Here is a 58,477-nt window from a genome sequence, read left to right on the forward strand (position 1 = left end):
ACATTTTTTAATAAAGCTTTTCGTTTTTTTTATAAAAGTATTTTTTTTCTTTTGTACTTGGAAAAAAGTTTCAATTCAAAAAGTAATTTATTACGCATCTACTTCGTTAATCGAGACATTACAGTATACATAAAAAACGTAAATTTTCTTCATAAGTATATGCAGTTACTAACTATTATGTACACTATGCAATTATTGTTGCTTTTTTTGTTTATTATCATGTGAATGCAACTTTACACTATGTTATTCAATTTGTAATAAGTCAAATTTGTCAATCGTCAACTAATTTTGTAAAGAATGAAGTTTCGTTAACAGGAAGGAAGCAATGAGAAAATACGAAAATCTCGTCCGATTTGTTTACGGTTCTAATTGATTCGGAATTCTTTGCCTAAAAGACGGAGGACATCCATAAATATTAACCACGGCAGATTCCTGAATATGGCAATCACTTCTTCCCATTCTCCCTTGTTCTTTTCAAATCCCAGCGGGGGAATTTGAATATCTCTGAAGGGGGATCATGAGGAGCAACAGCTGCTCCATCTGAGCGAGTCAATCGATAATAATTGCCTCTACAATAAATAACTGCTTACGTAATCCCGCCCGTATTTATTTATATTTACCGCCGACGAAATCCTCTCTTTCGCGTGGCTGCCACGAATGTACTCCGCTTTAGATCCTGATGGACGGCCACCAAACCCGTAACTGCTGTTGTTGTTGTTGTTGAAGAAGAAGGAAACGGAAGCGGAAACACGTACTCAACGACAATTCAAGCTCAGAGAGATTGATAATATTTCCTTCCTAATTGGAGCGCCTGATAATTGCTTAATTTGAAATTCGCAACGCCCCGCCGATTTCGCACGCGAAAGGCTTCTCCGGCCGACACTTCTTCGCCCACGCAAAGACAACTCAATTTAAATTACGTCCAATCAACGGAGACACTTTCTCTTTTTATTTATTTATTTTTGTTTATTTTGGTGACATCCACGTTTATAACTGTAAATTACCTTCTTTTCCGTGCGAATAACCCCGCTATTATCTTAAACTCTAAATAATAAGTACAGTGGAACTTTGCTTAATGAGCACCTCGCATAACGAGCAAAATGAATTGTGACGATGAGAAGAGAAGTCTCGGATTGCGCGCCTGCTAAATCATTTTTAAAACTTATGTATACAGATTATGTGTATTGTTGAATATGTTTCATTATACGAGTAAAAGTAGATCGACAAACATTAAGAAAATTATGAATTATATCATTTCATGACTTATTACGAAATATAAGCACGCATCTGTTCTGCATAGTACATATTTCAATATTTTATCTTAACCTCAATATTTGTGAGATATTCCTCTCATTTACGGTCTTGGTGTGTATTTTGTATATTTATATCATAGATATTAGCGTTTGTCGGTTATTAAATATCGGTTTATGAAAACCGGTTTTTTTAAGAAATTTTTATAATTTGAAAACCGTTTTTTTTTTACCGAAAAACCGGTTTTTGAACCTAGACTTAAAATATTGTTAAATATTAAGTTTTATGAAACAAACGGTAAATCGGGAAAGAACAATAACTTTAAAAAATGCTATGGACAAATAAAAACTATGGACACTAAAAAAATAGTAAAATGAAAATAAAATTGTATGCAAGACAATGACAAGACAAGATCTGTAGATGATCTTTCCATTTTAACATAATTTTCTGATAAAAAGAAGGATTTTTTTTCGCTTTTTATATAATCTTAAATTTTATTTTGTTATAGTTTTATGTAATATTCTCGATTCTTTAAGAATAATTTTCTGAGAAAAAGAAAATATGTTGCAGAAATACTTTCTCTTTATATTATCTTGGCAAAATTCGAAAACCGGTATTGAAGAAAGGTTGAGATTGTAAACCCGATTTTCTTAAATATGTTTTTCTTTTCTATTAACAATAATAATTATAATTAGATACAACAAACTCTAATTTTTAAAGATTTTAAAAATATTATTTTATTTTCAAGTTATAAAAATGTAGTGTAGATGGTGACTACGCTCCGGAATAATTGAGAAATGTTATTGTAGAAATTTTAATAATAAAAGATACTGTTGGAATTTTGATATAATCGGGTTTTCGGTTGTCGGGATTTCGATTACCACCGCTGATGTATACCATCATCGTTGTATCGCGACAGCCGTGCATGTTTGCTTGTTTCCTCGTCTGGACGGCCTGCGCGAATTCCCCCAAAAGGTAATCTCTTTCTCTACCTCCCATAATCACTCGATATATGGTGAAACCAGGTAAAAATTAGTATTAATGCCGCGTTAGAATTCCGCATTTGCTCCGTAATAAAAGTGCAAATTTTTCGGTGCGCCGTTTTATTATCATTCGCATTTTCAATTTATTTTCCTAAATATGGCTTCCCTCTCGAAGATTTTCTCCTTTCCATTTTGTCCCTTCCAACTATCTCACCGTCGGCTCATTATCACTCCACCGCGAACGATAATCTCTCCAATCGGTCAAAACGGATAAATATCATCGAGCAAAGTGGACGAAGAAGAACAGTTGAACATCAACAACGGGTAACTCAAAAAAAACGATACGTGGGCGATAAACTTCGCTAACGGAACATTATTATATATGGCAACTTTGTTAAACTAAACCACATCTCTCATTCTCTTTCTCTCCTTCTACGTAATTTATATATTTATGTTTTTTGGTTGAACTCCCCGAGGATTTATCAATCCTGACAGGATATATATACCAGATAATCGCGTTTCTTGTATTATTTTTTTTTGCTGGGCGGATCCGGCGGGAAATAAAGTTAAATAAAATTCGCTTCATGACTTCTTCCACTTCATCATAACGTTCGGAAATTATGAAACAGGGCTTTTAATAATAAAGTGGAAGTAAAACAGAACAAGGAAGAAATATAAAGAAAGAATGAAAGGGATCGGGGCGTGAATGAATGAGAGAGATTTTAATTAAAGACGAGCGAGAAAAAAAGTGAAGAAGAATGAAGGAGCGAAGCGAAATGTAAATGGGAAATGATCGTAATTAAATTTCGCCTCCTTTTCATAAACGCAAGTTAGAAGACAATTGATATCCTTTCAATTACCCGCTGATCGTTCCATTCGTGTTTTCACCCTTCCAAATGGTTTGCTTTGATTGCAAAACAATTAGCATTGGAATAGTTAATAATTTTGATCAAATTTTCTCGGTCGATTAGCATCATTTCGTTCCTAATTCGCGCAAATTGGCCCGTCAGGAAAAGTGACGTCCGTTTGGCAACATCTCCATCCTGGCTGTCACTTTTCGACACGTTATTGGCAAAAAGGCAATCCCGAAAATAAATGTACGTTTCTCCTTGGTTCGGAAATGCCAATAACGTTGATTTCAATGCCGTATTCGTTCGTGCGGAATTAACAGAATCCTCGCTTTCATTGGGAAAACTACATTTCGCGATCAACGCTATCTCCGCTATTGAATTAATTTCATTTTCAGCCTATTAAAATTTATCGTTCGCAACTTCCGTCAAATTTGACACTGACAAATAGCTTCGTGGCACATGATGAATTATAGTTCAGTACTATCGGTGACACAAAATAAAACTTCTATTCAAATGTTCTGCTTAGCAAGTTTACTAATTTGTGTTAATCGCATTATGTATATTTACTTTTAAAGTTATAGTTATGCACTTGTTACATTTATCTTTGTCTCGTTAAGTGACAAACATATTGTCATTTACAAATTAAAATCAAGTTGTGTGGCGGTTAAAGTACCAACTAAACATTAGATTATACTTGACGAGAAATTATACAAAATAGTAGTGTTTATTGTATTTCAGAAATATGTATGTAAATTATTTGAAATAATATTTATATGTAGATAGTTATTTATCTAGATTGACATCTTTTGCAGCACACCATACGTCAAGTCAATGCCAAGTAAAGTATCAAGTACATATACTTGCCAACTTGCATAAGTACTTTGTTATATGTACCAATTTAAAGTGGCAACAGTGGTTATTAACCTTTTAGTAGTCACAGGCCTCCTCAAAATCCTGAAATATATTCGCGGCCAGCACCGCAACAATTTGTCAAATTTTTTCAATTATTTTTTTGCAGATTATCATTAATTTGAGAATATTTTTAAACATTACGAAAACATTCGATTCGAATCCATTAACATGTTGTGTGTATTTTCTTCCATAGATAAATTTATTTCGATTAGAATGGAGTAAGAAAGTTTTGATATCCAAATTTGATATTTAATCATTTAGAAATATTTTCACTTCTGTTTTCAATTCCAATAAACCAACTAACACTCTCCCTCGTGACTTCTATGTGAGGTTTTTTTATTTGTAAAGATATCAAAATTTAAAAAAATCTAACAATATTTTCGCGCTAAGAATCTCTGGACTAGATGTAGTTGTCAGGTCATTAGTTACATCTAATTAGTAGTACGGTAAATAAAGTATTTAATATTAAATTAATTTATGTAATTTATTTATAAAACATCTCTAATTATATAAATAGTAATGTGTTGCATTAAACTAATCAAGTATATATAATTAGCAACTTGGAGAAATTTCCAAGCAATATTTTATAAGTGATCGTAAAATACAGTGTAATCAGTTATATCTATTTAGCTAATTGTTCTATTAGTTATGATATGTGAAGCAACCTAAATTCGCGTATGATTTACGCAAATCACACCAAATTGTTAAGCGATACTTAACAATTCAAATGCATGTCAAGTAACGAGTAAGTTGCGCGTAGCTTTTATGAGATTGTATTTAATGTTTGGATGGAACGAGAGATCATCGTCGCTTTCCCTTCTTCGTTTTGCAATTCGGCGGATCGATCCAGGCAATTAATTCCAACCATCGTCGGCGATTTTTATTGCGCCTTCGATCATACCTCTTCTATCACATATACAAAGAGAGAGAGAGAGAGAGAGAGTTTATTGTTATTATTCTTTGCCGACCAATGGACAAAAAAAAATGAGAAGAGTTTGAGAAATGCGAAGAGCGGCCGAAAATAAAGAATTGCGGCGAAGTTAAGTGTTCAGGACAGGAGGAGATAATTCTCTTGTGATTGCGTTGGACACCGTCCAAAATATCCCGTTCCGCTTATTACTCACCGCTACATGCACTACGCTAATAGTAAACAGCGCTTTAAAATCGGGGGAATCCGTGTAAACTGAACGTTTACATTCTTTATTCACCACATTTTTTTTTTAATAAGAAATAATAAGATGGGAAAATACAATTGGGCACAAATTAAAAATAAATAAGATATTGCGACAAATCGAAACGTGAAAACAGCGTAAATCAATGTGACACACTTTACTTGTAAAATAGGTTGTTCCCGTGAATTACGCTTGTTTTTGACTGTCGCATTCTAATTATCCAATTCCCGAGGTTTGGAAAATGCTTTCGGTTTTTCCTTCTCATACGATGCTGGTTGCGTCTGCAGACGTGGTCTTTCGAAAGACGCCAGGCGACACGTGTCCGCGCGTCGTCGGCGCCGAGAGCCATTGTTACCTGCTGCGCTCTATCACACAATTTCGTGCAGAAATGAGAATTCATTGAATCGCTAGGTGGACGACAATCGGGGTCGGTGATAATTGTAATTTGCATTTCAAATCAGGAATGAGTTTCGATTTTCCTGTTTTTCGAGGATGTCGCCGATTCGCGTACTCTTCTTGAGTTTACTAATTTTATTTTTGAATTGAGTTTCTTGACCCAAAATATCGAATTCGTGCCATCAACCCTCTCTCTATCCGCTAGGATGAGAAGAGCATGTGCGGCAACAAGAACTTTTAAACTCGGCTAATTTAATAAAGTTCCCTTGGCTCGAATTTCGTACTTGCCTCGCCATTGTATCTGTATGTATGTGAGCCATTTCGATAGGATTTACGGTAATACTACTACTACTACCACGATCGAGCAGCGCACAAAAGGGAGACACAGACGAATCCATTAGATTTCATGTTTGGGTCAGAGAAGTGGAAGAAGGCGCACTTTGCATGGAACCAAGAGCATTGCATGCATATTTTTTTTGGATTGCGTTCAGTCGTGTAACGCAGAGACAAGAATTGAATTCTTCGAGGCGAAAGAAACCATCGACGATATCGCAACGCGCACGTTGCAAGATCTTCTGCTCTTATATGGAGTGGAGATGAAGAAAGCGATGAATTCCTAACAAAACACACGACTAATTATTATAATAAACCAAATCGAAACGTTTCGATAGATGTCTGTCATCTGGACGGGTTAAAGGACCTACCTTCCGCAATCAATGATTATTATTGCCACACGCGCCGCTATCTTCGGCGACGGCGGCATTTTTAATTGCTGTTTGCGTTCGGTAACAGAATTAGCAAAAAAAATGCTTTAATCGTTTGTGTGCTAAATCCACATTGACGTTTTCGCTTTTGTTTGCACGGCCTACTCCAAATTACCGCCCATAGAATAAAAAAAAACACTAAAAATAGCGCATACACCTTTCGTTTATTACCACGACCAATGAAAATCGAAGACGCTTTACGTGAAAGAATAATTTCGTTGTTTCCTCTCTTACTATATAACTCCAATTAACCTCTTCTCTTGCTTCGCATCTTTTTTTTTCATTGAATCGGAGACACCCTCGGCGCAGCTGGAGAGGATGATTTACGTTTATGCAACTGGATGCATATTTATGCGGATGCTAACGCAACCAACGAGTTTATTTTTGTACGTAACGCTTAATCGATGCGCAAACTTCTTCCGCCTATGATTTAAGCCTCTGTTTATTCGAGCCCTCGATTTGTAGAACAAGAAGATGAATAAGAAGAAGAGAAAACTTGCGGCTAAATAAAGAGTCGATCGGCGTTTCCAAGTTTGGAAAATCTTCCTTCCAATTTACATACAAATGTCACGTAGTTCCAAGCGATCGCCATAATGGTACGAGATAATCTCCGAACCAAATTGAACGTCGCCTCTTCATTCCGGACTTAATACTCAGCAAAATGAAACATCAATTTGCAATATATCAAAAGAAGAAAAAATTGCAATATATGAAAATGAAAATAAAAACTTTTTTACAAAAAAAAAGTAATGAAGCAATCGATTTAATTGCAAAACTTTTTGATTGATTCAATTAGGAATTTGCTGATGAAACAATCAGTCGATAATTGAACTGTCACTCGGCAATTAAACGACGTTAAATTAATTTAAAAGACCTGAATATTATCGGTGTTTTTTTTAATTTTCGACTAAAGTTTAGTTTCTTGATTTATCGTTGAAGTCTGATTGAATGTTAATGTACGTAAATTGGTCAAGGTTTATGCTATGTAAATCTGAGCTTGTCAGGAGGGCTGTTTAGCAGAAGTTGGCAACAACAAAACGACACTATTACAAACTATTTCCGGTCGTGACCGTTTGAATTATGATGATCCGCCTTATAGGAAATTCAATTTTCTTTCGGACCAGAACTTTTGGGCTTATGGAGAGGCGGCAGGATGCATAATAAGACGGTGAATAATTTCGTGTGATTTAGGGTTGGATATTTTGCTTGTATGTCAATACGTGTTTTTGCGGAGAATTTGCAAGTTTCTGTTTTCTTTTGCTCTCACCGAAACGATTCAACAAATACGCTTCATGTACGAGCGCTTTCTGGACTTTTCTGTATATTTTGCACATATATAGTGAATGTACCCATAATTTGTCGGCCACGACCAACAATGCATCAACTTCGAGAATGTTTCAATACAATGGAGATTATACGTATAAATTTCCTTGACCTTGAAAAAAAAACACATCAATATTGAAGATCTACTCAATTAATTAAACTTTTAGATGAATTTCGATTAGGGCCGATAAAAATATGTATAAATGTGCGAAACAATTGCCAAGTAGCATTTTTTTTTCTAACTATAACTTCAGTTTTAGACAGTTGGAAAAGCAAATTCAAAGATAGATTGTAATCGCCTATTCAAGCGAAAAAGAAATCGACTATTTTATTTCTTGTTAAACCAAATTTGTTATATACAAGGTCACAATAAAACCATTTTAAAGTGATGGCAATTAAATCAATTCATACCACAAATCTTAAATCAAAATTATTCAATCAATAATCTTGGTCAATGAAAATTATACACAAGAAATCACAAATTTCACTAAAATAGATTGGAATTATATATACAGATAGAAAATGTGTATTAAAGTTTTTAGAATTTATTGGTTACTATGAAAAAAATGAAAGAAAACCAAATTAGTACTATACAAGGTCAAAATGAAACCATGCTAAGCCTGTGGCAATCCATTGAATTCAATGGAAATCTAACATCCAAATCATTTCAAACTTATAGACGCCACATGATTCACTACAACAATATTTTATTTTATTCTTTTTTAATCTTCATATTAATACCAGATATACACAGATGTATATAAATTATATATTAATGTTATTTTTTCTTGTAAAAGTTTATTTTTAAATTATAATTATAAAATGATTATACTTATAATATCATTTATTTTAGGCAATGCAATATAGTACGTTTGCCTCAGTAACATTGAACCCTTCTATTTATATATTTTTAACTAATGTGATCATATTTACTAATAGAAAATATTTCTTGTTAATTTTAAAAAGTAATAATGCGTAGCGTGCGTAATGTATGTGGAATCAGTTGAACTTTGGCGACGGAAACAGAGATTTTGAGTAATGGGTCTCAATACTTGTCGTCCCGCGCTATTAATCTTCCTCGAGCTAAAATTTCATACTAGATAAATCGAGAGGTCTAATTGCTGGGGACAGGGGCGGTCGCGTGCTCCGGTCAAATGTGAACGAAAATGTATGTAGTTCGGGGACATTATGTGGTAAAATGGTCCATGGAGATGGGGAAAGCAGGTCTTCATAGAGGTCAGATGATGATGGTGTTTTATGGGGTTAGAAGCTAAAACTAGTATTGAATCTTACACATTTCCTCGCCGAGGACCCAGACTTCCGGTCGCGAGTTGACCTCGATGAGGACCGTTGGGGTGCAGACGAGCAGCACCATGAGATCGGCCACGCTGAGGTTGACCAGGAAGATGTTGGTGCTGTTCCGCATGTCCTTAGTCTTAAAGATGACGATGGGCACCATTATGTTGCCGACCACCCCAAGACACATGATCAGGATGCAGAAGACCATTGACGTAGTGCGAATGTAACTGGGGAAGGCCGGACCGCCGCCGCCGCCGATGCCCGCGAACGTATCATTACCGCCTATTGTCAAATTGGATGAATAGGATGAGGAGGCCGATGAGGAGGAACCGGCGACGGCCGCGATGCTAGCATTGAAGAAGTAATCGAGGGCCGCGTCGGCGGCAGCCGGTCCGGTGCAATTCAACGCGGACAGGAAAGTGGACGCCGTGCTTGTTACCGTTATAGTTGAAATCATATCATCGGCCCATCTTCTTGGCTTCGCCCCAGGCCCAGCTTTTGCTTCTGCTGCTGCCGCCTCACTCTTTCGCGCCGTCCGATCAACGCACTACACATAATCACCGGCGTCCTCTTCGCCGGATGCCGGAGGAACGCGCAAACTGTGAATGGATGGATGTCGAGCACTCTACTTGCACCGCTTTGGTTCGTCCTCTTCGCAGCAAGAGGCGAACATGTTTTGCGTAAGATACGCTGACTTCGTCGTCCTCTCGCGACTGTCGTCCGTCCGGCCGATGGTCGAGGAGGTCTCGATGAGCGCGTGTTTGCCGCGGAACTGTCGCGCGTTTAACTCTCGACTCACTCTCGGCGCCGCCACTCGTAGACCCCCAAGACAACACCAGACGTGGGTGGGCCATGCGCGACACCTCATCATCCCAAAACAATCGCAAATTCTTCTTAGAAAACCTTGCTCGAACTATACTTATCTATAATTCGTTATAGAGCACCTAGTTTTCGTATATCCACGAAAACATGATTGTTCACAGAATAACCCGGAAACATGTAATCGCACTGTGGAATTCAATATTTTAAAACTGTTATATAAATAAAACACGTCTTGATTTTAGCGAATTTCTTAGTAAACTAAAATTAACAGAATCAATCCAAGGACTCTAGCAGTCTAGATTATTGCAAGGATTGTGAAATACGCGGTTTTCTTTTATAACTAATTTAGTATCACATTGTTTTATAAACAATAATAAAGTATAAGGAGAATATTATAATTTATTTAGAAATCTTCATTGGATAAACGTCCTAAGCCTTTCTATCCTATTATATTGTAGTATACAGTCACACCTCCGATAACGAAGCTTCGAAAATTCAAGCCCCATTTAAATGACATAGAAAACGTTTCAAATTTCTTTAGTAAAAAAGATCCTGATTTAAGAAGAAGCGTTATTAATATGTGATCGATTAGATTAACAAATAGGATGCGTTTCATACAAATATTCCGTTTTCACAGGTACTTATAGTAAAAAAAAACAGAATTTTTCGTGAAGAAAATATGTTTATTCGAACAAAGAAAAGTTTTATTATATACACATTTTAAAATATTGATTGTTTATGCTTGTTCTCTGTTTCCTTTAGTATTTGCCTATATAGAGTTAATAGAATTAACACTGAATGCTTAACAATAATACTACTTCCTAAATTAAGATCATTTGTTGATCACCAAAAAATTAAACGTTTTCAATGTTTAAGCACTATTTAATTATTTGGTTGTTATCATCAAAACACATCTTCTTCTCCATTCAATAAATTTCTAACATGATACCTATTGGTTCAGACACATTTATAATTTTCTAGTGGATTTTTTTTTATATTAAATGAGGCTAGTTATAATTTGAATTATAAAAATGTATATATTTTGTTTACTTTTTTGACAATTGCAATAAATTGTATTAATATTATTATCAAAAGTTTTACCAACAAATTAGGGATATTTTAACATCTTGTAATTAACGTAAGATTTTTAACTATCTTCATAACAATTATATTTTATTTACAAAGTTTTTAAAAAATCAAAATGTACACATTCATATTTTTCTAATAATAATAATTTATTGGCCAAACGTTAATAAGAAGAAAAAAGAAAGTACAATTTATACATAAATAAATATTAACATATAATAAAAATATATATCAATAGGCTGGCCGAAGGGCATATTTTTCTAAATTTCTCGATAAGTTATTTACAAAACTTATTTTATAAAGTCTAATTTACTACTTAAAGTGTAGTTTAACTATCTTATAATTCTATTGACAAATCATTCAAATGATCTAGATTTTATAATCTTTATGGACTTCAGTCCATCCAATCAAAGGACTCCCAAATATTGTTGCCTACATAATGCGAGTGTTTTGGCTTTCTAGAATTTTTAGCCCTCCACCCCGTCGTCATGAAAAACATATTTCAATGAAAATTCAAACAATAAACAAAGTACATGTAAATCTTATGTAATTATTTAGGGAATTATTATAACATTCTTTTTTTAAATGACTTACAAAATTAATTGCATCAAACAATACTTTTTATTTTATATTGAATTCCTATATAAGCAATGAAGATATTTAGAAAGCTAGAAATCATTATACTACATATTGTTTTTTATGGATTTCAACAAAATTTTAAAAAATCAAATACAGTGGAACCTCGCTTAACGAGCATAATCCGTTCCAAAGTTTCCTGATTTTTACTCGTATAGTGAAACATTTTTTCCATATAAACTAATGTAATATACGATAATGCGTTCCATTTTACGAATCATTTTTCTTACAATTTATTTTATTTATTAAGGGAAATGCTTGTTAAGCGAGGTTCCACTATACTTATTTAACAGTTCAGTGGAACCTCGCTTAACGAGAACGTAACCCGAACGACAGTCATCGAACATCTATGTATTAATTTATTTACCGCGACAATCGTTCTTAACTTTTTGTAAGCAGGGAAATATAAAGTGAAACTCTCTTAATTGCATCTAGAAAGTAAGCATTAACTATATTATATTATTTATTATTTTGTTAATTAAAAGAAAAAAACAGAAACTTTATTTAAATAAGTGAAAAAGAGATATTAATGATAAATAAAGCAGTAACACTAGATTCATGTCTGTCAATGTTTTGGAAACAGAGATAATAGACAACTAAAGTAACATTTCTTTATCATTACGCACTATTTCTGGCAGCTACTAGTACTTATTAACAACGGTTGTTTTTTTTTATATGAATCACCCTGTATAATAAATAAACATATACCGCCTTTCTTAATTGCGTGTAATGTTGGTTGCCTTTTATAATTATTTTAGTTTTAGATGTTATTATTTTATTATATACTATTATGTAAGATTTTTAGTCTTATTTAATGATTTTTTTTTAATTTAATGCGAAAACTTGAATATTATAATAGTTTGTTTTATAGTTTCTGGTAGGTCCTCTATTGGCGATCGCGAAAGTTGATGACGTTCGATGTTAAAATTTGGGAAGCTCGGGAGGGAGCTTTGTGGACGAAGCTTCGATATGATTATTCAACGTTAAGGATGTGTTAAACATGGACATTGCAGAGCAGCAAGTTGATCCGAACAGGAAGATTACTGTGGACGAATTGAACTCCGACATTTTGCCAGTGATTTACGAAATTATTAGAAGGTTAGTTTAAAGTGACAATATATAAATAAAAATAAGTCCCTATCAGTGCCAAACCATATTTACGCGTTTGTTTCAGCATTGAAAAGGATCACCACGATAACACCGTAAAAACACGTGAATCCCAAGACTGTTCTCTCAGGGTGCTTGAACTTCAGAAAAGGCTTGAACAAGTCAGATCGGAGGTAATTTCCAAACATATTTTGATTATCATGAGATTAATCATATTATTTTCACTTCAGATTAAACTCCTGCCTGGTATAGAGTTTAGCAAAGAACAGCAGCTGAGCAATTTGGAGTCACTAAAAACCCAGCTGAAGTTGAAGCAGAAATTATTACAGAAATACAGATTCCTAGTGTTTGATGTGCAGCAGTCCTAAGAATGGTGTTACGTTTGATTCTTAGATATTTGGCAAATAATGAACAGTTGGTACAGAAACTGAGTGAGTCTTATCCCATTCAGAGAGCAGCCAGGGCAGTGGCAAATGTAATAACCAAAGGAAAGAGTGTTGCGGAAGAGCAGGATCTCAAAAAGAAATTAAACCCTCTCCAGTTATTTGCCAGACTTCGTCGATTTACTGATAATATCAAAAAAGAAATTGAGGAGGCTAAGGAAGAATTGAACCGCAAAAAGAAATAATATATTGATTTTTAAAATGTCTTCAGTAGTTTATATGGATTTTGATGATGAAGATGAAGAGTACAAGATGAAACAGGAAGTTTTGTTCAAAGTTGAACCTAAGGAGTTATTCAATAGGATTCTCTTATCATTTATCCCACCTGTAGGGAGGTTTTCAAGAGTTTACTCAGACCTCCTGGGCCCTCTTTTAGCAGTATGCGCTATGGTATTTCTCTTAAATGCGGGATACTTGTTCAAACCTAACAATATTTTGCTTTCTCCCAATGGCTTCATGTGTATTTATATATCAACGATGATCATAATCATGTATCTGACCTTACGTTTTCACCCAAACCACCTGGACTTCGTTCAATTGATTTCGCTGGCCGGATATTCCCTGTATGGTCATATCCTGGCCATAGGGTTACCCTTCCTCTTCTTTCCGGACAACAGATTCTTTTTCTTATGTTTAATAATTTTCGGCGGATCCAGTACTTTCAAACCGATCATAGCATTCAATAGAATCTTTCACGCTCCCGTTTTCAGGCTACTGATCGGCACCATCTTCGGTCTGATCCAGTTGCTGGCCATCCTCTTTACCCATCTCGCTTATATGCATCCAACGTTCATCTATGGTGGAAATGTGGAAGCGGTTTAGAAAATACATAGTCAAAGAAAGGTGATGTATGAGTGTATAAAATTTTCTTTCTTTGTTTATATGTCGAAATAAAACATGTTTTAAAAATTACTTTTGTGTTTTATGTCTTAAAGACTAAATTTTGGGAGGGTTCGCGATTATCATCGTTTTAACGGTTGATGGTTTGTATTTTATTGTACTTTAGTTCTCGACGTTTGCTGGCTGATGAGGTCGATTCCGCTAAGATCCACGGTCACCTTGTTGGCTACGTTGTTCGATCTGCCGCGACCGCCACGCTTTCCTCGTCCCCTCTTGTTTTGCTGCGAGCGCTGCTGATCAACAACCTCCGGATTGTTCTCATTGTTATTGCTATTCTCGTTTGATGTTTCGGCCGACTGCTGTAATATAATATCATTAACAAACTAATGGGTTAATAATACTTTTAGGGTGGTGCAACCTGCTGATGTGATTGGTGCGTGTGTCCAGATGATTGGTTGTGGTGATTGAACCTTTGATGATTGTGATGATGCTGCTTAGCCAATTTCGCCCTCGCGCTCTGAGCTGCAGCGTTGTTTTGCGCTAAAATTCTGACCACATTGCCTACGGCTTTCGTCCGACCTTCTCTGAAGACCATCCTCTGGCCCGGGGTCATGTATTCCGGATACTTGATAAACCTAAAGTGGATAGTTGCTTTGTCCCCCGTCCTCAAACACTCCTGAGACATTGACAGGATGCTAGCAGTTTGCCGGATGCTACCGCAATGTACTACAATTTTTTTAAATCAATATCAGACAACTTAAACATCCCGACCTGTTTTACCCATAGCCTGATAACGCGAGCTGATTGTGGTTGGATGATGCAACACCAAGATCTCGCCCTCGAATTCCCAACAGGCTTGTGGATTCAATACCGGCGATACCATAACCATGCCCTTGCGAATCTGCGACCTCTTGATCTTCTTCAAAGCGAAACTAGCCGTTTGGCCGGCTCTCACCTCTTTCACTACCATCCTTTTCCTGTGTATGCTCTTCACCGCTATTGGTTGAAAATGACCCAGAGGATCCGGTCCCAGCATAAGCGTGTCATTCAATCGGATAACTCCTTTGAGCGTTGTACCAGAAACCACTGTACCAACTCCCTTTATAATAAAAAAAGATATACAAAATTATTAATATAAAATTGATGAATCAACATGCAGTATCATTGCGTCATTTTATAATTTTGTAATAGGAATCATCAATTGTGCAACCCGCATTAAGCAATATTGCATCATTAAGATGATAACTTACAGGTACTGAATAAGTGTCATCAATTTGAAACTCGGCTGGTTCGTTCTCTTGGTACTCTGTTCTGGTCGTTAACAAATTCAGGAAAGTTTTCAGCAAGTCTAAGTTCTCGCCTGTCACATTTGAGACTTGGAAGATTGGACATAATCTACGAATTCAATATAAATGATATATATTCGCATCTGATTTATTTCGATTAATCACCTTTCGGAAACGAAGTTTGTAGCGCTTAGCACCACGTCGTCTGTGCTTTTTACCATCACTGGTACTTTTCTGCAGCCTGGAGATTTAAGTATCCGCACCAGCATTTTTAAGTTGTTCTGCAAGATGTTGGCTGGGCACATGTCGATTTTCGTTACCACCACAAATACTGGTACTGATAATGCTAGAGCAAGCCCCAGATGTTCCTTAGTCATACCGATTATTCCCGCGTTCGCTCCGACCATAAGCATACCAAAATCAGGGGCATGTCCAGTCATTCCAAAGACTGTGGTCTTTAAGTACCTCTCATGACCAGCCAAGTCAATAAAAGTAATAACCTTTGAGCTTCTCTCACAGATTTTCACCCAATCCAGAGAGCCATGCTCTGGCCTATTCACAACTGAACCCTGGTCATCAAAACCTAAGATATCATTTCCCACTGAGCTGGTTCGGCCTGATTCCATTTCATGTTTATGTCTGAACAACCTCTGCCTGGCATGGCCTCTACCATTATCCAGATCTCCATGGGTCAGGACACCTAGCAGTGTGGACTTGCCAGCATCCACATTACCCACAACAGCCACACGAATTTCAAGGAAATCACTTTCCCCCAAGACCCTGCGAATCAGATACTGAACCAATACACCTCTACCCTCCTTTCTCTCCCGTAATTTAACACAGCTACATTCCAGGGTGGCGGAAAGGGATTGTAGGGTGGCCACAGCTGCCTCCAACTCATCCTCTTTCAAACCGCTGTCGTCGCCATCCTCAGCGCCGCCTATCTGTGGGCGAACCAAACAAAAATAAAAATAAATACTGTGCCCATCATATGGAGAACAAAGAAAGCAAAAACAAACCTCCAAAATAACTTCCCCTCTGCCCTCACCAAGCTGCTGCTTTATTCTCCTAAGCAGCAACTCATATTGTTCCTCGGAGGGGCTGATTAGGATGGATCTTCCGAGGATTTGATCGAACTCGTACGCGGAGCCCTTTTGCGATTTATCCGCGAAAGTGCTCAGCGCTTCTTTGTTATCGCCCTCGTTCATTGTTACTACTGTTCGAAGACTAATTCAAACCCGTAGCAACAACAACATTTTATGTATAAACACAATTGTTTTACACAATATTGCAACTAGATTTCGTTCACGAAACTAAGTCACCCGCGGGAGGGAAAGTCTACTCCTGTTGATTTTTTCTCTTTCGTTTACTTCTCACTCGCACTCTCTCTCCCTTTCTTCGAGAATTACCGTGTCTACGTAATCACTTCTATTGCTCCTGATGAGCGATAGACTACTGCTCACTACTGCTGATTTTATGTCGATTAATTGCTAAAGCTCGGCGGTATTTTTGTAACTGTCAGTGAGCTAAAAAATAACAGAAAACAATCGCTATTTTAAGGATCTGTGTATTTGATTGCGCGCCATCTTGAGCGCGACTTCACAAAACAATGCGACCCAGCTGATTGATTGTGTAACATAATTAAGCGGGTTCACGATAGTTTGAATGCATTGTTTGAAAGTTGGTTGGTGTATATGCCGTTATACCGTTATCCTATTGTATGTTTGGATAATTTACTTAAGCTATTTGCTTAATTTGAAAGAAAAAGTAGGCGCGCCGCATTAGATTGCCAACTAAGATATAAAAAGATAAGATTAATTGGGTTGCAACTTATGGAGATTGGGTTCAATGGTTATGTTATTTGTTCGACTGGGAACAACTAGAAGTTGTAATCTTCAAGAAATAAATTTGAATAAACGAAGAATTTTGTTCTTGGCAAACTTTTCTTTTTTATGGTTGGTAGTTGTGGTCGGAGCTGTGCAGTTTTTGTGTTGGTAGGATCAGTGGTCGGCGGTGTTCGCGAACCTGTCAATCGTGTGGAAATGTCGTCACCGTGTTTGCCGTGAGCAGCGGAGAGAGAGACCACACCACACATGTGTGATAATTCGCGAAAAGTGTCCGAGCCCGAAAAGCGCGACCCCCCGAAACCGTCACCTTATCTCCAGCCTTGAGATATGAGCCGCGTCCTGGACACCTGAGAGTCGTCCGTGCAGTGGCTCGTGCCCAGTTTTCATACACCTGTGTGCCTGCTCTGCATATACACACATTCAGGAGGAGAGAGGAGAAGAACTTGGATTTCCCACCCTTGAGAAAGGTCGTATCAGCAACAATACGACACACCAATTGCCTGGGGGTACAAGATCTTGGGAACAACTGTAGCACCAGCGACAACAGCGAAGGTCGAAGATGAGAACGGGGTTGGAGTCCACACCCTAACGACGATACCGTGCTGTAAAAGTAAGTATATGGCAAGAGGAGTGTTAACAATCCAAAAAAGAAAGAAAACTGCCTTTTATTGGCAATCAACCAAGTGGATAAGTAGCTTAGAGCCCCAGCAAAACCACCAGAATACTTGGAATTCACAACAGAACCATACTTCAGAGTTTTTGACACAATTCAAAACACCTGTCACCTGGGTTGATTCACCTTTACTTCCAACCATCGAGGAGAAGGAGGAGGTGGATGAGATCCTCCCAATTGTTATTCGTGTGGCGCCCTCATTTGATCCCATCCCAAATTCTTGCACCAGTTCTACTTTGAAAATAGAATCGTTCTATTTTTATTTGTTTTAACATTTCTCTTTATCTCTCTCCCTGAAGATGTTACATTCTTCTACCATTCATATGTCAGAGACAGTGACAGCAATCAGCACACTTACAAAGGAAGAAGAGTGTGAGACAGAGAAAGAGAGACTTCTCAAGCACACATACCATGAACACCCATGGAATGTTTTTATAGACCAATGTCCAGAATGCGAAGCAGAGGTTGAATTTTAAATTTCCTCACCATTTGAATGTATCCGCATAATCACGTTTTAATTTTAGACCGATTTGTCATTTATTTATTCGGAAATCGTCGCGACGATCGCAACGCATCTATCGGCGCGCATTTAATTACGGTTCATGCCACTTGTGTTGCCTAGACATATCAATTGCATAATATGATTCATTACGTGATAATTTGAAAATGCGAAAATTAAATAATAAAATATAATAAATAGTATATATTTTTTCGACAAATTCATTGTTTTTTCTATATTTAAATTAAATATAGAAAACCTATTTTTACAGACGACAGAATATTAACAAATAATAATAAACATAATTTATTTCATATATGCTCCAAAAAATAACGATTTTCTACATTTGCAGATATTCTTAAATAGGTTTCTTTGAAATTTAATAATTAGAAATTTGAAGGTAATAGAGCGTAAATTAAATTTACCATTAATTAAGTAATTAGGCATATTTTTGCAATAGTTGTGAATATTATTCATAATAATTTAACTTAACTATTTAACTTTTAGCTATATAATATTACATGGATGAAAAATATAATATTTATTATTTTATTAGTTTTATGAATAAAAATACAAGAGTACATTATTCAATTTATTTAACTGTCCATTTGTCGTGCTCAATTTTGTAATGTTGTTGCTATTGAATGTGGTATTATACAGTATTATCTGTGCTTATGTGTTTTTATTTGATTTGTTGTCCTCTAGGTGTTCCTCATCCCCTTAGTGTGCAGTCAGTCTTACGTGAACGACGAGTTCGCGTGTTGTTATTGTGTGTCCGTCCAGCTTAATTGTAACACCATCAATAAATCCCTTTGCAAAGTGGAGTTATAACACCAGGTTCGAGTTAAAGAAAGCCAGCAAAAGTACACAACACTGTGTTTGGCACCAACGAGATGGACAGCGGAGGCGGCCGTAGAAGAGTGGCAGCGAAGTCGTCCGCCGAAGACCAGGCGCTGGATCTAATCGCTAAGGAGGTAATGTAATCAACCCTTTTACAGGCCAATAGGAAAGTACGCTCGTTACATCTGCTAGTGTTTACATCTTAGCTTTGTCGAGGATGATCGCACTAGGACTTAGGTAGGGACTTCATATTCTGCGAAAGAAACCCAAAGAAATTAACGGTCACGTGCTGTTGCACTTCCGTCCCCGTCTATTAATAGTATGTAGAGCGGGGCGCGCGCTCGACTCCGCGTTCGAATTAAATTCAAAATAGCGCAATGCACGTTTCCCCTCAGGTTTTGTGCGAACGCGCAAGTATCTTCATCATTTTTTTTCATCGTGAGTGGTGAGTGATGAGACATACGAAGGAAATGAGCGGTAGGCGGGATCCCCTTTCGCTGCAGAGTGAGTAAAAGCGGAAGGAAGTCGGGTGGTTCGAGGGGGAGCCAGAAATAAAACTTTTGGTCTTTTATATTTAAACTTACTGCCACGCGTCCTTTTTTTTGTTTATTTTTTTTTCGTCCGGTTCTCCTATGCAATTCCATCAATCTAATCTATTTGTAGAATATCGAGAGAAAAATGACCAATTCTGTCTTTATAGAATATTCTAAATGCTTCTTTAAACAACCATGACTTTCTATTGGTACTTTCAATTCGATCAGAAATATTTATAGACATAAACATTTGCTTCCATTCAATATGCAGAAAATACATATGAAAATACATATGTTGCTTGCAAAATCAATATATCCGACTCTATTGTACAATGCTCATTAATCTGAAGAGCACGTTGCATGGAAGTCATACTTTTAAGTGGATTAACGTTGCAGTGGTGTTTTTGTTGTGTAAAATCAAGTTTGTATGTAATTTGCACTGAAGGAGATTGCTATAGCGTAGATATCTTTATTTACTGTTTCATTCCTAGAGTTTGTTAATGTCATCAGTGATCAGTTTTAATATCAAAAGTATTTTTGATAGCAATAGTTTTAAGTTAAACTACTTGCATTTACTGAATATTGTTGCTATTATTGAATCACAATTGCTTCAAGGGTGGTAATATTCATATAGTACCTATTTCCTGGTTTGAGTGAGTGAGAGATTTGGATGAATAGGATGTACGGAGAGGAGGATGTATGATGGGGGAAGTGAAAAAAAAATAGGTGGATAATAGTAGATATGTCTAGTCTAGTTTGTGGTAAAGTAACCCCGCGGTTATTTTAGGAGAATGAACTCGGTTGTATATATAAGTGCATATAGCGCCATGCATTCGGATGGATGTGCGAGGGGGTTTTCTGACGGTATTTATATATATGAATAGCATAGTTGAGCGTCTCCGCAGTCGCGTCAAATCCTTCCTTCTGTTTGCTCGTATTAAACAATTTCTCCAGTTACGTGCGATTGTTGTGTGCGTGTTTTGTTTGTCTTTCATTTAACGTCGCGACAAAAGATGACCATCATTATACACTGATCCTACTATCTCGGTTGTTGCAACGGCGGTTTTCGGGAAGGGAGGACTTTCGAAAAGATTTGGGTGGACACGTAGGAAGAAATAATGGTGGCCGCTCCCCGTCTTCTCACCATGGACAATCCCAAATGGGATCTGGTCATGCGGTCCACGAAGATGTTGTCGTGTGGATCGTTGGCCGACTGTCTTCTGCCCGCTCGACGTCTCTCCGGATACGATTTCCTCGGCGCCGCCATCCAACGCGTTCCCCTTGCTACAATTGCTCTGCAGTCAAAGAAATCCGTGAGTCTCATAATGGTTTTCAAATATTTCGCGCTTATCGATATCAGAGTAAGCGTAGCGGGGCCTGCGTGTATGTTAGAATGGAAAAAAAAGATATATATATGTTAGTTTTAATCGCAACAGATATGGAATGCCACCACAAACATGCGATAAAAGCCTAATCACTTTGCGGGAAGGTAACCTTTCACTATTAAATACATAGTCGCGCGACGAGTTATGTTTTCGTGGTTAGCCAGTTAGTTTAGTACTTTGAAGACCTCTTCATTTGGTGGGAAACGTGTAAAGAGAGAAAACGAGGAAGAAGCAGAGTGGCGGCATTCCGCGGCGATGATGTCAGAGGATACCGGTTTGAGTACTAGGTACAGCTCGAGCGGCAGTTGCGATTCAATCGCAGACATCCTCAACCAGCTGAACCCCTCCTACGGTGATGATGCTGCGATCAAAGTCGATGATGCTGTTGCTGCAGATGACGTTGATGATGCTATTGCCGTAGATGACGAAGACGATAAAAATGTTGCTGCCGTCAGCACGCCGAGGAGGCAGGACAGTGGTTACGATAAGAGCATTGATAAGATTGTCGTGGATGATGCGGCGACGGCGGTCGTACCTTCGGCTCCCGTGGAGGGCGATGCTATAAACCAATTTCTGAACAGCGAAAATGATTCCGTAATACAACGTTTTCTCGCAGTTTATTTTATGTGTTGTGCGCGTACTTTTTGCTAAATGTCGTTATTGCTTTTGCAGGCAGAGGCGCGGCTCCTGGCACGAAGGGCGGCGAGAGCTGAGGCACGAGAGATTCGGATGAGAGACCTGGAAAGGCAACAACGCGAGCAGGAGGAAAATGCTGATAAGCAATTCGATATGCTTGCGGAGCCGATGATCCGAAGAACTAACAGCAACACCTCCAGGTACTTGTCCAGCCGAAGATCCTCCGAGGACTCGCTGGAGGACACCGGTAGCTTACGAGATCTTAGGGTATGTTTGTGTTTATTTATATTTATAAGTATGTTCTCGTTCGTGCGTGCGGTACAAACAACTATTCCACTGTGAATTTTTTATTTGGCTGTCGTCGCAGTGTCGCAATGCTATCCAACGTGATAATACAACATTTAACCTTGCAGCATGAACTCAAGGAGGTCGAGGAGAAGTTCCGCAAAGCGATGATTGCCAATGCTCAGCTGGACAACGACAAGGCGGCCCAGACATATCAATTGGAACTCCTCAAAGACAGGTTCGTGAGTTCTTCAATTTTAATCAATTATAACTAAACTAGTGAAAACCTCGTAGGTTGGAGGAGCTGGAGGAGGAATGTTCGCAGTTGAAGCGGGAGCACAGGGACAAGTGTAGGGATTTCGAGCAACTGAAGCGGTTAACGACGCGGCTGAAGGAAGACCTGGCCGTGGCGCGGGCTGAACTGGAAGAACGCGACAGACTGATTTCCGAGAAAGGTCTGGTGATTATCGCTGAGGAAGAGTCGGTCAACGGCGGTGAGGAGACCACGGATGGCATTTCCAATGGCCAGACGAGGCTAAGGAAGGCGCTAGTCAGTGCGGAGAATGCTCACCTATTGGAACACGCAGGCGAAGGCAGTCTAGGTAAATATTTCTCAATCAAACTTATTTTTTGTAAACGTGCTAAATATGTGAATTTGCTTGTAGATGTACGGTTGGGAAAGTTTGCGAAAGAACGTTGCGAGCTCCAGGATCAGATTAGTCATTTAAAGCTGGAGCTGGAGGAGGAGAAGACCAAGAGGCGGAAGCATAGTAGTGTTGGTGGTAGTGGCGGCACCAGCGGCAGTGGATTAGGAACGACGCCCAACGGACCCAATTACGATTCCGATTTGGAGGCTGCTGACATTCAAAGTAAGCTGCAACATTTTATAATATTCAGTATATCTAATAATAAATGAAATCATCGTATCAAAGGGGAGGCCTCTAAACAGTTGGCCGAGTTCAAGTTCAGAGCCCAGAAAGCGGAACAGGATGTAGCCACCTTGCAGGCGACGGTGGCGCGCCTCGAAAGCCAAGTGATTCGCTACAAGTCTTCGGCGGAGGTATCGGAAAAATCCGAGGAGGCTCTCAAACTAGAAAAGAGGAAATTGCAACGCGAGGTCAGTATCATTCTTAATCTATTAGTTTTTAAATTAATGAGAGAGTTTACTCGTAGCTCAAAAAGTTTAAGATCCTATAAGCTTCTTCTATAATTTTACTCAATTGCATTATTAATACCTAATCCAACGCTTAATTATTATTATGATTTTTTTTGTTTCTTTTGCACCTACTTGCAGGGCACCCTAAGTAGTTGTAGTAGCTTAGACGATGATACCAATAGCGATAGTGATTAGTAAAGCAAATAGCTAAACATAATTAAAAGTAGTGCAGAGAAAGAGAGTGAGTGTACTTTGAGGCAAATGAATAAACACGGAAAAGGTCAGGCCTGTGAAATACATTAATAATTACATAAATAACCGTGATTGTCCCTCGTACTTCTTAAGCTCGGAGCAAATTTTTTATTTCGTTTTTAGTCTTTTTGTATCCACGTTTGTATGCGTTCATTCATTTGACCTCCTGTCCGTTATATTGATGTTATCTTTCTCTATTTTGTTTCCCTTTTCTCTATTGTTTTTGTTGTTGGTGGTGAAATGTCTTGTGTAGGTTAGTAATTTAAACCAATTGATGCTCGTGACGGAGGCCTCAAGGTCCGCACTGACCGAGCATTGCAAACGGCTGCGGCGCAAATCTTTGGGACTTCTTCCATTCTATTAAGTTAGTTCAGCAACAACTGTTTTTTTTTGTTTATATTTGTTTCTAATTTCAATTCTTTATTTTCTTTGAGCCGCATGCTTTACGTTACTTCTTCCATAACTTGAGTCTCGATGACTCCGTGCGTAATTGATTCTTTGAATCAAGCGAGCGCGGTTGTCGGGACTCTGAATCAAATTACATCTTCATTAACCACAAGCGTTATTTCACTTCTATGTTATTAATCACCGTCTTGTGCCAGCGTTTTTGATTTCTTGTTGTTGATGTTGCTGCCTGTATACATGCCTTCGTATCATCACTGTGTTATTTAATGTATTTTCTTCGTGTGTTCTCTGTAGGCGAGGGAGGCGCAGAACAGGGCCGAGGAATTGGAGCTGTCCAACACGCATCTGCTCAAGCGATTAGATAAGTTAAAGAATGCAAAGTCGGCGCTGCTTAAGGAACTTTGACAATCAACGAACACTTAGTGCGGTCTCAATTAGTTCTTAACCAATTATGGATATATACATATATATGTGTATATACATATATATTTATATATGTTTTACTTAAACCTAATTTATTTTGTATGGATAATAATAATCGATCGAACATTTATGATGAATGATATGCGGCGTCGAAAGATAAGTTGTTATTGAAGGAAGATATTAATCAATTGGCTTAGTTTATTTTGTTTGCTTCTGGCGCTTTTACGGATGGATTTTACGAAAGGGAATAATAATAAGTAATTAAATTGATAAGAATATTTTCTAGATATTCATGTATATATCTATATATATGTACATATATATGTTGGCTGAGATGTTGGTTGTGTAATTCGCGTGTGCCATACAATTTTGTTTTAAATTTTTAATCATTTCCTTGGATTGGCGGATACTTATCATTGATTTTCAAAAGCCACTAAGTATTTATTTCCTGAGGAATTCGACGCTTATTTAATTTATTTTTCCGTTTGGTGATTGAAAACCGATCTGCTAATTGATCCATTTACAGACACTCGCACATATAATATATGTATGTATATATAAATATATAACACAAGATATGTTATATTCTTTTAAAATCGTGATTGATTATATTTTTTATTTTAAAATCTTATTTTATTTTCTTTTGTATTTACGCAAAAAAGGCGTTAATTGGAAAGAAGTGTGCTTGAATTGGGGGGAGGGATTTGCTGCTGCGCCGAAATATGAAGAAGAAAAAAGAATACTTAACATACCTTCTCCTTTCCCCCACGCCGGCGATGATTGTTTTCATTTGTAGAAGAAAAATTGGAGCTGATGATTCGTGTATATGTAGTATAATGATGATGACGTTGTTGATGAGCGGAAGCAAAGAGAAAAGAACAAAAAATATTTCGCGTGTAAATAATAAGTGAACGGGAAAAAAAATGTGATTTTAATTTTATTTATCCCTCACGAAATGAAAGGTAAATAAATAATCCCTAATTATTACTCTTCTATGATATAGTATATATATGTATATTTTTCTTCTTTTCTCTCTCTTTCTTAAGACTTGGACAAATATTGGTAAAGGTGTTTACATACGTAAAAAAAATAAATAAAATAAATGAAAATGTAAAATATATTATATACAATTAACCGAACAACGAGTTTGCGTTTATTTCTCAAGCCTTGTTTAGGTGTTCGCTGAGCCACATGGCCGTGGATATGATGTTGTCCATTTCGTTGGGTACCGTTCCCAAAGGATGATTGTCATCATACAAGTTCAATCTGAAAAAGGATGCCGTTAAGAAAAATAACAATATTTACCCCGGTGCATTTGAATATTAATTACTTTGTGATGATGTTGTTGGATCTGAGACGATGATGGTATTCGATTCCTTGAGAAGGCGGGACACGCAGATCTTTTGTCCCGATCTGTAGGAGGGTTGGCGCTTTAACTTTGTGGACGTGCATTATCGGTGAGCATTTGCGCATCTTCAGGAGAATGTCCTCGTCTATTTCGCCAACCTGCGTATACTCCATGCCGCTTTCAACGTAACACCTGTACAAGAAACGTTAAGATTGTCGGGGTTAACTTTAATTGAGCAATTACCAATCGGGAATGTCGCTTGTGATGCTCATGGAGGCGATGTCAATGACGGGATTGCGGGCGACAACCGCGTGGAACATGTCCGGATACTGTCCGCTGAGATGGGTTACTAGAAAACCACCGTGGGACCCGCCCACTAAAGCCACTCGCTTCTCATCAAGATATGGATATCTGTTCAGTACAGTTTTGGTGGCTAGGACGCAATCGTCCACGTCGGATCGTCCGACTCGTCCCAACAGGAACTTGACGGAAGCAGCTCCGGCGCCGATTGATCCACGATAATTGATCAACACCATTCCGTAACCTGACGCGCACAAACAATTGTTAAAATGCAATAGCAACTGAGGAAACTAAAAAACCTTGGGACAAGAAGAAGCATCCTTCTAGGAACAAGTTGTTGGCATAGGCACTGTGCGGGCCACCGTGAGGCCATACGATCAAAGGTATCTTGGATTCGGCACTCTTCGGTCCTAAATAGATAGCGGTGAAATCTCCTGCCAAACATGAAAATAAAAGAAACCGTCCTTATTCAGCATTTGATTATTACTTATTTCATCGCCGTTCTCCTGTTCCAGCTCTAAATACTCCCACATGTAATTCTCCGAATTCTGAAGACGCTTTGATGCCACTACTTGAGTGACGCTACAATCATTCAAATTTATAGAAACTAGCTCGTCTCTTTGGAAGAAACTGCGCCTGTTCATCAGCAGTTTTGTGCCTCGAACGTCCAATACTAATTGACTCCCATTCGTGTACTCCATCTCAGTTATCTCTTTACTCTCTAAATTGACCAAGTACGAATTTACAGTATTCTTTTGATTTGTGTTCACGGCGATCCTCCCGTCCTGCGTCCAACATCTCGTTGGTAATTTTGGTGTGTAAAAACCATAGAACGATTTGCCCTCAGCAATCTTTACTTCTTTTTCAACCACATCGATGATAACCGTTATGTCGGTCTGTAATAATAACCCACTTGTTTTTATTATCTAACTTTGTAACTGTATACCTACATTATCTCCAGCTAATGGCAGTTTGGCCTGAACCAAAGACATGCAATCGTTGTGCGCTCCTCCATCATTCCTCTGTAGCCAAACTAATTTGCCTCCATCTGGAGAAATCCGTGGAGATTTCACCGATTTACCGGGCAATGGAAGCTCTTTGTACTCTTCATTTACCAGATCCAAACTAAAAATGGAGCTCGTGCGGTTCGTGCAATAGATGAGACCGAGTTTCCTAGGCTTGTTGCTGTACGCCATGCCAAAAATGCTTCTGTCGTCGCTGCCCCAGATTGGTTGTGCGATGGAAACATCTCGTGGTATCGCATCCAGTAGCTCGAACTTGTCCTTCTGCAAGTCATAGATCACCAGCATGGGATACACCTTACCCACCAGTTGCTCTCCCCAATCTTGCTCATACTCCATAGAACGAAACCCATCACCTTCCTTATCCTTGGGCCTCAGATTAATTGCAGTTGCTTTATCCACCTTCCTCTCAGCAACAAACAATAGCTTGTTCTCAGATGGAGAGAATTCAAAACTCGCAAACTCACCTACAAAATACAATCTTATCAATGCTTATTGCACAACAACAAACAATTGCATAATACCATCAGCATAAACTTTTCCATGCAGATCCAAATTGGTCAAATCAATGGATTGCATCAAACTCCCAGCTTCCCAGATCTCAAGATACTGAATGTTGCCCTTGCCATTTTCCATATCTCGAACTACAGCCCTCAATTTTTCACTCGGCGAAATAGTTGATATTACTCTTAATTGAAAACGTTAATCATGTAATTTACAACTAATAAATCATACATACTCATCACTAATATCGCATGGAAAAAAATCACAGAACTTTCCATCTTGTTTCAGAACATGATTCTTCATAAACTTGGTAGTCTTTCCTTTCTCAATATTCCTCTGCGACCAAACTGAAATGATGCTCTGATCAGCATTAATCCTTGCGCTTTGCAACGCAGGCGTTTGGGCAAACGCCTTGTACATATTAATGCACTCATTAGTCTACGATGGAACAAAGTTATTAAAAAAAAACAACCTATTCATGTGAATTACCTTAGTTGAACACATTATGTTGAACTGCTGTACGTTAATAATACTACGTGACTGAGTGCTGACCAATCGAGTGAATAACTTTATCATTAAACAATTAAAAGTAGATAATCAGTTTGTTTCTAAAATTAACATGAATGTTTACCTACTCAGCATAAAAATCTAATACGACAACGAGCACAATAAGTTGCCTATGTAATCGGTATCATTCTAAATGCAAAGTTGGTACAATTTGTTGTCATCAAATCAAACATATTTTTAGCGTGCGTTTATTAACGTTCACTTTTATTTTATTAAGTAAATGTTCTTGTATAATCAACAAAAATGGTAAAATTAACGGCGGAAATTATACAAAACTCTTTTCAGTACATAAACGCTGTAAAAGACCGTGAATTGGATTTACGTGGTATGTAGTATGTTTATTCCTCTGTGGAATCTAATTTTTAGGTTAAATTGTAAATGTGTATTATTTTTTGTTTATTTGTTGCTTAGGTTATAAGATCCCAGAAGTCGAAAATTTGGGAGCCACGGGTGACCAATTTGATACCATCGACTTTTCTGATAATGATATAAGGAAATTAGATGGATTTCCCTACTTGAAGAGATTGAAGTGCCTTTTGTTGAACAATAATCGCATCATGTTAGTTTATTGTATCACTTAATTCTAATACATATTATTAACTTTTTCTATTTCCAGTCGAATTGGTGAGAACTTGGAGGAATACATCCCTAATCTGGAGAGCTTGATTTTAACTGGAAATCAGCTGGAAGAATTAGGAGACATAGATGTATTATCAACTCTACCCAATTTGACTACACTTAGCCTGTTGCACAACCCAATCACAGCTAAACCACACTATAGACTGTACATTGTCCACAAGTTTCCTAATTTGAGGCTTTTAGATTTTCGCAAGATTAGGATGAAGGAAAAGGAGGAAGCGAAAGCGCTATTCAAGAGCAAGAAGGGCAAGGAATTGCAGAAGGAAATCGTTAAACGCGCGAAAACTTTCGTGCCGGGCGCCAACGTACCTAGTATAATTAAGAATGCCGGTAATAATTAATTACATTTATTTTATCTTGATAATATAACTGTTCTCGATTTTAGGATTATCGGAAGAGCACGTTAAGAAAATTAGAGAGGCAATCAGCAATGCCGGTTCACTGGACGAGGTTGAAAGGTTACAGAGGCTGTTGCAAGCAGGCCAGATCCCCGGCGATGATATAGCTACTAATGGTTGTTTTCCTTTATTTCTCATTGAATTCCTTATATTGTATTAATTATGGTTGATTCTAGGTGGACCGCCAGTGGAGCAGATGGAGGTGGAGAACAGCAATTGAGCATTGCTGACAGGTAGAGTATGGATGGGATTTGATTTTTTTTATTTTTGATGTAAAAAATATCCAATATTAAGTTGATAAGAATTTATAATCATTTGTATTTTTTTAAAAAGTTGTACACATGAGTTGTTTTTATATTTTTGTTTCCATACTACTACTACTATCTTAAGTTCATAAGGGTCACGAAGAAGCGATACTGTATTATTTAGGGGTAAAACAATAAAGCGTCAGATTCATTTAAAGTTATTTCTTAATATTTCGACTGCGAAAGCTACGCCGCTGCATAATAACCCAATGATAAGTATGTAAAAGCTGGACTGCAGATCATACAATGTGAACACCACGGGTTGGTTAGTGTCCACACTGTATTTGCTGCTGATCTGCATCGATTTTATCGTCAGTTTGATTATGACGTCTTTGTACCATTTGCGCGGCAGTCCGGCTTCTATCAGTTTATCCAGTATTTTACTCATATCCTGGTAGAACATAGAGTCCCTGTGTACTAGATAGGCGAGCATGTACGTCTGCGGGCACTCATCCACCATGTGTTTGGTCACCTTTTCCTTCTCAATTAAATACATGTACTGTACCTTTGTCTTTCGGGATAGCAACGCCTGATAACTGAAACCTTTCGGCTTTAGGTACAGCTTCCTATCCAGTGATTGGATGTGGGGGTGATTCGATCCTGAGAACGTGTCTCTCAGATTTCTGGAGCTCGTTGATATCAAATATCCGGAGTTGTCCAATTCTTCCAAGGTGTTAATGTTCTTGTAATAACGCGGATTGCGGATTACGTTCACCAGTGACCCTTGAAAGGAGGTGTTCAGCAACAATGTCAAAATCAAGAGTGACACTGCCAAAACACAAAAACATATATTAACACTAAACCTACCTACAATGCATGTATACCTATTTATGACTAACGTATTTCGTATTGGATATGACAATTCTCCAAAAATAATATGAGCAGATTTGAAACCTTTTTTTCAATCAACAGTTTTGATGCATTGGTCATATAAATCAATGTTCTGTAACCTGTGTTGACAATCAGATCACATGATTTAGGTAATGAAAAATGTAATTTTATAACATTAAATTATTTACTAAATATCTACAAAATATTTTTGCAGGTGTAAAAAGCTTGCAGAACGCTGTTTTAAATTAATTACTTTTGGAACTCGATAATAAATTCTTTCTTGACTTGACGTAGTAGTACGAGTTTTGGAAGAGTAATGTAAATCTTTTAAAAGATAAATTGACCGTTGGAATATAGTGGAAATATTAAAACTTGTTCTAGACCTGCAATATCACAACGAACCTTGACGAGTTTAATCAGTTTCAAAATTTCCGGATTTTTACTCGTATAGTGAAACATATTCAAAAATACACATAATATGTGTACACAAGTTTTAAAAATGATGTAGAAGGCGCGCAAACCGGGACTTCTCATCGTCACTCATGCGAAACGTCGATCGTTAAGCGAGTCATATTTCTTACAATTAATTTTGCTTGTTATGCGAAGTGCTCGTTAAGTGAGGTTCCACTGTATTTAAATTAATTTGAAGCTTATTTTTTTTATTGTCTTTGCTATATATAATAATTTGTCAGCTTCTTTCAATTCCGAGCAGAAAATTTTGCAGTGATCATCTGATTACCATTATAGTTTTGATATATTTGCCAATTATCGGTAAAATTCACATTTATCGTCGGCTTCAAACATTTACATCATAACCTCGCATAGTGCGGCTGCGATCAGTTCAGTTATATATCAAAACAAATTAAATTTTAATTGAGCAAAATATAACTAAATTCTAAATAAATAATATACGAAATTATTTATTTACATATAAATTATTCTTTTATTTTCCTCTATTCAGTCATTTTTTTGTGTGGTTTATTTTTTTTATGTAGTTTTTCCATTCGTACGGATTTAAACAGTCCGGTGGAACCAATTGCTTGCATTATGCGAGGTATTGCTGTAATTCAATTATCGATAAATGAATGTGAAATTGTTGAATCTTTATTTCTTCGTATATTTTTCTATATGAGTGACATTTGTTGGAATTCTTTGAACATATTTTGTGTGCATATTTACAATAATCATTTATGACCTAAATCTGTAACTATAGTGGAAAATTAATGGAAGTGTTTGGCTTCAATTACCAGTAATCTCGGTAAAAATACCTTAAAGTTACAAATTTAGTTCATTTAATTTCATAGTTAAGTCTGTTTGAAACCAAATCCAAAATTTATATATTCATAACAATCTCAATATAACGTTTTTACTTCTAAAATCATTCTAATTAATTATTATTAATTGAATTAGTTGTCGCAAGAAACAACTGATATGACATGCAAGAAATAATGATCGATATTATTAATTAAATAATTGTATAATATTAAATTATAAAAAATATATTTCCGCGAAAAAAAAACTTTAACTGGCAACGAAGACTTTCTGAAAATTATACACTCAATATAATGCGGTTAATTGATTCCGTGTAATATAAAAACCGCGTTAAAAAAAAATTAGAATTAATACAAATTGGATTATTATATGCAACTCAGAATTAGTACAAATCAGATAAGATCATATCACGTTTTATGGAAACCTAATTCTATTTTTTTACCAAAATCTTGTACTCTTTCATATCAATCAAATTGAAACTGTCATTCTTTAATCATATTTTTGTCTACTAATGCATTTGAGGTAGATGTATCTATTAATACCTATATTTTTAAATCTTTCGTCTGTTAAACGAGATAGTTTAAAATTTACATCTGGGAGTGATACGTTCTTTAGAAGCTTTAAACCATTAGGGAAATAGCGTTTTAGTGATTAACTTTTTAGATTTCATATTTAAATCAAATTACATATGACGATGAAATCTAGAAAATAACAAACTAAAATCAGCGTTAAACTAATATTTAATATGTTGCAGACAATATGAAATAGTTGTATGATTCGTGGAATTTAGAGTAATAAGTTATTTATGTCACTATTCGGTGATCTAAATACGTATTTCATTTTTAAGTTTAACAAATTATTGTGCAAACTATTATTTTGTTTTTTTTTATTATTTTTCGAGTTCAATAATCAATGGCATTACAATTCAATTACGGTTTCAATTGAAGGTATTCAATGTAAATAGAAAGCACGATTGTAAATGCAATGAACGAGGTGGATGTAACGTGCACAAACAATAATAAATATTGCAAGGCACAAACAGAACAGACATTATACATTGTATAGCGTTACGTGTCGTGAGCAAATACATGTGTTGTGCTGCTCAACCTCATGGCCTAGTTGTGTACGTTAATAACTTGCGTATACAGTATTTCTAAATAAAGAATCAAATAAATTACGAAACAATGGAATCTCACCCAAGTAGATTTTTTCTGATAGTAGGTTGTTGAAGTGATGCCAAGGGGCCGTGTCGAACAAGACTTGAAGGACGTCGAAGATGGCCCAAGAACGGTGTCGGTGATGATCCGTTACGTCGAGTCTTCTCATCAAAAGCAGGCATAGATAGAATGAGATTACAGTGGCGTAGAGCAGAATCCAGAGGGTTGGACAGAAGGTAGCGAAGAGCGATGTCCAGCCCGGTTTTCGTCCTTCCTTAGGAACTTCCACGCACAGCTGATCATTCTGTACGATGGATGTGAAGAGTAGCTCCGGAGCGTTATAGTTCTTAAGGAACAATTGATTACAGGAGACATCCGTTTCTCCGGTATATAACTCATTAATGGATCCAGTCGCTGTGCCATCGAGTTCCCTGGAACCGAACAGCTGCCCATCGTAGGGCTCGTGCAATTCCAATGTTAAATTGAGCTCCAAAGCTATGGTGGTGAAAACCATATAATCCATGCCTTCAAAGCCACCGTTGTCCATTCTTAACGTAGTCGGAGGAGTTTCGAAGAGCGTTCCTCTAATTGTGTAACCGTTATAATCAAGATCATAGAAGGCTCGCAGAATCCCATCAACGTTCGTGATCTTAAAAGTGCTCGTTTTATTCGTGTAATAGTTATGATAGAAGACCTTCAATGAGCCTATTTGCAGGATGAGCAAATTTTTAAGTTTCATCTTGAAGCTTTCGATGAAAATCTGGGTGAGCGGTGTTTTAGAGATTATTAAAAAGTTTGTCGTTGCTTTATATCGGTAATGACGAAATCTGGCCAGAATATCTCTGATCTCCATGATCCGATCGGCAGCTAAGAGAAAGTTATTAGAAACATGATTGTTGCCGATTGAGAGATTTCGGTGATCTCTGAAGATCCTGAAGGAGTGCTTCAATTGCGGAAACGCAGTCCTCAGCAGTAATTCGCTCAACGTAGTATTGGAGCTAACTAAAGTAATGGTCGACGCGTTCTTGAAGTACCAACTAAGTAAGGTATGCACATTTTGATCCAGATCCGGAGGATCGTTGGGGATTTCCAATTGTCGAGATGATGATGTCATGATGAGCAGCAGTAGTAGCAAGTACATGGTTTGATCGGCATTGTTTTAATAGAAGAAAATAAATTGTTAAAGTCACCAAAAATAATAAGAATAAAAACGAATGGATGATAATGATAATAATGAAGACAAAAGTGCCAACATTGATTTGTGACGCTTGTCAGGGGGCGCGGCGAGTTTAACACAATTTTTCTTAGTCCAAGATACTTGGTAAACAGAGCCGTTCATCAAATATTCAATTCCCAATTGTTGTGTTCGCGTGCGTAAATTCAAATAAATCATAAGAGCAAAACACACACGCAGGACATAACGTTGACGAGACAAAAGTCCTTTAATTCTCATGCAAATGAAAAATAAATCGAGCAACTCATGAAACATGCAAAGAAACAATATCCTTCTGTTTATTATTTAAATAAATATAATTTATGATTTATCTGAGTTTATTCATTCCCATTATGTTATCATTATTAAAGTATTAGCAATAATAGTATAGTACAGCGACAAAGGTAGGTAAACTGGGCGATGGAGAGACGGGAATCGGGCGGAGGCGCCGGTTGTGGCTGTTCTCATTTCCGGCATTTCGGTGGGCAGCAGGGATTGCAGGGGCAGGGACACGGACATCCGGGTATGGTGGGACATCCGTACTTGAGCTTACATTCGACCGGCACGCAGCAGTTCATAGGTACGTAATACTCCACAGGCACGTAGCACTGTGATGGCGTATAGTAGCAGTACCGGAAGCAGTTCGAGTCGCACATCTTGTCTTCAGTTCTTTTGAATTTTCGATTCGACTGGTAGCTGGAAGCTCTCACACGCGAGCGTACCTTTTCACGGGAAATTTTGTTCTGAATAAACTGTGTTATTGTGCTCTGCAACCGCGGTAACGCTAACGTCTTTTGTTTAGCACAAGCCTGTCATATTCAAAGATATAGCGAATGCACACACAAAAAAAATAACCGGAAGTTAGCACTTGGCGACGAAAATATAACAAATTATTTATTCACGCTTCAGTTCAAAATTACGTTTCAAGATGTGCGATAAGTCAGCTGCGGTCAACGATCGCAGCTTCAATTACAGCTATTATACCCCGTCACAGTGCTACGTTCCAGTGGTATATTACGTACTTATGAATTGCTGTGTTCCCGTCGACTGCAAGATCACGTACGGCAAACCTGTCATCCCCGGATACAGGCCCTGCTCAAAAAAATGCACCAGCAAGGACACCTAGTGAACGACAGCCTCATACACTACACATCTCATTTGTGCCTGAGTAAATCTTTAAGTCCAATGTCTTTAATAATTAATAATCAATCGGCGACAATAAAATTAGCTTAAAATCTAACAACGGTGTAATAAGTGTTTTCTCTACCCGGCGCATCCACTTCATTGTTTTTAGTTTTAAGAAGTTATGAGAATACAGTTATTAACGCATAGGATGCGTTCCATAAAATTACTTCGGTAAGCAAATTTTAAAGTTAAAAATATGACTGTATTATTTCGTAAAGAAAATGAATAGCTTTTTTGATTGTCCAGAAAACGATGCAGAAAAAATCAGCACTATGTGGATTTTAAGTAAAATTTAGTTGAGGTAGTTTCATACAACTGAAATAAATTATAATAATCCTCTGGATGTATATTCCTAAACTCTTGATAATTGTTAAAAATGCTTAGAGTAGTATTTTACCCAATTCATCAACAATAAATGTATTAGTAACATCAGTATTAAGTAATTTACAATCAGCTGCACCTAAAACTTCTACAGTCATTTTTTTAGGTAGAAATTTATTTTTTTTCAACCTTTTTATTCACTACTGTTTAATGATGAAAATATTTAGTAAATAATCTGGCGGTTGACAATATTTTAATTGGCGATTATCCTTTACTTATTTGGTTATTAGTTGAATTTTAAGGGTAGATTCGGTGGCTTGTCTCGCTTCAGTTGCTGTGTTGTTGGGCTATTGTCCAGAAGATTGACATCTAGTACGTTTGGATGTCTGTCTAGTCTATTTTAGTATCGGCTACTCTTTTTCGTAATTGTTTCCTCTACTGTTTCCATTTAAGGTCCTCATGAATTCTCCTGTTCGTAACATACCATGAAGCACCAATGATCCTTCTTAGGCTCTTCGACTGGAATCTTTGTATGGTCGTAATATTAGATCTGCTGTTGACTACCTATAGCTCTATTCCGTATGTCCAGACAGGTTTTAAAATTACTTTATAGATCAGCAACTTATTTTTTTTTCAAAATTGGCAAGCCAGTAGAGTTTCCTGAACTTAATTTCGAGTTGTTCTCTTTTTGCTTGGATTTGATCCTTCCAGGTCAATGCATACCCAGATATTTAACTTTATTAGCAGGTGGGCAGGAGTTATTTCTCATAGTGAAGGTGTACTGATTTCTATTCATTGACCTTCATTATCCATTTTTGTAGCCATTCCTGAATTAGGTTCAGGTTTACTTGTAGGTGATGTGATGCAACTGCTGGGTCTGCATTAGATGATAATATTGCAGAATCATCGGCAGCTGAATCAACGTTGCAGCTGTTTTTTTGTCAGTTAAGGGCATATCTGCGGTATATAGTATATACAGGATAGGTCCTAGACCTAACGTGATTGGATACAAATTCGTCACCGAATCGAACACTTTCACTTGGAAGGTTATCCAGTTAAATATGAATATATTATTTTATAAAAGTTGTATGGTAAAATCTTCTTTAATTTATAGTGCAGTCCCGTGTTCTACACTTTGTCAAATGCTTGCGATACATCTAAGAATTCGCTTGAGCAATAGCGCTTCTCTTTCAGGTCTTGGCTTATTATATCTATCATTCTATTAACTTGTTCGATGGTACCGTGTTGACAACGAAATCCAAATTGGTGATTTGGTATTAGCTCATTGTTGTTTATGACTATTTTGAGCCTATTCATTAATAATTTTTAATAATTATTATTATTGGAAGTGGACTTATAGGATTTTATGTCTTCGGGAGCCTTTAATGGTTTTGATATTAGGATAATTTGAGCTAATTAATGTAGATATTAAATTAATTTAGTGTTCTAAAAACGAAATTTCGATAATTTGTTATATGTCGTAATAATTTTGTTTAAAATCTAGTAAATTTTATGTTGGATTTTTACCATTATTATGATTAAATAAATAAAACTTTTTCTTGCTTTTATAAGAAGTTTGTTGTATTCCAGGAGTCCAGGTGATATGCCGGTCGTGGATAGTTATAACGGCGATAATCATCGTATCGTGGAGATAGAGTGAAGAAGGTTACGGAAGTTAGGAATGTGATAGCAAGTGAAAGAGTGAGGAAGAATGATCTAAGCATGACGTCGACTCGTCAATCAACACTATATCATTCAATCCAGAATCAAACGGTAGTTTGGAACTATCTCATCTAGAATTAGTTGAATATTTAAGATACTTCATCAATGCAGATCAATTTTATGCATTTACATATAATACCACACCACATTCAGCCACAGGCTTAACCCCCTTCAAAATCTTATACGGACATAATCATTTTAGCTAAACCCGAACCAACATATGCGTATGACGAATATACGAGAAAAAATAATTATTTGGTGATAGAGGCAGTTCTTCAGTGAAGTTCTCACCTCCGCTCATTGGCCTGGATTTTAGAAAGAGAACACTGAATGTACTTCTAGAGATGGAAAATTCCATCAAATTTAGTGGGCACTATACAACTATTACAATAATCTAACAAACGCTGTTTGAATCACGGTCATCACCTATATTTTGCAAACATTCTACTACGTCCTTGATTTATTATTTAGTATTCGAGTCTTCTCCGACCCCAGTAAGAACATGCAAAGATGGCATGGATTTTATGGCCATAGCCCTGAAGTTCAACTTCTCGTTAACCAAACTCTTGTCGTTGTTGTTAATTGCCAATATCATACTTATTACATAATTTTTTATAGGTAATTAGCATATTTTTTTATATTGAAACACAAATAGTGTTTCTTACGGATTAGTAGAATAAAAAATAATATGGTTTAGTACAATTATAGTAATTCTTATCAAACTAATACAAAATATTTGCATTTTATTTAATAAATTCTAAAAAAATTTGTGTTAAAAAAAAACTAGATTGTGGTCATAAAGAGCAATGAAACATTCATTTGTCTATAGTGACAATATCGAGTTCCGAACCTAAGTTTGAGTATTGAGGTTCCATTGTATGCGTTTAATACCCGGCGCATCCGCTTCAAATAAGAACATTAATGAATTCAGTTATCGATTTTTTTTCGAATCACCTTGCATGTAATTCACTTAAAACTATTACTTATAAAATACATACTATTTGAAGGTAATTTTTTGCACTCGCACAGTTGATCCATTATCCTTGAAAAAATTTATGCTGGTAGTCCATGAGATGAATTACTTTCATTCACTTTGAGCATTTTTTTTGGGAATAAATAAAATCCTTTTTTTTTGCCATACTTCAAAACTGTATTGTTTTAAGTATTTTGTTTTGCATTTAAGTTTATTTTTTAAATATCCTTTTATAATTAGAAATTATCAGGGAAGTTAGGATTAATTTATTTATTAGTAGATAAAAGATGTTTATTTAAATAAAAAATCTTTATTTTCCATTGTTAATTCTCTGTTTGTTATTTTTCGTATAATCAATTATAGATTATTCAAAGTTTTTGGAAATTCCGCAATTGTAATACTTAATTGATTGCTGGATATTTATGGATGACAACAGAATGGGATCCGTTGGTATTTCTCAATAATTTTATAATGAATTATGTTTTTGTTACAAGATCAGATCAAAAATACGTACATAATACACGGAGTTTTACGTTCACGTTTGCATCGAAACGTGAAAGTAGTCCAGTTTGAGTTTGCAATAAAAAAAATTATATAATCTCTTGAGAGTTCTCTCACGGTTACGACCTCGCCGACCGGAATTTGTTTACATATTATTTTTTTTTGTGTTGGATGCAATTAGTTGATATTTATTATATTTATCTGTGTTTTGTTGGGATTTTCTATTCAATTTGTGCAACATTAGGAATTACATAATATTTATTCGTTTATTCATATTCATATTTATGTTTATTACATACATGATACTTAAAAAAAATATAATAAATGTAGTCGAGAGTGTTAAAAAACTCTCGCATTAAATAGTTTAAATATGTTTTTGAACTTATTTATTGCGTCCACTCTATTCGCAAACTGTGCCCCTAATGGCGTCGGCTACTTTGATCCTGAAAATTCTGTAGTTGACCATATTTGGGTCGAGTTCGGTGTAGAGGAAAGACGGCATTCTGTCGGATAATATGAAGAGGTTTTGCTCGGAGTCGATCTGCAAAAATAATAAAATAAATGTTTGAGTATGTGAGTATGAAACCAGATCTATTTGATGTTTCGGTCGTTCCCCTGCAGTAGTGGTCGTCCTTGTAAGTAATGCAATTCGAAATTACCTTCAGGTCGTTGGTGAATATGAGGCGCTCCTTGTCTTGAGCAACGAGAGCCAAAGTGTTTGGGCTCAAAGGTTTCCTAGGGTTCCAACAAGCTACGGCGTCGCGGTTCAGTTGGGTCATGAAGACGACTCCTGTCGTCTCGTCCAGGTCACTCGCAGATGCTTGACCTAAGTCTCCTTTTTCTCCTTCAATCTATTAAATTTCATATTTAAATATTATTAATGGACGTCGTTTTGCAGCGAAGAGTACCTTGAATAAGTAATAGGAATGCGGGTCGGTGGCGATGGTCTTGTTCTGCAGGACCCTGGTGGAAACGGAGAATTCCTTGGTGCTGGCTAACGGATGGAAGTACATAGTGCGGTATCCGTCATTTTGAATGGCGGAGAGAGCCAAGCCAAAGACGCCATCAGTCCATTGGAAGTTGAGGCCGCCGACGTTGAAATCTCCCTTGAGCGGATCGAAGTGGAAGAAGTTGTGCTGCACCCTCCAGGAGGTGTTCTCCTGGCAAGAGTAGACCACGAGCCCGTAAGCGCCTAAATCTGGGACATAGGCAAAAGCCTCGTCACATCTTCCGGGATTCACATCAACCACCTATGTAAAATTTATCTTGAAACGAGGAATTTCTACGCTTATGATCCGACAACTTACGACGTTGGCGAAGAAAGAGTCTTCCTTGAGGTCGGAAGGCTGGAATTCGTATCTCTTGATGAGTTTATCGGTGTTCAAGTCGTAGATGACCAAGGCTGGTTTAGCGACCTGGTTGCCTTCTCCTAAGATATCGGCGAGACCGGTGTCCATCACCCACAAGCGATCGCACGAGTCGACGGTTACTCTGAAGGTGGACACGACGGAATCGATGTCGATTTTGTTGTCCTTGGGTATGATGTTTGCCTTCCAGCTCGGGTACGGAATCAAAGCGGCGGTATTATTTCTCGGTTCCAATTCGACGTAGTTCAAGGAAGAAGCGACTCCGGCCTTCCATCTGCAGAGAATCCTCTAGTAAACGAATCGAAATATATGTGATATTGATGTTATTTTACCTTGGAACGGTCACAAAAAGTTTGTTTTTCCAACGGGCAAGACCCAGTGGCAAATTGTTGGCCGGAATGTAGGCGCCAGAGTGGAGAGCCTCCTGCTTGGCTTGCTCATTGGGCCAGGCGAATTCCAGTTGATTCCAACTGAAGATCTCATCCAATTGACCAGCGGCTGAAACCGCGGCCAACAAACCGGCTACCAGAAGGATTCGATGAAGGGACAACATCTTCTCTGCTCAGAATTCCGCTGAGCACTGCCGTCAATTCGCGCGACTCAACGGTAATCGAGACCATCGGGGCCCCCACCAGCGCAAGAGGTTCGCATATCCAATTCACTACACTTTTTTAGAAAACGTGATTTACTATTGACCATGAACTTATTGCTGTTCGACCAGAAGGAACAACAACAACAAAATGCTCGGCCGACTTGACCATCGTCATTTTATGCAATGATAACTTCCAGCTAGGTAAATACAATTCATCAGGACCGGATCAAGTCAACAAGATCAACGGTGTTTTCATTATTAAAATCGGCTATGACGATAATTCAATTAAACACAAGCGATTTTAATTAATTAGCATTGGTAAATACGTAAGAGGTTTGTTACCCAATAGGCCGATTTCACGGTAGTTTAATCTGTTGCAAGTGACGGCCCTGCAGATCATGATTTACGTAATAGCGATGATTAATTTGGAGCCGGTTGTTATTATATTTTTCTTTTATGTTGTTCCCCTCTCATCTTAACGGTCCATCGACCATTGCGAAAACGTAAATTATCACTCCTTTTTTTTGCTTCCTTCAACGTTTCAACTTTCGGTTTGCATCTGGTTCATCTCGTAAAGCTTACGTAATGCGTGTGTGTATGTGCGTACGTGAAAGCCACAGACGATGGATAAAAATGCACGGAGTGTAGTAATAATTTCAATCACGCGGCCTTCGATTTATTCAGATTGTTTCGTACAATTATTTGTTCTAATTTTTATTCTTTTTCTGTTTTATTGTATTTAGCGAAGGTGACTGGGAGATATAATAATCATCTCCCCTAGGATAAAAGTACACTCTCACTCACTAAGTATTTATCGCTTCGTGCTATTTATTCTTTCTTCTGGCGCAATGCACACTGTAATTTCGCCACGGCTCTAATGACGGGGCAATTTGAATAATGACGGCCGAAAGAAATCCCCGAATAACAGATTCACTTTGGTGCTTTTCTTTCATTCCAAAGAATGGAGACTTACGCGAAAAACCACTTCGCCTTTAATAGGTCCGAAAAGTCATCCTTTAATAAAAACAATACAAATACTCGAATAAAACAATACATTATTTTGGTTTGCTTCTTTTCAGATGGATTCTGCAATGTGCAGGGCTGTGGGCGCCGGAAGATGCCAGTAAATTGACCTCGCTGCTATACAAATGTTACGCCGTCTTCGTGTTTTGCTTTGTTAACATTTACTTCACGCTGACCGAGATGTACAGTTTCTTTGAGACTTATCATCATCTAGATCTGTTCATAAAAAACTTGAATTTCGCATTGACCCATCTGATGGGGGCCATAAAGTGTGCGTTCTGGTTCCGCAGAGGGTCGTATCTCATTGCGATCATCAGGACCTTGGAGCAGCCGCGTTTTCAATACGTGCAGAGCGAGACCTTCAATCCGGGAAAGATCAGCGTCGATGCAAAGCGCAGGGGATTCAAGTACACCATGGCTTTCTTCCTACTGGCGCATATGACACTCTCATCGTCCTACATTCCCAGCGGGTTGATGGCCGTCTTCCGCCCCACATACGTCCTGGATACCCACGGGAACGCTACTTTTGTCCAGCAACTTCCTTACTTCAGTTGGATACCCTTCAAGCATGATACTCCCACCACCTACATCTTCGCTTTGGTATACCAGGCTGGTCCTATGGTCTCGTACGCTTATAGCATAGTTGGCATGGACACCCTCTTCATGAACATCATGAATTACCTTGCTTGCCACCTGCAGATCCTGTCCGGAGCATTCGCCACGGTCGTGCAACGCTCAAAACAGCAACCGGAGCGAGAATTGAAGAAGTGTATCGTCCACCTTCAAACGGTCATTAGGTGAGAGATATTGAAATTAATGCACGTCAAATTTCGACCTTTTACATACATCACATTCAAAAGTAGGTGTTTATTTTTTTCGGTTACTGCTAAAATCGCATATGGTTAACGGTTATATTCCCTGAAGCTATGTAGACAATTAAAAATAATATATTCATGTAGTTCTTAATGGAAATAGAACTGCGCCTTGTGTTCCAAATTTTGATTAACAGTAACACACAACTCGATCATATTGATATACAAATAGATTTTTTTTTATTGTGTTAAGCTGATTTACGGGCTAATGACCTACCAGTATTCTCGAACTGATGACATTTCAGATCGCTTCAAGGATGTTATTATCACAAATAAAAGGAACACATACACATCTGAGAATCAACTTTGGTAAAACCGCAGAATTAACTGACAAAAAATAGAATTTCCCATTTTAGTAAGATTCCCGAAACCATGACATAGAATTAATCTCTCGTAAAGTTTTTACTACTTTGCATAAAATTAACGATATTTAAAGTGGAAAGAATGAAAACACGTTGCTTCACATAAACAACAGGAAAATTAATTTTAAAACTGTTATTTACAATACCACATAGTCCAGGTAATCAATTCAATCAATATCCCGCACTGTTTGAAACCGCACTAATTGAGGAGTTTAAAACCGTATAAAAATAAGCAGCTCACAAAGATTTTTCAAATAATTTTGAGTATTATTTTTTTTAGAATTTATTTTGTTCAATTCAAATTTAGTTAGTTTTGAAATTTTCAAACCGTACTATAGTGAATCCGCACTGATCGATGCCGGACTATGAGGAGATATTACTGTATTTATTTAAAAAAAATGATGTTAAAACAAAACGTAAAATATTTTAAACAATTTACATTTTGATTATGCATGAACAAATATTTGCAAATTATTATATTTTGAAAGATTTGTTATTGAAGAGTGATAAATAGTACTTCTATTTTTAACAAAAGTTAATCTTTATTCGCGTCTCCGCTAAACATCTGTCAATTATGAAACGCTCGTACGTGTTTGACAACATTATACTACAGTAAAACCTGTTTTTGTGCGGTAGATACGGACCGCATAAAAGAAACGGCACAAAAAAAATATTAAAATTTTCATAAATTCTTACATATAACAAATAACTTTGTATAATACATTACAGAAACTCACTTAGAAAATACGTCAAAAATTCGCGCATCTTCTTGTGATCAATTGGTTCAAAATCGACTAACAGGTAGTACATGTGCACACTGATAGAAAACATTACATTATGATGCCAATGACGTCGGATTTTATATACCGCATAAAAAAGGACCGCACAAAAAGAGGTTCTACTTTTAAAATGGAAATTTCTATCCATGAAAGTTTTTCCAATGTAAAATTTCATAATCAATTGTTGCCGTGCGCAATGGAGTTTTGTTATGATGTAACATTAAAAAACCAAGTCATTAGCTATGATATCGTATTTCAAACGATATAATAATAATACATTATACTGGTGTTATTGTTTTTCTATTTTTCAAGCTGCTAATGACAATTAATCTAAGGTAAATATAATTTTTCCGTTTGCGTGATTCGTCTTTACCTTTGATTGAATTAATTCTATACGTGTTGATCATTATTTGACCCTACTTTAATTGTAGGTGAACAGTTATTTGTGGATTGCACTATTATGAATAGAAAAACGTTTGAATAAGAAAAAAATGAAAATGAACTCCATCCAAGGCTTTTAGCACTTGAGCGTTTAAGCATTCAATATTCACATTTTTTTGAAAATTTCAAAACAAACTGTAATTGACAAAAATCTGAAAATTTAGTACATAATTTCGTTTTTTTCTTCTTTATACAATCAAGTCTATTTTTGTGGGATTTTAAAGTATTCAACACGATTACCCGCACGATGCGTTGTATTGCTGTATATACCAATGACATGTAACTTTTGGATTTTTTAAATTCTTCATGGCTTCAGGAAAATTAAATTTGCATATTTTTAAGTAAATTATTTTCCTTTTAACCGATTCTCGATAATATTATTTTACAAATTTAAGACACACAATGCGTTATCTTCATCTTAAACGATATTAAATGCTAAAGTTATTAATATATTATGCGATAATTGTTTGGAATCTTTCACATCGGACAGCTCAAGGTTTCGTAGGATAAATGCCGTGCGATGTATGTAACCTGTACCACTTAATACAATGCGGAGATGGCTATCGTGTTAATTGGTCATTTCGTTTAAATGATTTGTAGAAGATATTACAAGGAAAATTAATCGTAATAAAAAGTAATACTCTCGAAATCTTTCCTAATATGATTTTTACTACTTTTAGCATAAGCATAAATTTTAAAGCAATTTCTGCTTCATGTTTTTGAATATTACCAATTGTAATATTACAACAAAAACAAACATCTTTTTAGTATGCCAGGATGCGTCCGATCTGTTGTTGTTTGCGGTGAAACCATGAAATTGGATTCACGTCGCGCGCGCGCTCCCGATTTGCATACGTTAACTGCAAATTCTCGGAACGAAGGGCAACAGCGCGCTTTCATCTTTCCAACATCATAAGTGGTAATTGCGTAATACAAATCGGATATATTTATTCATTCGTTGTTGCTGCAGCAGCCGATGAATAGAAGGGAAATTAATCGCAAGTCACGCAACAATGACCACAACCCGACCCGTTCCGATTTTATTTCCTTTGTTCGAATCGGACTGTTAACAATTTATCTCGATTCTATTTTAAATCTGTATTGTGCAAATGCGCAATATGAATATCCAATAATAACAACAAATAAACTTTTTCTTAGGAAGGAATATAATGATGGGATTTATTGTTTTTTTCTGTGGTTTCAGGATGTGCGAGAAACTAGAGGACGTCCACAAATATCTGACGTTGGGTCAGGTGATGGCGACGCTCTTCATACTCTGCACCAGTTTGTTCTTAGTATCTACGGTAGAAAAAAAGCAACACAGTTAAATAGAATAAAATGTAATATACATATCAATTGTAGACGCCTGTAGCGAGTAAACAATTCGCCGCAGAATCTGTATACATGATCGCCATGGGTTTTCAGCTAGTGCTCTACTGTTGGTTCGGGAATCAGGTCACTTTGGGGGTAGTTAAGAAACTTATATATCTATATAACACGCTAAATGATGCACAACAATTCGCTTCAGGCTTCTGAAATTCCAATGGCGCTGTGGAAGTGCGACTGGTTGTCGACCACGAAATCGTTCAAAGCATGCATGCTTATCACGATGATCAGAATGAAAAAACCCATCTACCTGACGGTCGGTAAATTTGCTCCGCTCACCCTGGCCACATACGTCGCCGTAGGTTATGCTACACTTGGTTAACTTAATCTAATATGATCGTGTCGTTACAGATATTGAAAGGTTCCTATTCATTCTTCGCCGTTTTGAAAAAGGCCAACGACTGAGGAGGAAATGTGATACATTATGTAGGGAGATTAGAGAGGGCACTTTACATGGAAAATTGTTGTCCATCCTGCACTTTGGCGATTTCCTTGAACTGAGTTATCGTCTCTTTCGCTAACTTCAGCCGATTTTTCAGCACTAATATCTCGTTTCTGACTCTCACGCGCATATCGCTTATAGTTTTCATAGTCTTATTCTTGCGCTCCTCAACTGAAAAATATAAAATGTTTTTAATACTAAGTCTTATTATGGTAATAAAATAATAATATAAATTTAAAAAATGCACTTACAATCAGTATTGTGTTCCCATTGATCCAAAGTTAACTGTTTCGTGTTGGTCAGTAGGTGTTGCATTAATTGAGTGGGATCTTGAAAAACAATCTCATCATAGTTTTCGGAAACTAAGCCTTTGCTTTGGTCTATAGTTACATCCATAGTGCTGCCAGCTGCATGGAAAAGTTTTAGTACATGGTACATGGTGACAGGTCTTTCATTTGGATCAATGAAATGTATCTTTATGACAATCTCAAATTCACCCCAGCCAGTCTCACTTATCTCATAAGGAGGCTTAACCACAATACGGTTTTGATTGGCATAACTCTCATGTAACTTGAAATGCACCTTCTTTACATAAGCTGACATGTCCTCATTATTGTAAGGTTTCACATAAACTGTCCACTGGTGAGTGTGTCCATCCTCTTCACGCTTCTTTCCGAAATACCTTGCTATGTTTCCATAAACGATGGGCTTCACAATGCACACACCCTGCATCAACAGATGATGAGATATCTCAGGAAATTTACAAGAGTTACGGACTTACCTTCATACGGCCTCCAGAATCTGGTCCAAAATCTGTCGGAAGACTCATTTTTGTTACCAAAATTATTGTTTATTTAGACCGGCGTTAGATTAATGAAAACAAAAACATCAAAGCACGTGAATGTCAAACATTGCAAGAACTATGTTAATGTTGATGTCAGTTGATGTATTCAGTTTACGTCTGGAAATTTGGCTTGAATGAACTAGAAAAGATTACTTTATTATCGGCAAGTGGTTTAGAATTAATAGTTTTCTAAAATAATAAGAGGAAAGAGTATAATATTATTGGATTTTTGATGATGGTTGGTAAGGTTTTAGTTGGTTTTAGTGCTTTTCTGTCGGTGTTAAGTTGGTATAACTGCACAAAATAATAGTGGTTATGGAATCCGAAATGGGGCGCCATTTTATTAACCTTTCAGGCGGGGAGTCGTAATAACTAATTTGTTATTAGTTGATTGCGGAACACGAGGGAGTGAAGTTGTATGGAAAGTTAATGTGCTGGTTGCTGTGTGCTAACAGCAAATGTAATTAGAATAGTAGCATACGCCTGAAAGTGTTGTTTTTGACTACCGTCATCTCTGAATGCCAATAGGATTACAGTGGCCAGGAGGAATATAAACACACGCAGCAAAGATTAAATTAAACAACAGACACACACTACCACCGGCTGTAACGGTATGTCTAGTTTAAAAATCTTATATGACTCGTCGCCTCGGTCATTCTAATTCGAAATTGAAATGTTAATTGAATGTTGTTATTAGTATTAATAATGTGAATGGGAATATTGATGTATGGATGTGGGGGGAACGACGGCCGAGCGTGCCTGCCTCAGTGATCTCGTTCCACTCTCCTAACATGCTTAACAGTGCTCATAAGTAGGGTACATGTAGTGTTCAAGGCAATAATTCACAATTCATTATGATCTACTCGATGCAACAGTATTTGAGTACAATAAGATTTTCAAACATCAGGCTTGATTGGTATATAAACAATTCATTTATGCTTTGTAGGTTATGTGCTGTCATCATCATTCATTCACCATCTTCACCGTTGCTGGGCTTGGGTGCACATGAAAATGTAGTCAACTGCATGTCAACTAAATGTGCATGTGCATGTAAGTGTCATTCAATTGGTCAATGAATTTGTATTGGTAGTAATTGGGTGGGAGTTTGTTGCAGATCATTCATATTTTGTTGTTTGGCAATATTGATTGTGCATTGAAGATATTCCATCCATCAAGAAAGGCCCACCACACAGAATAAAAACTTAATGATATCATTGGCGGTATGGAAGATGGTTCCGGTGGCGTCTCGTCGTCGTCATCGGCTGCAGCAGCAGCAGAAACAGCTGTAAATCAAAATCAGACAGAACCGAATAATGGCAAAACAGTCATGGCTAACTTTCCAATTGGCGATCAGACAAGTTGTTCTAGTCCGCTGAAGGTAAACGGCGACTCGGCTTCCGCTACGACGGTGGTAACACCACCGGACGACGCGAAGGATACGAATAGCTCGGATTGCGACGCCCTGGTGATCGATGAACCGCGATCTCCAACTTTAACGAAGATTAAAGAGGAACAAAAGGAGGAAGAGGAGGAGGTTGTGGCAGATGAAATCCAGGATCATCATCAACAACAATTTACGCATACGAATCCATACTTCTCGGAGTCGATTTTCGAATTGTCCAGTCAGTACAATAAGCCCAATCCTCAAGTGGAGGACGAAGAGGACGACGACGAAGAGCTGACCAAGGTCAGTACTACAACCACTACGATCAGCACGACGACGAATGGCAAGAAGGTGCCTAGGAAGAAACACAAGCTCAGAGAATACGCCCAGTATTTAGGTCTTCAGCCTACCGTTCAGTTCAAATGCTCTAAGTGTGGCTCGGCCGGTTTTCCGTCATTGCAAGTCTTGAACGAGCATCTTGTTAACTGCACATCGCGCATCCCATTGCCGCCCCCTGTGCCAGCCTCTAACAACGCGACCAATTTCCGTGTTACGCGAAAGGTGTTTCTGTGCTCGGCGTGCGGTACTTACTACGAGAACTGGAATCTTTTTCTGCACATGCGAGAGGTGCACAAACGCTTCATATGCTTGTATTGTCTGGGGATGTTTCCGCATGCCGAGAAACTGTCACTGCATTTGGTATCCAAACACAATTGTGCTCCGGGACGCTTCGAGACTGTTAAGGACTTTTTTGGCGCTTACAAGGAACCGTGTTTCTTAATGTGCTGTGACTGTCAGACTGTGTTCAATGAGCAGGAGGACTTTAGTAATCACATTTGCATCGACAGCAACAACGAACCACCGGGTGATGAGCTCAAGCAGCAGCGACTACTACCAGTTGTCGAGGAGAACAACAGCAGCACAACTGCCGTCGCGGCGGCGGCGACAACAACAGCTTCGACTAATTGTGCTATTAATGTGAACGAGACAGAAACGACCATGGTTATAGATCAGCAGGCGGAGAGTAGCGATCAGACGGCGATGGAGGTAGATGAAACAAAAGAGGAGGTTGAAAAAGCACCAGAAGTGATGAACGGTGATGTGGACAATATTTGTGCGGAGGAACGGCCTAAAGTTAAAGACGAGAAATGTGATGAAAACGTAGAGGATGAGGAAGGAGAGGATGATAACGCTACTGTTGAAGATAATGATAATATCGAAAGAACAGGTACAATCCATAATAGTATCATAATAGCTTGCATAATATTAATGTTTATTTTTTTAGGACCAGAAAACGACGACGTGGAGGAAAACGAAGAAGAAGATGATGGTGACAATCAAGAAGATATGGATGTGGATGATGCGGCGAGCGGCAGATCGTCGCCAGCTGATGAAGATGAAGAGGAGGCTGCGATATCCCCGCCAGCGTCACCTGGGGAACCGGAACCGGAAGTCTCCGTCACCGATGAGAGGAAAGTTCCGAAAGTGACACTGAAATTGCCAAAAATAACCAACTACAGTTCGATCGCCGACGACGAGGAAGAGGAGGAGGAGGAATACGACGACGAAGACGATCAAAGCGACGACAGCGAGAAATTGACAATGGAGGTGGATAAATCGGAGGAGCAAAGCGACGTTGAGATCGGCGGTGATCCATCGGTGAACGCGACGCCACGCGACCAAATGCAGCAACCACCAGATGATGATGAATTAGAAGACGATACAGGCGATCCTCAAGATCAGTCTCGGATCAATGGCGCTGACGATGAACAAGACGAGAAGAGTGTTGTAGAGGAGGAAATGCAAAGTGATCCAAACTCGATTCCTACTGCCGGAAGTGATATTGCCATAATAGAATTAGAGCTGGAGCAACCATTAGACAAGTTTGATATTAGGTTCTTGTTGCAAAAGTGTCTGAAGGCGACGGTAGCCACATGCTTATATTGTAATCACGCTAGGAGGATAGCGGTTAATGGCAAGCAACTTGGATTGCACGCTATCTCCGACCATCGTTTCTCCGCTATAGTGAAAAGTATCACGGCTGAAGAATTGATACCGGAAAGTTTCAACAATAGGATTAAGGAATGCTTCGGAGAACTAGAGAATATCTACTTCAGTCTCGAATCAACATTCGGTAATGAGTGTGTCACTTACTCTCATATGTTTGAGTGTTTCCAGTGTCGATATAGCACTTCCGTGCATAAGGAATTATACCTGCATAACAGAAAACTGCACGCGAAGGCCATACTTCTGTGTACAATGTGTAAGACTAGTTTCTACAGTTACAGCGAACTTATATGCCACCTGTGTCCAGGACTGTATGTGCTCGAAAGTGAAGTGCAGTTTCGCTGTTGTTTGTGTGTGAGTGATGACCTTCCATCCGCTTTCCGGTTGATGGTGCATCTCAGGAAGCGGCACCACGTGTGCGACGTCTGTTTAGAGATGTGCCACAACCAGTCCCGACTCTCGAATCACATATGGAAACACAAGTTACATCACTTGTGTTACCGCTGTGGCATCTCTTATAGAAATAAACCGGACATTACGAAGCATCTATACTGGAAGCACGGCACGGAGAGTGTGCTGTGTAAGAAATGCCAGCAGAAGAAGTGGCCGCATGTTTACCACTTCTGTATACCGCCGACGAGTTTCACGTGCGAGGAATGCAATCTGAGTTTCTCCAAGGCCGTTCGGTTGATGGTCCATAAACGACAGCACGAGAACAATTTCCCGCACGTCTGCGCCGAGGAGGATTGCACAGAAAAGTTCATCTCGAAGAAACTCCTCGAAAAGCACTCTCACAAACACAGAGAACCTGTGAAAGAGGAGGATGATGTGGAGGACGACGAAGAACCGGATGTTGGTGGAGCGGAGAAGAGGCCTGGCGACATTGGTGTCAAGAATGAATCTCAAGTTGAATTAAGGCAGGATGAGCCTAAGGTTGAGAGCGAAAATCAAAAATCGGAAGAGCCGAATACGAGCGAGGTGCCTAAGCCAACTAAAGTCGACGTCTATGATTTACCTGAATTAAATCTATCGGAAAGCGATAGCAGTGAATCGGAGGAAGAAGATAACAAATCGAAACCTACTACGGAAATTAACACGACTAATACCAAATCTTCTTTTGGCGATGATGATTTGGATGCCTTGATATTGACACCACAATCTGGGGAGGTGTTGAAAACCGACGAAGATGGAAAATTGAACGGACCAGTTCCAATTTTGGAGAACGTCTGGGACGATTTTAAAAACTATCAAGCGAACATTGCCAAACTTGATATTCTTACTGACGTCGGAAAAGAGGAGGATGACGATTTGCCAAAGATATTGACAGATATACCAGAAGTGTTAACAGTGGAGGTGGCATTGCGCGATCACGATTATTGTGCCCCGACGATGGACACGCTCAAAGAAGAGGAGGATATGTTTGCCAAACCTACAACGTCGGTGGTAGCCGCTGATACCAGCGCAGATCATGATTATTGTACCGCGCAGGTGATGCCCAACCCGGAACCCCCTAAGCCCGAGCCGGAGCAGAAGGGCGGTGCTATAGCCACGAAGCCACCACCATCTAGCGACTCCAGCTCGGATTCGGACTCATCGAGCTGTACGTGCGGTTCCAACTGCTCGTGCAGTTCTAGCTCAGATAGTTCCAGTTCTTCCTCAGATAGCAGCGAATCCGACAGTTCCAGTGAAGAAGGTATAGACATTATTCTTATCACTTTATGAGCGTTGGAGAATTACTTTTATTATTATAAACTTTAGGTCGACGAAGACAACAAGTCAGACGGGAGAGACGGCGACAAAAGAAGACCAAGCAGCAGAAGTCATCAACGGTCGTACAGGAACAAAAACCTGCAGCCGCTCCGACGACAGTACCAGAAGTGGCGCCAAAACCAAAGGTTGTTGTTCCCAAGAAGGATATTCCCATAATGGAATCGGATCTGGAGACGACGGAATCAGACACGGATGAAGATTTTTACGACAAGGAGCCGCAGAAATTGGCGAATAAGATGCTTGCTGAAAAGCGGGAACGGATGTTACAGTTGGCCGGCATCGGACCGTTCATCAATGGATCGATGATCGACAGTCGACCTTCAACTCCCAGTTTGCCTCCAGAAGAGGTAAAAGTGAAGAAGTCCAAATCAAAATCCAAGAAAAAGAAGAAAAAGAAAAGCTCGCGGCACGAGCAGGAAAAGAATACTATGCTGACGCTGACCATACCGAAGCATTCGCCGAGTTATGCCTCCAGCGTTTATAATAACAGTAGCCCCAACATCGTAAGCATAAATAACGTGAACAATTCAATGAGCGGAGGACACGCGTTGACGGCCGGAGTGCTCAGCGAGACAGATTCGAATACACGAGCGTCGAAGCGCAGAAGGGTGCCGAATAAATTTTACGGCTATTCCAGTGATGAGGAGACCGAGAAGGCTGCCGGGAATCAAGGATTCGGCAATTTCAAATTTAGAAAAGCAAGTTTTATTCAAACTGGCCTAGTTAAGCATGATTATTCTAATTCATTTATGTTTCTTTCACATAGGTGGACCTTCCGTCGCCGGTAGTACCGCCCATTACAATCAAGGCTCCGCCCCCACAGACTGTGGAGCCGATCTCAATACGGATGACGCCAAAGTCTGGAGAGATGCGGGTGCAGCCTTTGAGATTGCCCTTCCCCAAAATTGCTCGAACCGGAATGCCGAGAATGAGGAAACCTCAGCCGCTCGCCGTCGTTCCTGATGCGCCTCCTCTACCGCCTGTACATACGGCTGTCGTAGCTCCAAATGCTACCGAGAATTCCGACTCGAACAGCTCCAGCAGCGAGGACGAAACTGTTCCAACAAACGTGGTCAAGGAGCAGCCGGCTCTGTACTGCTACTGCAGGTGTCCCTACGATGAGGTATCAGAGATGATCGGGTGCGACGCTGACGATTGCGCCATTGAGTGGTTTCATTTTGAGTGTGTCGGAATTATGGTGCCACCGAAAGGACAATGGTACTGCCCAGATTGCAGGAAAAAGAAGCAGCAACGGAGAGACATGCAGCACTCTCAAATGTCCTCTTAATTCATGATTCACAATTATATAAATATTACGTATATTTACGTTTATATTCAAAAATATAGGTATTAAGTTGTTTCTCCGTTTACTACTACTGCTACTTACTACTACTATTACTATTGGATTGCATGTATACAACAATTTGGCAGGCTGAAAGGAAATCGGCGTTCTTTTTTCGTTATATTATATACAATGTATGTAAAAACGTAAAGAAGTTCTATTAGAAACTATAAAACTAAAAATGGAATGAAAGAAGCAAAAAATTTAACAGTACCTGTATATAAGCTACTTAATTATTGTTTATTACTTATATATTATATACATACATACATACGTATATATATGTATAGAGAGATAGATATTGTGATTTTTATTTTGTTGTATAATTCAGTTTTAATTTTATTATTTTCGAAATTTGTTAATTTTCTATAGTTAATGAAAAACATTTGAAAAAAGTGAGTAAGGAAAGATATGCCAAAATTTTATTAATTTTTACCATAATTTAAAAATAAGACGACGATGATGATGGATAATAAGTAAGTGCGTACACGTTGTTAAATAAAAGGATGCGATTAAGGAAAGAAAATGTAAATTTTGTAAATATATTTTTTAATATCGGTAGTGTATTATATAAACTTATATACATATATATATATATAAAGAAAAGAAATACCACTGGTGAGATTTAAACTGTTCTTTTTATTTTGTTTCACTTTTATTTAATGATCGCTAATTATACAAAGAAGACAAAAACTATTTATTTTATTTTTAAAGAAAATAATTTTTGTATCGTTAAGACATGTATACTACTACTATCTTTGTTCGTGCAGGAGAAGCGAGAGGTGTAAAATAAAGTAGAAGGATGAGGAAGTTGAAACGAAATATGAGTATATATATAAAAAAGTGAATAGAATCAAATATATATTATATTCTTTTTGAATCACAACGTACATTCCGTCCATATCTTCTGCAAAGATTCGCATTTATTCCAGCCAGTATTTGTTGGACACGTGAGACATTTTTTTCATCTTCATTTTTCCATATATTTACATTTCCAATGGCAGGTTGAGGGTGCCCTCAATCAAGGACAGGAAAACATTGCGATGGTCGGGTCTTCGGTTTCGTAGGTAATCAATACATCGCGGAACTTGTCCAGAAGTTGCAGCAACTGACTGCGTCTCAGATTTTCCAAATACATTATTTCCTCGATGTGGTGGTTTCCTGTGAAATACTTTTTGCGACATAGCCGGGCGAATAGCCTCAGATCGTCAGTGTTGTTCGATGCTGGTATCTTTTATAAACAAATGGATATGATTACATGCTAAAAGATACAATTACGTTGATGTTACCTTAAAGATAATGCTCCTTTCTTCGTCGGTGAAATCTAACAGCAGCTCCTCGTGGTAATCGTGCTTGTCTTCGTCGGTCGAATTATAACTGAAGTTCTCGGAGCTGCTGTAAAATTAGAAAAAAAAGGAAGTTGGATTGAATCGTAATTATTTGGCAGCTATACTTTTTAGTTTCTGCTTCGGATTTGCTCTCCAAGCCTTCGGATATAGTCGATGTGCCACTCTCCGATTCCGTTCGCATTTTTCTCGTTGCACTAATCGACTCGCTTTCGCTGTAAGAACAAAAAAAAATCAATGAAAATTTTGATCGGATTCGTTTTTATTATAAAAACTCAACGATTGATTGGCCACGAACTGATCTGCTATCATAAATTGGATATAAGTGTGTAGCTGAAGCAAAAGATGGTTCTGAAGCATCCAGATGATCATCTGTACCAAGGTCGATTGCTGGGAAGGGTGATGTAGCGGATTGCACTTCTGTCCGAGGGACGTGGGGAGAGAAAACTCGCTGATTGCTCTTATCAGATTCATCCCTTGGAACAACTCGCTGAACTTGTCGACCAGTGGCGAATTAAGATGCAATGAAGCCTCTGGAGCTATCACGTATTTGTTGGTCGAACAGATCGGGTAGATTACCGTGGCCCTAGCCCAGTACACCAGATGCGCCGTCAGGTCGAAGATCTGCAAAGAGAAAGAGATCGACAGTTCAGCTGGAGGACGTTGTCAGATATAGAGAAGAGAGTAGAGCGACACCGACATGGGACGGCGTCAAATCAGAATCCGTGGCGAGCGTTTGCAGATTCTTCAGCGGCGAGTACTGCGTCAGCATGCGTTTCAAGGATGGTGATCCGTCCAGAGAGATGAAATCGTTGATGGATTGCACCGGACAGAGCAGCAGCAAACTGTGGTACGGTCTCAGCGACTTGATGCATCGATCTATGTCCTCCGGTTCCACGAGCTTACCCTGCAGATGCCACTGATGCACTTTCTGTGGTAAGCAGAAATTCAGTGGAATCCATCTGTTGATGCGGATGTTGACGAGGCCGGTGCCGCACAGGTCTTCGTACATTTTCTTCAGGTTCTTCGCAAGAATGCTCTTCTCGAGGATCGTAAGGAATGCGGCGTCCGGGTTACTTGCATATCCATCGTCGTGCGCGGTCATCATCACTTGCATTTCGTCGTTCACGTAACCGCATCGTGTTTCCTCGTGCTCCAGCAGTATTCCCATCAGCTTGCTCAAGTCATGGTAACATTTAACTGGAATTAGAATAGTATTTTTGATTTATATATACTCCTGTTATATAAAACTTAGTTTAAACACTTGACAAAATAATATATATGAATATGAAGAACCTCATAATAAAGGTAATAATGGATCATAGGACCAAACTATGACCTAAATAAGATGCTAATGTTATTCTGGTAACTCCTAGTTTTTCTTTCTTTATGTATGTATAACAGATGGTTGCTTTGAATATTTATCAAACTATTTTACCTAAGTATTATTAATTAATTCACATCAAAAAAATATGGAAATTGACTGATATACAAAATCATAATAAAACTTATTAAGTTGTACAACTAACAATAGTAATACTTTAGGAAAAACTTAAGCATCACAATTAAATTAATCTATTGAACTGTTTAATTTCCTTTAAATCTTACCAACTGAATGAGTTGCCAGAGCTTGTAGTGCAAAGACCACATTTATCAGTAAACATCCAGATGTATCCAGCTGCTTCTTCCTCAACTGAAGCAACGTGGGATGACTGACGAAACGGACATCGTTCACTTTCAGTTCGAATTTCCTATTGCACAGCTCCGGTTTTACCGCAAACAGCGACGAGAGTACCTCGTCAGTGAATCCCGTCAGCTGACATTTGTTTATGTTGGAACGTGGCTGTGGTATGGTCTGCAGGGAATCATCAACAATGGGCAAGGTGTAGGGATTACGACGACGAGCATTTGATGGTTCGTTCTTCTCTTGCATGTGAAATGGATATCTGAAAAGCAGTCTGTCCCCTTTGCTGTCCGACTTAACCAGTATGATGCTCAATGGGTTAACCTCCATCTTTTCAGCATCGAATCAACTCTTGCCATATACTAAATTTAAACCTATAAGTTTAATACATACATCAAAGAGCAACAAAATGAAAGTTACTTACCTCAACATATATCTATGACAATAATAACAACACAGCAATAAATATTGTAGAAGATCAGCCAATGTTTGGGTTCACTATCAAGCAGGATTCTGCACGTTTACAGCTATCAAGCATCATCCGGTTGTCGTAAATAGACTTTGGTTTTTGATTAATCTGCTGCAAGATTGCAGATTACCAAAGACAACAGCTGATGACCACGAAGACATTGAATTTAACGAGTATATTGAGTTGCCTAAAGTACAAAAAAATATATCGTCGCATTGTATCGGTTAGAGAAATGGAACGCATTATCGTATATTACATTTATATGGGGAAAACGGTTTCACTATACGAGTACAAATCCGAACATTTTGGAACGGATTATGCTCGTTAAGCGAGGTTCCACTGTAAAAAGTGACGGATTCAAATTTCAGCAAAATTTAACAAATCTATTATATTTGTTGAGACTGGTGACTGTGACTACAATCATTGAAAACAAGAAATTTGAAGTAATAACAATCGTGCATTTACAAGGGAATACTAGCTTGAGCATTAATACGAATTTCCAATAAGACTAATAGTAACAAGTTTTAATAGTGTGGATTTTTTATTTTTTTTTGATTTAATGGAACTCAAATATTAGCAGATATTTTTTTAAATTCAGCTTGCAACTTATGTGCTCAATTTTTTTTATAAACTAGAAATTTATTAAATAATTTTTGAATGCATCGTACAATTATTTAAATAATTTTTTTTTTAAATTCGAATGGAATTTTAGGCAATCGACAAAAATATTTTAGCATAGTTTACATCAAAATTATGTTTTTATTTATTTATATTACAGAGTATTAGAATAAATCTATAAATATACAATGCAGCACTAACAATAGAAGATGAGGTGATGGCATCGTTGTACGATGAATGAATACAAAATTTGGGCGATCTGAATTGCTAAGCAAGTAACAGTTTTATCTACCAAAAACTAAATTATATTATAATTGTAAAATAAAACTACAAATTCCAAAAATAATTTAGAGTTGAGGATGTGGTGGAGCGATAAAAAAAAAACCGTTGGTGAGAAAATTGTGAGAGCCGCAATCGGAATTAGATGATAAACATATACATTTAATTCTGCGTACGTTCAGATCGTTCGTTCGCTGATATGATGATGTCGTCCTCGCTTATAGAAAACAATATAATGCGTTGGAACTTACAGCTGTTTGAAAAAATGTTTTTTTTTTTATTACTTTGTAGAGTTTCTACTTCACGAATGGCAAATGGTCTTCCCGATTCGTCCAGGAAATGCCACGGTGTTGATTGAGTGAAGCCTGCAGATGGATCCATATCTTTTCCATCTCTCGTCTGCCCCAGGATCCGGTCGTCTTTGCCTCTGCGATCTGAAGAAGAAAAGGGGCGACGCTTCGGCGACTATGAGCGACGTCGCAAGGAGAAGCAGAATTAAGAAATGCTTTGTCGTCGTCATGGCTCTATTCTAAACTAGGAAATAGTTTTGTCACTATTTTGCTATTTATATGAAAATGTGAAGAAGAAAAAGAGGTATCCCCACTCGGACGACGACTAATGTATCTACATGAAATATGTTTAAGCACGCGTGCAGAAGATTAAAAACTGGTGAAAATGTGGCGAAAAAAGTATAACGTAATTAGACGGAAACTATAAAAGTTGTTGGCTCTCCTTCATGTTCTTTCTAATGTCGTCTAATTGAGTGCGCTCTATGAAGCGTGCAATTAAAAAAAAGCGCTAAGATCGAGATTGGAACGACGCATAAATGAATTATTCGAGACGCGCGCTCGATCCGTCGGATCCAGAGAGGAATAATCGCCAGGCGATTAAAACACAAAAAAATCAGAGAGTTCATGTTCAATAGTACGCGATCTGCCAAGGCCAAGACGATGCTGACGATGGTGATGAGTAGTAGATGATGATGTACAATGTAACATAATTTTTCACGCACATAACATTTCCTCATTGCTCAGACTGCGAATGCGAAAACGGCGGAGGCAGTAAATCCCCGCGCCGTGCAGATGTTACAAACTAGGGTGGTCCGAC

General features: G+C 37.9%; 13 protein-coding genes across 25 annotated transcripts; 7 read left to right on the forward strand and 6 right to left on the reverse strand.

The window, feature by feature from the left end:
• The first annotated feature begins 12,388 nt into the window (after window positions 1–12,388).
• LOC108557537 (mediator of RNA polymerase II transcription subunit 9) lies at window positions 12,389–12,988 on the forward strand. Its single transcript, XM_017914083.1, has 3 exons — window positions 12,389–12,593; window positions 12,670–12,775; window positions 12,833–12,988. The coding sequence occupies exons 1-3, from the start codon at window positions 12,496–12,498 to the stop codon at window positions 12,968–12,970; spliced, it is 342 nt and encodes a 113-aa protein (XP_017769572.1). The 5' UTR covers window positions 12,389–12,495; the 3' UTR covers window positions 12,971–12,988.
• LOC108557539 (uncharacterized protein NCBP2-AS2 homolog) lies at window positions 12,951–13,250 on the forward strand. Its single transcript, XM_017914084.1, has one exon. It carries the CDS (start codon window positions 12,973–12,975, stop codon window positions 13,228–13,230), a length of 258 nt encoding a protein of 85 aa, XP_017769573.1. The 5' UTR covers window positions 12,951–12,972; the 3' UTR covers window positions 13,231–13,250.
• On the forward strand, window positions 13,225–13,957 carry LOC108557536. The gene has a single exon (XM_017914082.1). It carries the CDS (start codon window positions 13,247–13,249, stop codon window positions 13,865–13,867), a length of 621 nt encoding a protein of 206 aa, XP_017769571.1. The 5' UTR covers window positions 13,225–13,246; the 3' UTR covers window positions 13,868–13,957.
• On the reverse strand, window positions 13,897–16,784 carry LOC108557533 (GTP-binding protein 1). 2 transcript variants are annotated; one of them, XM_017914073.1, is made up of 6 exons: window positions 16,191–16,784; window positions 15,337–16,115; window positions 15,136–15,280; window positions 14,666–14,984; window positions 14,304–14,611; window positions 13,897–14,241 (listed from the first exon to the last, which is right to left on the reverse strand). In XM_017914073.1, the coding sequence occupies exons 1-6, from the start codon at window positions 16,377–16,379 to the stop codon at window positions 14,038–14,040; spliced, it is 1,944 nt and encodes a 647-aa protein (XP_017769562.1). In that variant the 5' UTR covers window positions 16,380–16,784; the 3' UTR covers window positions 13,897–14,037. The 2 variants fall into 2 exon arrangements, with proteins under 2 accessions (XP_017769562.1, XP_017769561.1); XM_017914072.1 differs by having other exon boundaries at window positions 13,897–14,244; window positions 16,191–16,783.
• Window positions 16,785–17,148: 364 nt separating this feature from the next.
• On the forward strand, window positions 17,149–24,842 carry LOC108557534 (leucine-rich repeat flightless-interacting protein 2). 7 transcript variants are annotated; one of them, XM_017914078.1, is made up of 8 exons: window positions 17,149–17,628; window positions 18,896–19,164; window positions 21,621–21,851; window positions 21,998–22,107; window positions 22,164–22,471; window positions 22,535–22,738; window positions 22,802–22,986; window positions 23,977–24,842. In XM_017914078.1, the coding sequence occupies exons 2-8, from the start codon at window positions 19,084–19,086 to the stop codon at window positions 24,085–24,087; spliced, it is 1,230 nt and encodes a 409-aa protein (XP_017769567.1). In that variant the 5' UTR covers window positions 17,149–17,628; window positions 18,896–19,083; the 3' UTR covers window positions 24,088–24,842. The 7 variants fall into 7 exon arrangements, 6 of the variants coding, with proteins under 6 accessions (XP_017769567.1, XP_017769568.1, XP_017769569.1 ...); XM_017914076.1 differs by lacking the exons at window positions 17,149–17,628; window positions 18,896–19,164 and adding exons at window positions 20,917–21,542; window positions 23,531–23,641 and having other exon boundaries at window positions 23,977–24,051; XR_001890863.1 differs by lacking the exons at window positions 17,149–17,628; window positions 18,896–19,164 and adding exons at window positions 20,918–21,542; window positions 23,164–23,305 and having other exon boundaries at window positions 23,977–24,063.
• Window positions 24,843–25,204: 362 nt separating this feature from the next.
• Window positions 25,205–27,954, reverse strand: LOC108557532 (acylamino-acid-releasing enzyme-like). Of its 3 annotated transcripts, none has more exons than XM_017914070.1 (10): window positions 27,915–27,954; window positions 27,769–27,846; window positions 27,515–27,717; window positions 27,300–27,463; window positions 26,704–27,242; window positions 26,241–26,649; window positions 26,053–26,187; window positions 25,697–25,997; window positions 25,436–25,645; window positions 25,205–25,371 (listed from the first exon to the last, which is right to left on the reverse strand). In XM_017914070.1, the coding sequence occupies exons 2-10, from the start codon at window positions 27,781–27,783 to the stop codon at window positions 25,266–25,268; spliced, it is 2,082 nt and encodes a 693-aa protein (XP_017769559.1). In that variant the 5' UTR covers window positions 27,784–27,846; window positions 27,915–27,954; the 3' UTR covers window positions 25,205–25,265. The 3 variants fall into 3 exon arrangements, with proteins under 3 accessions (XP_017769559.1, XP_017769560.1, XP_017769558.1); XM_017914071.1 differs by having other exon boundaries at window positions 27,911–27,929; XM_017914069.1 differs by lacking the exon at window positions 27,915–27,954 and having other exon boundaries at window positions 27,769–27,904.
• A 104-nt stretch (window positions 27,955–28,058) lies between these two features.
• On the forward strand, window positions 28,059–29,345 carry LOC108557535 (U2 small nuclear ribonucleoprotein A'). The gene is made up of 5 exons (XM_017914081.1): window positions 28,059–28,171; window positions 28,258–28,405; window positions 28,463–28,815; window positions 28,871–28,999; window positions 29,060–29,345. Exons 1-5 carry the CDS (start codon window positions 28,090–28,092, stop codon window positions 29,101–29,103), a joined length of 756 nt encoding a protein of 251 aa, XP_017769570.1. The 5' UTR covers window positions 28,059–28,089; the 3' UTR covers window positions 29,104–29,345.
• LOC108557510 lies at window positions 29,337–33,589 on the reverse strand. Its single transcript, XM_017914040.1, has 2 exons — window positions 32,488–33,589; window positions 29,337–29,956 (listed from the first exon to the last, which is right to left on the reverse strand). Exons 1-2 carry the CDS (start codon window positions 33,587–33,589, stop codon window positions 29,337–29,339), a joined length of 1,722 nt encoding a protein of 573 aa, XP_017769529.1.
• A 5,130-nt stretch (window positions 33,590–38,719) lies between these two features.
• On the reverse strand, window positions 38,720–40,332 carry LOC108557514 (protein yellow-like). The gene is made up of 5 exons (XM_017914043.1): window positions 40,063–40,332; window positions 39,671–40,004; window positions 39,272–39,613; window positions 39,023–39,214; window positions 38,720–38,904 (listed from the first exon to the last, which is right to left on the reverse strand). The coding sequence occupies exons 1-5, from the start codon at window positions 40,281–40,283 to the stop codon at window positions 38,764–38,766; spliced, it is 1,230 nt and encodes a 409-aa protein (XP_017769532.1). The 5' UTR covers window positions 40,284–40,332; the 3' UTR covers window positions 38,720–38,763.
• Window positions 40,333–41,400: 1,068 nt separating this feature from the next.
• Window positions 41,401–45,626, forward strand: LOC108557549 (putative odorant receptor 71a). Its single transcript, XM_017914102.1, has 5 exons — window positions 41,401–42,142; window positions 45,004–45,103; window positions 45,162–45,266; window positions 45,328–45,483; window positions 45,537–45,626. Exons 1-5 carry the CDS (start codon window positions 41,526–41,528, stop codon window positions 45,588–45,590), a joined length of 1,032 nt encoding a protein of 343 aa, XP_017769591.1. The 5' UTR covers window positions 41,401–41,525; the 3' UTR covers window positions 45,591–45,626.
• LOC108557548 (YEATS domain-containing protein 4) lies at window positions 45,504–46,591 on the reverse strand. The gene is made up of 3 exons (XM_017914100.1): window positions 46,409–46,591; window positions 45,879–46,353; window positions 45,504–45,798 (listed from the first exon to the last, which is right to left on the reverse strand). The coding sequence occupies exons 1-3, from the start codon at window positions 46,454–46,456 to the stop codon at window positions 45,635–45,637; spliced, it is 687 nt and encodes a 228-aa protein (XP_017769589.1). The 5' UTR covers window positions 46,457–46,591; the 3' UTR covers window positions 45,504–45,634.
• A 201-nt stretch (window positions 46,592–46,792) lies between these two features.
• Window positions 46,793–53,197, forward strand: LOC108557547. 2 transcript variants are annotated; one of them, XM_017914099.1, is made up of 6 exons: window positions 46,793–47,082; window positions 47,418–47,521; window positions 47,586–49,083; window positions 49,141–51,555; window positions 51,621–52,330; window positions 52,399–53,197. In XM_017914099.1, exons 3-6 carry the CDS (start codon window positions 47,694–47,696, stop codon window positions 52,918–52,920), a joined length of 5,037 nt encoding a protein of 1,678 aa, XP_017769588.1. In that variant the 5' UTR covers window positions 46,793–47,082; window positions 47,418–47,521; window positions 47,586–47,693; the 3' UTR covers window positions 52,921–53,197. The 2 variants fall into 2 exon arrangements, with proteins under 2 accessions (XP_017769588.1, XP_017769587.1); XM_017914098.1 differs by lacking the exon at window positions 47,418–47,521.
• A 625-nt stretch (window positions 53,198–53,822) lies between these two features.
• LOC108557551 (nitrogen permease regulator 3-like protein) lies at window positions 53,823–56,641 on the reverse strand. Of its 3 annotated transcripts, none has more exons than XM_017914105.1 (7): window positions 56,429–56,641; window positions 55,929–56,366; window positions 55,021–55,520; window positions 54,601–54,944; window positions 54,428–54,535; window positions 54,264–54,369; window positions 53,823–54,205 (listed from the first exon to the last, which is right to left on the reverse strand). In XM_017914105.1, exons 2-7 carry the CDS (start codon window positions 56,332–56,334, stop codon window positions 53,996–53,998), a joined length of 1,674 nt encoding a protein of 557 aa, XP_017769594.1. In that variant the 5' UTR covers window positions 56,335–56,366; window positions 56,429–56,641; the 3' UTR covers window positions 53,823–53,995. The 3 variants fall into 3 exon arrangements, with proteins under 3 accessions (XP_017769594.1, XP_017769595.1, XP_017769593.1); XM_017914106.1 differs by having other exon boundaries at window positions 54,264–54,366; window positions 55,929–56,378; XM_017914104.1 differs by having other exon boundaries at window positions 55,929–56,378.
• Window positions 56,642–58,477: the final 1,836 nt, after the last annotated feature.

The sequence above is a fragment of the Nicrophorus vespilloides genome, unplaced genomic scaffold (genome assembly GCF_001412225.1).
Source record: "Nicrophorus vespilloides isolate i.1.1-1 unplaced genomic scaffold, Nicve_v1.0, whole genome shotgun sequence".
Taxonomy (NCBI): Eukaryota; Metazoa; Arthropoda; class Insecta; order Coleoptera; family Silphidae; genus Nicrophorus; species Nicrophorus vespilloides.

Coding starts and splice junctions, on each gene's coding strand:
- LOC108557537 (XM_017914083.1), top strand. CDS start 12,496: ATGGACATTGCAGAGCAGCAAGTTGATCCGAACAGGAAGATTACTGTG. Junction 12,594..12,669: donor ATTTACGAAATTATTAGAAG/GTTAGTTTAAAG, acceptor CGTTTGTTTCAG/CATTGAAAAGGATCACCACG. Junction 12,776..12,832: donor TTGAACAAGTCAGATCGGAG/GTAATTTCCAAA, acceptor TTTTCACTTCAG/ATTAAACTCCTGCCTGGTAT.
- LOC108557539 (XM_017914084.1), top strand. CDS start 12,973: ATGGTGTTACGTTTGATTCTTAGATATTTGGCAAATAATGAACAGTTG.
- LOC108557536 (XM_017914082.1), top strand. CDS start 13,247: ATGTCTTCAGTAGTTTATATGGATTTTGATGATGAAGATGAAGAGTAC.
- LOC108557533 (XM_017914072.1), bottom strand. CDS start 16,379: ATGAACGAGGGCGATAACAAAGAAGCGCTGAGCACTTTCGCGGATAAA. Junction 14,985..15,135: donor ATGACACTTATTCAGTACCT/GTAAGTTATCAT, acceptor TTTATTATAAAG/GGAGTTGGTACAGTGGTTTC. Junction 14,612..14,665: donor CTCGCGTTATCAGGCTATGG/GTAAAACAGGTC, acceptor AAAAAATTGTAG/TACATTGCGGTAGCATCCGG.
- LOC108557534 (XM_017914076.1), top strand. CDS start 21,204: ATGATGTCAGAGGATACCGGTTTGAGTACTAGGTACAGCTCGAGCGGC. Junction 22,108..22,163: donor TTGGAACTCCTCAAAGACAG/GTTCGTGAGTTC, acceptor AAAACCTCGTAG/GTTGGAGGAGCTGGAGGAGG. Junction 22,739..22,801: donor GGAGGCTGCTGACATTCAAA/GTAAGCTGCAAC, acceptor ATCGTATCAAAG/GGGAGGCCTCTAAACAGTTG.
- LOC108557532 (XM_017914069.1), bottom strand. CDS start 27,855: ATGATAAAGTTATTCACTCGATTGGTCAGCACTCAGTCACGTAGTATT. Junction 27,718..27,768: donor ACATAATGTGTTCAACTAAG/GTAATTCACATG, acceptor GTTCCATCGTAG/ACTAATGAGTGCATTAATAT. Junction 26,650..26,703: donor TGCCATTAGCTGGAGATAAT/GTAGGTATACAG, acceptor TTATTATTACAG/ACCGACATAACGGTTATCAT.
- LOC108557535 (XM_017914081.1), top strand. CDS start 28,090: ATGGTAAAATTAACGGCGGAAATTATACAAAACTCTTTTCAGTACATA. Junction 28,172..28,257: donor CCGTGAATTGGATTTACGTG/GTATGTAGTATG, acceptor TTTGTTGCTTAG/GTTATAAGATCCCAGAAGTC. Junction 29,000..29,059: donor CGATGATATAGCTACTAATG/GTTGTTTTCCTT, acceptor GGTTGATTCTAG/GTGGACCGCCAGTGGAGCAG.
- LOC108557510 (XM_017914040.1), bottom strand. CDS start 33,589: ATGTACTTGCTACTACTGCTGCTCATCATGACATCATCATCTCGACAA. Junction 29,957..32,487: donor ATCAGAAAAAATCTACTTGG/GTGAGATTCCAT, acceptor GTGTTTTGGCAG/TGTCACTCTTGATTTTGACA.
- LOC108557514 (XM_017914043.1), bottom strand. CDS start 40,283: ATGTTGTCCCTTCATCGAATCCTTCTGGTAGCCGGTTTGTTGGCCGCG. Junction 40,005..40,062: donor CTTTTTGTGACCGTTCCAAG/GTAAAATAACAT, acceptor GATTCTCTGCAG/ATGGAAGGCCGGAGTCGCTT. Junction 39,614..39,670: donor ACTCTTTCTTCGCCAACGTC/GTAAGTTGTCGG, acceptor AATTTTACATAG/GTGGTTGATGTGAATCCCGG.
- LOC108557549 (XM_017914102.1), top strand. CDS start 41,526: ATGTACAGTTTCTTTGAGACTTATCATCATCTAGATCTGTTCATAAAA. Junction 42,143..45,003: donor CACCTTCAAACGGTCATTAG/GTGAGAGATATT, acceptor CTGTGGTTTCAG/GATGTGCGAGAAACTAGAGG. Junction 45,484..45,536: donor CCCTGGCCACATACGTCGCC/GTAGGTTATGCT, acceptor GTGTCGTTACAG/ATATTGAAAGGTTCCTATTC.
- LOC108557548 (XM_017914100.1), bottom strand. CDS start 46,456: ATGAGTCTTCCGACAGATTTTGGACCAGATTCTGGAGGCCGTATGAAG. Junction 46,354..46,408: donor ATTCTGGAGGCCGTATGAAG/GTAAGTCCGTAA, acceptor CTGTTGATGCAG/GGTGTGTGCATTGTGAAGCC. Junction 45,799..45,878: donor ATGGGAACACAATACTGATT/GTAAGTGCATTT, acceptor TATATTTTTCAG/TTGAGGAGCGCAAGAATAAG.
- LOC108557547 (XM_017914099.1), top strand. CDS start 47,694: ATGGAAGATGGTTCCGGTGGCGTCTCGTCGTCGTCATCGGCTGCAGCA. Junction 51,556..51,620: donor CGACAGTTCCAGTGAAGAAG/GTATAGACATTA, acceptor TATAAACTTTAG/GTCGACGAAGACAACAAGTC. Junction 52,331..52,398: donor GCAATTTCAAATTTAGAAAA/GCAAGTTTTATT, acceptor TCTTTCACATAG/GTGGACCTTCCGTCGCCGGT.
- LOC108557551 (XM_017914105.1), bottom strand. CDS start 56,334: ATGGAGGTTAACCCATTGAGCATCATACTGGTTAAGTCGGACAGCAAA. Junction 55,521..55,928: donor TCTGGCAACTCATTCAGTTG/GTAAGATTTAAA, acceptor TTCTAATTCCAG/TTAAATGTTACCATGACTTG. Junction 54,370..54,427: donor TCCGAAGCAGAAACTAAAAA/GTATAGCTGCCA, acceptor CTAATTTTACAG/CAGCTCCGAGAACTTCAGTT.